Source organism: Neodiprion lecontei, chromosome 6, assembly GCF_021901455.1.
Source record: "Neodiprion lecontei isolate iyNeoLeco1 chromosome 6, iyNeoLeco1.1, whole genome shotgun sequence".
NCBI lineage: Eukaryota > Metazoa > Arthropoda > Insecta > Hymenoptera > Diprionidae > Neodiprion > Neodiprion lecontei.
Genome location: NC_060265.1, coordinates 16,536,331 through 16,608,419, shown reverse-complemented (window position 1 = coordinate 16,608,419; position 72,089 = coordinate 16,536,331). Strand labels below are relative to the sequence as shown.

Genomic DNA, 72,089 nt, shown 5'->3' with positions numbered 1-72,089 from the left:
AGCTATTCGGGGGATGGGACAAACCCCCAAGGTACGGTGTCGGTCTGTCCAGGTATCAATTGCCGCTTGTCATCCTGCCAACTCAGAGTCAATTTTTTTTGTACAATCGTGCTTACTTCGTGTTTTTTGCTGTGTATTAAACACTGTGGAAGAGTCAACTCTTGGTAAGCCGTCAGACAGCGCTTATAATCATCAAACGTGATGCTATTTATCGATGAATTTCTTACACCTTTGGCGCGCTTACTCACTTTTACGCCACTGTCACATTTTTCCCCATCCTCACCCATCGTAGTATATGTGTACAGCTTTGCTCGCAGTCCCACAAACTCTGTCATAATTTTACCACTATTTTCATCCTTCATTAGCCCTAGTTGTTTTTTGTTTTTAAGGGGAATACCATACACATTGTCGGGCGGATAGTCAGAGGTATCAAACATTGTATCTACATCACGTTTGATGATATTGTAGATATGAGGCACATTGAATTGATAAATAAGGCTATCTGTGTCGGTATACATCAATTGAGCTTGTTTATTCGAAAAGTTGTTTTTAATATAATTATAGTGGAAATCGCAGAGACAGATTTTTGACAGATCTAGAATTGATGCGCCGACGTAAATAGGTTTGGCGAAGTGAACTTTGACACGATTCAATTGAATGATAACCATATCATTGCCAAATACGGTGCAGCTGTGAGAGTTTGCTTGGGCAATAAGCGTTCTCGCACCACCTCTTTCCTCCCATTTTGTGACCAATTTAACATCTTTATGATTTCGCACATTCTCCATAGTCTTGCTGAACACAGCGTTATTCGTGAGTTTGTAAAAGTTTTTCTCAAATTCATTCCTAGACCGCTTACGCATCTCTGTATCGAGCGTGATATAAGGCTCGAGCCACGGAGATTTTGCAAACTTTAAAACTCTGTGCACTTTCGTTACTTTTAATCCTGAACTCAAACACTGTTTCAAATTTCTATAGTGCAATATATACTTTGTTTTGGGGTGAAGGGTGGTCGCGAGTTTGGCATTTTTACTACCTGGGGGAGTAAAATGTTCGGGACAAAGAGGTGAGTCTTTGTGATCCTCGTGGAGTTCTACAGGGTAGTCCAATTCTACCTCCAGAAAGTAACCGATCGGCGAATCGTCCGGATGGCTTGTTATATCAATGTGCTGATACTCCCACTGGAACGAGCCGATTGGTAAATGCACGCTCATAGCTGCACCGTACATGTTATTCACGTCAAAATACGTAAGATACGATTCCGCTTTGTTTGGATCAAAATCTTTTCCCATGAATCTATTATTGGCCCGAGCGTGTCGATTAGAACATTGTGCTACGCCGCCTCGAATGGCTCGTTCAATGAATAACACCATTTCAGGGTTTCTAAAAGTTGCAAATTTACATTAGTATGCTCGAGCATCGCGTCAAAAGCAAGTCCCGGTGCAGTGTAGTAGTGCAACGGATCTAAATCGTATGTTTTGAAGCAGCTAGCGCGGAAATTTTCAAAAATATCGGCAAGCAAAAAAACATCGGTCTTCAAATGTAAATCTGAACAGCCCCCCAATGACTCTAAATGGAATTCCCCCCAAACAGTTTTCGCGTGCTCGTAATCGGCGTCCCTAATATTTAAATTGGTGAGATGAGAGTAGAAATGCGTCTTTGCAGGTAATCGCGGTTCATCGAGTTTCCTCCAACAACCGACGTATTCATAGGGAAAAACGCCTTTGCGGGTCATCAAACTGAACTGAGTGGGGTTATTATAAAATTGACGTGTTCTGCGTTTATCGTTATCGGTCAAATATGTGGAAAGTTTATCGATGCTGCTAGTCATGAATCGAAACGAATCGATGAATCTCAAGTGCATCATTGTTCCATCGACGCGTTTCGTGAAGGATATATATGTTTCCTCATTTATGGGTAGCAGTGTAATTTTACCGGGGAAAGTTGACGCGAGGGATTTTATTAAAAAGTGAGAATCGTAATCGGACAAATTGTGGAAAACTATTGGAATTGTGTGCGACTCTCTGAAATTCAAATTACACCGATTATGAGCAGTACCACGATATTTACCCGTGAAGTGACAGTGATCGTAACACTTTTTCTCTTCAGGGGTAAACGGTTATTTGCAAATATAACAATTCTTTGCGCGCATGTGACGATCGCGTTGCACTTGGGTAAGAGACTTCATCGGAATTATGTTTTTGATGCGTGACTCTACTTAAATTGATAAACCTTTAAGCTGTTGCGCAAACCAATCTATGCAATCGACACCGCGTTTACCGTGGAACTCCGATAAAGTCTCATCGTACGCGCAACGTACATAATATGCTACACTGTGCGGGACATGCTTTTGAATTTCACAAGCCTCACGAGTTGTAAATTCATCTACGGGTTCGGGGATTATTATACATTCGAGATCAGCGTATATGACAAACGGAACGGTGCCTTTGTTTTGAAAATTCGAAAATGTTTAATCATTACACTTGGGAAACTCCATGCGCACTTTATTCAACATAATGCAATCTTATCGATGATTGTCGTAGGTGTGTTTTACGGTAAAGTGGCACAAGCAACTGTCACATAAAAACGTTTTGTGTTCATGAACGGACAATCGTTTGCTCATCAATCGGGAAAGATCTTCAATCCAAGCAAAGTGGAATCTCGGTGCAAACTCACCAGTCATATCGTCTTCCGGATTACTCTCAACCATTAGAAGATGAATCTTGTCAATGTTTACGCTATGCAAATTTTTACTCAAATAAATTGGCACCACGACGCTTTTATTCGATTTTGCATGATGCGAAAAAGTTTGAGATTCTATACCATATACATTGATGCGCAAATCATTCAATCTCTCAAGCTTTTTCACATCGTGTAGAGTAGCAGGGAATTTGATACCTGTACAGTCCAACTCGTAAATATAGCGACGATAGTTGTGAGTCCTATTGGTGTGGGTGTTGACCGGGTGGTGGGCTGCTGTGACGGACCAGAGAAGGCATCTTTCGTCCTCGTTCCTCACGTTGATCACAGCCTTCTTATGTCGAATGTCTTGGGGCAGCTCGATGAATGTTGAAGCTCCCGCGGCGAGAGGCTGTTAGCGGTTGATATTCACAGCGATGTTGAGGATCTCAATCATGCTCCAACCGGAATCGCGTTGTTCGAAATCTTCCACCTTCGATAGCAGATCACCCCGTGCACGTATAAACCAGCCATTTATATCGCTCGATGGGAGAAGAATCGCCGCGTTGGATGTGTTGAAGCTCTTAACATGGGTGGAGATCTCTTCGTGTTTGACATTTTCGAATTTGCACGATAATATGAGGTTAACCTTCACATTTCCCTCCTCGCGCAGTACCAGCTCCAACTTCTCGGTGACGACGCGCTGCACATCGTCCAGAAAGGCGTCCAAATTTTCATGACGGAGATTTGTGACAACCCCCGTTCTGATTCGGCTGGCAAAAGTATTATCCACGTCGTCCTACTGTACACCCGCAGGAGTACCGATATTTCCACCCGTCACCACCGTGCGCTGCTGCAACTGCCTGATCTTCGTCACCCAAGATTGTAGGAGTGTGATCGTATATTGGATCCGTATTTTCGCACCAACGGTTGTTCCTTGTTGCATGGAAATATCGCGCAGGAGTTGGATGTTCGCAATTCCAATATCAGTCCAATGATTGATGACAGCGTCATTCTCTTCTCCGGGAGGTTGCTCTCTCAGCAAATTGTACGTCCCCTCCATCTGCTCTGCAAGTCCGATATATGCTTCGACGGCCATGACTTTGACGTTGATATGAGCTGAACTTTGTATAACTTTTGAATTGCATGTATCGTGTAGGACTGATGAGTCTGCATCGGATGCGTTGAGCTTATATAGGAAAAATCGGTTAACGAAAAGTAGGTAGCGAACAGTGTTTGGCGTGAGACAAATCTTGTCTTGCCCGCTCTTGACCGGCTGGTATGTGTACACACAGTTTTGGATTTTACGACTCTTTATAGCGAACAAGTCCAAGTCTGCACATCCCCAACCATATTAGCGTGGGGTATGCAATGAAAAAAAAATTGGCAAACGAAAAGCTGGTAGTACGCAGTGTTTTGCGTGAGAAAAATCTTGTTTTGCCAATCCTTGACCGGATGGTATGTGCACATGCAGTTTTTGGGTTTTATGAGTGGTTAATCAGCGTGTGACATGTGGTGGGAAAAATCGGTCAACGAAAAGCAGGTAGCGAACAGTGTTTGGTGTAAGAAAAATCTTGTCTTGCCCGCTCTTGACCGGCTGGTATGTGTACACACAGTTTTGGGTTTTAAAACTCTTTATAGCGAACAAGTCCGAGCCTGCACATCCCCAACCATATAAGCGTGGGGTTTGCAACGAGAAAAAAATCGGCAAATGAAAAGCTGGTAAGCTCTTGAGAAAATTTTCTCCCAGCTTATACTGCCTCCCCCGCGTCACTCTTTTGTCTGTATGTCACGTGTTGCATGCTCTACGAATGATTGGCCGGCTGCTTTTTGCTCGGCGGAGGGTGGGTGCGACTCCTTTAGTATAAATTCGAACAGCGGTTTGAAACTTCTCTAGTAATTTTGAAAATCCTTCGTGTGAAAACAAGCGTTTTTGATAAAGTGAGTTGTGAGAAAAAAAAAAAAAACGGGATTCGTTTGAAAAATCTTGAGACTTCAACAAGTTTACATTTTTTGTGAGTACTTTATAGAATACACATATATATGTGTATGGTGCTACGCTAATCCTCTTACGATACTGTGAATGTTGAATTGTATTCCGTGATGATTATCGCATTTGATTAGTATGTTAACAAAGTTTTTCGATTTGTTTCAACTTTTCTGTATCCCCTATCATAATATCCATAAAAATTTTGGAAGAATTTTAGAATCATATCGAAAAAATATGAACGGATGGAAAATCATCAGACTCCCCACCCAATTCACCACCACGATCGCCGACATATAAGCGAGTGTGCAGAGGGGCGGCTTATGATGAGGAGGATGATGAGGATGAATTAACTGATAGTGATGCTGATACGCTAATTATCGACCCCGAGCGATGTATTGACGATAGTGTTGGCGATGATGATCGCGAGTTTGAACATAATTTGGCTGGCGAGCATCATCTAGAATCATCATCATCATCGAGAGATGCGGAGGATGAGAAGGATGAGGAGGAGGATGAGGGGGAGGCGGAGGTGGGGGGGTGTTTGGAATGGCGGTGATAGTGATGACGAGTGGGTGGAGGTGAATGTACGGGAAGTGGGCATTGAGTTTGATGATCATTTTGACGGTTGCGAAGACGTACGCATCAGATTCGGTTTGCTTCTGGATGAGATTGATCAAATCCATCAAATGCTGGGAGACATCGATAGAGCTGACAATGATGGTTATTATTCGGACGAGGATTGGTGTGTAGCACTACATTAAAATAAAATTCTAGTATCTTCCACACCTTCTCCGTATCACTCATTTTGAATAGGTGGAAACTTTTTTGAATTGGAGATTTATCATGCATATAAATGATGAGTGCAGCAGCATCAACTTTTCTATTTCGGCTTGCTCTTTTTACAGGTTTTTCATCGCGAATCAATTTTAGAAAGAAAAAAAATGCCATCTCATTCAAGTGATGATGACGATGAGTGGTCGATCGTTGATTGGGGCGAGGATGAGGATGCTGAGGAAGAGATAATTATAGGTTTTTCCGAAGCAACACGTGAGTTCTCGTTGAAGGAGCTTCGGGATCTCGTTGAGGATGCGCGAGCTGCTCGAGTGAGACCAAACAGCCAACATTATATAAATTACGGTGATACATGTATGGAAATAATTGTAGAAAAATGGGCGAATGAAACTATCGTAATAATTATAGATGTCGAAAATAGCGATGATGATGATGATGATGATAATGTTAGCGAACAGGATAACGATAATGATTTTATGGATTATTTTGAGGAATAAACCACGCTAAATTCATAATTATTGATTATATATAGTAATTTCTTTTAATTCTATGTATAAGCTATGATATAATTGAGCTCAATTCTATTGGATATTCTACATATAAACCCGAATATAATTGTATATATTGTAATAAATTCTATTGTTATTTTGGTAAATATTGTCCATATTATCTATACACACGATTGGACCCTAGTCGGTCTTTAATTAGAGGATTCGGTCCATCCACGATATCGCCATCGGGTCCTGGTGTGTAATGTACGCTACATCTGCGGAAACTTGCTATGACGTGGTCCATTTTCATATTCTCTGGTAGTTTATCCCACGCATCATTGATGGAGTTTGATGCGAACGTGCGGATAAATTCTTTCGGTAAAAAAGCTATATCCTTGGACATCATTCCCCTTAAACCGTCCAATTCTTTGTACAGACGGAAGGATTTCTCGAGGGAGCTGGTACACTCCTTCGAATACCAACTCCTTAGTCGCTGCACATTTTCAAAGGCGCAATTGTATGCCGGGATGTATTCAGAGTTGTCATCATACCAAATTGAGCCTGGCGCTGCTGCTTGCTGGAGGTTATTCGCTGGAGAGTATCCATGGTTCACGTCGTGCCACGGTGCCGCTTCCATATACCTCAATTTTTCCATTGCAGGGGGTACGATATGCAAATCTTCCATATTAATAACCCTCGTTGTACCATCGACGATCTCCGTCAGCCATGCTTTCTTATCCGCCCCTTTCACGTATATGTAACACGCATTTCCAACCATTTTTCTCACAATCTTCGTTACATCCTCGTGAGATTTGTTGCCCGCATTCCATGATATTCCGTGGTGATTGTGTGTCAACCATACATTGGTAGCTCTACATTCAAGTGGTAAGCTTGCCAAATCATAGGGTGGCTTGAAAATGATGTAATCCAGACCCGACCCGTTTACATTCATGACTGCGACTTCCTTGGGTACAAACTTCATGTTATGACCGATAAAACATTGCACGTCTAGGATCATCACCATGTTGAGGAGTGGGAATGTTGCGCTCGATTATATACTGACGGATGGTATGTGGAAGACTGACTATTCCATCTCCAGCACACCCGCTTTTTTTCCCTCGTGGATGAATTTTTGTGGAAGTAGAGGGGGATCGCATGGTTCATTCATGGTACATAACTGCATGAAAATTCAAACTTGTTGAATTCTCCACCAAGGTATTTCATTTGCAGACGATTTTCCCTGGCCATGCTACACATTTCAGTCAGCTGACTGGAATCTTCTTGTAGAACTCTTACGATTCTCGGTGGTAAGAAGACGTTGTATTCTCCATCGATCGTCGCCAGAACACGTACCCCGAATTTTGTTTTGACCAGTCGTAACCCGATGACGTCATACACTCCCCCAATGTTCCGACATCTTCTTGGTTGGCAGATTCTCCAGGCGGCTGACGTGGTTAACTTTTGCTAGATCCATCGCGTTTCGAGGTTATTTCACAAGCGAGAACAGTTCACAATGAGAATACGATGAGAACAGAGTGACGATCACGATAGACGTACGCTTTATATACCACCCCCCCCCCCCCCCCCCCCCACTACAATTTTCCACTGGTCAAGTCTCGACACGCATATTGTGCGAGGAATTTTTATGGGACCACTCCCGCTGCCCCAGATTGATTTGAGTGCATCACCACCAGCAAAGTTCATTGTCGGCACCATCTCAAAGAGCAATTTCCTGGAATTTTTTTAAAAGATCTAGCTGGTTTTCACCCTATCCGATTTATGTGCGGCTTTCCGGCGCCAAACAAGTCTTGACAGGAATTATTGTGCGTGCGTGCGTGCGTGTGTGTGCGTGCGTGTGCGTGTGCGTGTGCGTGTGCGTTCGCGCGTTCATGTGCGTGTGCGTGTGTGTGTGTCAAATCCTATGAAAATAGCCATCTTGCGGCAAACCGCGAAAATGGTCAACGTCGGGGCGGGGTACGGGGGAGCTAAGGGGGAGCGCGCCATTGTGTGGTCCAGAACTGACATATATACACTACTCCGTAGGGTAACAAATCTACATTAACCGTCACTTTCACAAAGTTTGGTTACAGGCTGCAGGTTATTACGGGCAGAATAAGGTAATAAAAGAATATGATTGCTAATAGCGGAGGGCTTAGCGCCAGATTTCAAGTGGTTCGGAGCTATCATTCAAGCTTCGCTCGGCGGGCAATTTACGCAGCTTAGATATGCCTAGTTCCGTCATTTCAATCTCCGATTGGGTACGGAGCAGCGACGAAGAGCGAGGAGGCAGGTCACCAGGAAATGGTATTATTTCTAGGTGCGGGTGGTGGATGGTATGGCGCGTAGGAATTTGGGGTTTTGTACGACGCGGGTGAGGGATATGTTCAAGGCTGGAAATAATTGGTTTTGGTGATAGAATTTTAGGGTGGACGATACCTTTTTGGGCGAAGCGGATAACGTCTACTAAGCTGGACAGGTCAAGTTCATATTCGTTCAAGCGTCGGTCCAGGTCAATTAGTCGGTTAAGTGTGCCAATTTCAATTTATTGAATTTAACGATTTTAGTTTTTCGGGGGGTAATCCAAATTTCAGCGTTAATATTGTCAATTATACGTTTAATCGTATACAGTTCTTTATAGTGGTCGTCGAATTTGGATCGGCTTTCATTTAGTATATAGAACTTTTGACCTGCTTCGAAATTTTGGCTGTTGACATTACGGTCGTAATACGTCTTGAAACGATGCTTCGCTTGTTGTAGGTTGAACGCGGCGTGTTTTCGTATGCTGGATAGATTAGCGATTAAATCTAGAAGCAAGGAATCGTAGGAACGGGTATACGCGCTGGCAGGGTTCGCGTCTATTGGGAGTCTGGCTTGAGAGCCAAAAATTAGTTGATGGGGGGTCAAAGTTACTACCTTCGTGCTTCGCGGTGTTATAAAAAAAATTGCAAAGCGGATGTAATCGTCCCAGTCTTTACCAGCATCCGTGTAGTATTTGATGTGCTCAGTGAGAACAAGGTGACTGCGTTCTAGCGATCCGTTAGACCGTGGGCGGTAAAGTTGTGGTTCGTATTTGCTTAATTTTAAAAAGTTTACGAAGTTGTTTGATGACTGTGCTCATAAGATTCTGTCCTTGGTCTGTAAGTATCGCTTGAGGAGTACCGTAACGTGTAATGTATTCTTTTGCGAATGCTGCGCTTATAGTTTTGGCGGTGGTATCAGGTAAAGGAATGGCGTCCAGGAATTTTGTCAAATTGCATTGTATCGTCAAGAGATATTTGTTGTTCGATTTACTAAGGGTTAGAGGTCCAACAATATCTAATGCCACTTTGTCGAATGCATCGGAAGGCATGGCCGTTATCATCATTGGCAATTTCGTTTTTACTACGGGGCCAAAAATACTTTTGTCCAATGCGGTTGTAGATTTTAGTGACACCTTGATGACCGCCGACTAACGATTCGTGGCATTCTCTGATTATTTCTAGTCGTAAACATTCGTCTGGGATTACAGTCGTGTTTCGACAAAGCATGATTTGAATTTCTAAGTTTGCGAAAATATAGGATAGAAGTTTTCGGATAACGCGAGGATCGAGAGCGTCTAAACTATCATCGGTTATCGGGAGGGCAAGAAACTTGAGAGTTGTTTCGGCTAAAGCCGTTTTTAGTTTGGACAATAGCTTGAAGATATCGTATAGGTTGCTTTCATCTGAGCCTTTTGTTTTCAATACTAGGGTGAAAATACGTCGACTATTGTGATTAGATTCAATGATATCGAATATTCGCGGACGAGGCCTCATTACCATTTTCCGATCAACGATATTCTCGTCGGCAAGTTGGGCCGGTATACCCTTGATCCAAGCACAGTCTGTCGATATGAAGTGCGCATAGTTGGTTTTGAGCATCAAAAGTTCGTCATTTGTATCTTTGACATCGTCTGATATAGGTATGTCATCCAAGTTGTCAATAAAGTATGCGAAACCGTGAGGGTCATTAATTTGATCATCGTTAGTGTTGAAAGCACTGTCATGGTCATGGTCAGTAATTTCCGTATGCGAGTCGAATTGCTGAGTGCACGTATAGTATTCAGTGGCTGTTAGAAAGTTGGAACTGTCGTCGTTATCAGAGATGGGCGGAAGAGGTGAGGGGGGAGGGGAACAAGAGTGTCAGGAAGGGTTCGTCGGCCTGGAAGTAGCGGGGGGGTATCTCCTAGCGTCATGCGGCGGCCCGACATGGCGGGGGGGGGGGCAATATTGACGTCGGTGGATGGGGGCGGAGATAGAATCGGACGAGGTGGTAACTAGGTTACGAATTTTTCGGTAACGTCAGTCACAGTCGGGTCGAATTCTCCTAGTTGTTTGCGGATTATGAATTTACGTTCTGTCAGTTCTGAAGCGATTCCTTTTAACATTTGGCAGTCAGCCGATATGCAATGAGCCAAGTTATCCTTTTGCTGTAAAAGGTCAGCTTTTATTTCTTTGATACGTCTATTACGCATGAGAGGTGAAGTTTCGCTTTCTATGAGGAAATCGCTATAAGAAGGGCCCGGTAAATCGGTGCTCGGACCAAAGTCGTCAGTTCCTGATTTAGTTTCTGGGGTCTGTCAGTCATCCGAGCTAAGGAAAGAATCTGAAAAATAGCTCAGGTATGATCTTTTATGAGGCCCAGGATTTGTTGAAGAATTTGTTTCGCGGTGGCGTTTAGGTTGGCAATGTACTATGATCGGTGCCGGGGTGGAGCGGGAGGGTTTAAGGAGCAACGGGTTTTTTTTATCGCTGAACTCATCGTCGGAGATATCAGAGGAATCAGAGGAATCAGAGGAGTATATCATCTTACAGGGTTGTGAGATCTCAGGGTTTTTCAGCGGAGCTGGGTTTGTGGACTCGTCTGTGGTCTGTCAAGGGCGTCTGAGGTACTGATGAGTCTTTTAAGTGCGTTTTTTTTGATTTATCGCCAGAGGCTTCAGTCGTTTGACAGGGGCGTTTTGCATCTATAGGAAGAATTTGAGCGGTGTCGGGCGGTGCGTTCCTAGACAGAGCATCAGCTTTGGTATTAGATTTTCCGGACTTGTATTTTGAATCAAAGTCGTACACTGCCAGTTCTAAACTCAACCGTAATAAACGGAAATTAGGCTTCTTGACGCTTTTTACCCATTTTGGTGGTTCGTGGTCTGTTATTAAAGTGAACTTCTGACCATAGAAGTAGTATGGCTATGAGAGTTCTGAGTACAAACACCTTCTTTACCGACCGAGCCGCTCCGCGCAGCCCACCGAGCCGCTCCGCGCAGCTCAGACGCAAACCCTTGAAGGTTACCCCCACTCTCCTCAGATAAAACCATGCAACCTTACCGGCAGTTGTATCGGTCGACGGTGAAAATCGCACTGCTTTACCGGCAATTCTTATCGATCGAGGGTCAAAATCGTGCTGTTTTACCGGCAATCTTACCGACCGAAGGTCTGTAGTGCTCGCCTGCCGACGGTAGAGGGCGCAGCAGGGGGGCGAGACCTTTTTTACCGTCCCGCATTCTTTTCCCACGATATGACTGCTGATGTGTAACATCAACCACCCCCACATTCCTTTCCCACCTTATCAACCACGTGACATTCCAAAATTAATAGTTCGAAGAATTGTTTTTTATCCACTCGGATATCGCTGACGTGTAACATCAACCACCTCACATTCCTTTCCCACGTTATCAACCACGTGACATTCCAAAATTAATGGTTCCGAGAATTGTTTTTCACTTACTCGGATGTCGGTTTGATATTCAAGGTCGACCGATAGTCGCGGTACATTCAAAGCCATGGATCTGCGGTATTGGGTTACCATCGCTGTTGGAATGCTTAAAGGTGCGCGCGCATACACAAACATACGTATTTGATATCAGCCCCGTGACATTCCTTACCCTCCACCAAATTTCAAATTATGTGGTGGGGGAACGTTATATAAGCGAAAACTGAAAACTTCATCGCCAGTCTGAAGCTGTTCTTCTTGCAAATGAGAAGTGCTCTGGAAGAACAACGTGAGTTGAAGAAACGACTAGAACTGCTCCTTAAGAATATTGGAGAAGTAAAACATCTGCTGAAAATCAGATCTGACCTCAATCAACTTGTTAGGTATGTATTGATATGCTATATTCGCAAGCATAGCGTTTATGAGAGTGGGAGCGAATTCGCACGTATGTGTGTGAACAAGTATGTGTGTACAGGAGCGTGCGCGCAGCGCGGCAACGCGAGCGCCGGCAGACTGAAAATGGCTATCGTGCTCGCCACTGCTTGTATCTAGAGTGTAAGTTACATCTGAATAAATCTAAGACATCTTTGAGATTCGCGAGTTATTATATATATCCTCCTCTCCTGCATCGGCCATATTTTGCACATACATAACACAACTCACAAGAGATTTCGAGCACATACAACTGGACAGTAACGATCATGGACTTTTCAAAATTGAACGAAGTCGCTCGCCTGGAGACATTTCTGCCCTTGAAAAAGCTTTCGGACCTCGAAGTATACTTCGAATACCGGGTCAGTGGCGTTCGTCGGGTTAAAACGAAATTTGGAGACAAAATCGTTCTGGACTTGGATGACTCTTTCATGATTTTTCTGCCCAACCGACTGACCAAGGCCCTCCACGAAAATGAAGATTTGTTCCAGAAGGTGACGACAGCCAGTAAGGAGATACGGTTGCATCTACGCTATCTTGGCGGACCGTACGGTCAACTTGAATTCGTATACGTATAATCTGAGTATCGCATTCGAATATCCAATGTTCTGTGTAAGTCTTACGTTCAATAAACAAAAAAAAAAGATTGAAATTATGAATATTTTTTCATTTATCCATCTTGTATACCTTTGATCCTACGTACGTTTTGTACCTTGTAATTGTATCTAGAATTAAGTCTCAAAATCTAAGAAAATGCTACTCCGAACACCACTAAGCAACGATGGAGGGTTTCGAGCTGCGTCATGTAATGTGAACTCTACGATGAATTTTGGACGGGTTCAGACAAGACCAGAGTGCAAGGTCGGCCGATAGCCGCGGTACATTCAGAGCCAAGGATCTGCGGTGTTGGGTTACTATCGCTCTAGGAATGCAAAACATAACTCGGTTTGAGTGAGCAAGGTCGAATCTTACATAAGCTTCGTATTGAAAAAAATTCTCACTTAAGAGCTAAGGTGAAGGTATAAAATTATTTCATGAATATTCTTTAAAAAAACAGTTTTATTGAGTAAAATTTTTAGAGTACGGTTGACAATTACTTCACAAAAATAGTACAATAATTCTATTCAACAGTATCATGACCAGGGTGATATATTCGCCAGGAATGCGGGACCGTTCTTGTAGACGCTTCTGCGCAGTAACACAAATCGTACAGCCTCGCCATCCGGACAGTACGATGATTTTGTAGCCAATTCTGAAGTATGCAAACGTTTCGTGCTGCACAGATTGCGTTGGGTATTGTGTGAAGGTCGCATCTCAAAGACACAGCTGAAGTTTTTTGCAGTGTTTCAAGCAACGGGCAGTCAAAGTCCAGCATATCGATGATTCGAACTTTCGGAACGATTTTGAGCAACCAATCTCGTTTTTCTTCTCCTTTTACGTACACGGTTTGAGCTTTGCACAGCCTGTCTTGAATGGTCCACTCAACTTCCTCAAAAGGTATGGTTCCACAGCTCCAACGTAAGCCGTGAAAATCGCGTTCTAACCAAGAATTTTGGCTTTTGTATTTGACGTCCAGTAAATTCCATTTGTAAGGTGGCTTGAAGAAAAACACTGATGGAGATGCTTCCGAGTAAATTGAAATTATAGCCAATTCTTTTAATGTGATGGTGTTGTTGAAAGGTCTACAAAAGCCTTGTATGTCAACGATAAGCTCCATCTTTGAACTGTGCGAGATGGTGGGAACGGGTCAGCTTTTATACCAGCTTTTTCACCCCACCACTGAGCGGGTTGTATTCGACAATACGATCCTGAACAATCAAGCAGTACGCCGATGTTTCAGCGGGAAAGTTGGCTTTAGCTTCAAATTCAAGACGGATGTCGACAGGTCCGTACTTCAAAGATTCGTTTTGTTTTGAACAGTCGATAACGAATAAGGGGACTTCTCGAAGAAATTCACTGTTTGTCAGCAACGGCTCGGGGTTCTTGTCGTAGTAGGTAGCTTAGAAGTTTGCGTACATCTCGTACAAGAGCGCGTACAGATTACGACTCATGTTGAGGTTCAGGTTACCGTACGGATAAGATTGAGAGTTTAAAAATAGCTTGACGTCCGTGATATTGCAATGATCGAAATGACTTGCGTTCTTGCCGGTCTTGTTCTTTCTACTTGTTTGGAAACTCAAAATGACGTACCGAGGTTTTTCAAGCTGAGTGGAAGTTTTCACAGTCCAAACGTGTTTCGATGTTGTGGGAAGTAAGGGATATTCGTACAATTCCCAACTGCGGAAGCTCATCGAAATAGGCGGATCTCTCTGAATGAAATTTAGTAGGTCAACTTTTTTCTGATCCGCGAGTTTCAAATACGGTATTAGCCATTCCACTGCATTGATCGTGATTTTGAATTCCTCCTCCTGAGTCTGCATGATTGCGTTGACGTCAGTTTTTGATCTCGTCAAAATTAACTCATGTTTAGCGTTGACAACGATCTTGCGGTAGTCTTCGGCGAAACCCAATATCATGCTGAGCGGTATCAGTACGTCAAAGTTACCATCGGCATCGGTTAATTTTTTCTTCTCTTCTACATCGAGCCATCCAGCGTTCTCCATCAGCCAAGTCTGACCAGGGTGCAGGGAAGCGTAACCCTTCATAAGACTTGTCAAGCCAACGTTCTTGCTTCTATCAACCTCAACTGCGTTAATTTCGTAGCGAATTTCTTCAAACAGATGACAGATGGCGTTGTTTACGAGCTGTGTGTTCACAGTAGCTGTACCATCAGGTTTGAGGAGTCGTCCGTGGATATGTACCGAACTTTTGCTGGGTCATATGCATAAATCTTGATGCTGAACGGGTATTCGAATTTCATTGCTGTTGTTGAAAGTTGACGAGGCGTAAGGTTTGTGAGCGTGAATCTCGTAATGCGCAACGGATTCGTCAAAGACGACTGGTGTTTGAATGCTCAAGATTTCCTCCTCCATGGTACGTAGCAGATGATAAAAAAAGCAAAATCGGATTTTTATTTGTCGGAAATTCCTCTTTTAAAAGGTGTCAGTTTCAGACCCAGAGCTATCAGGAACTCCACGTTTCGAGGTGTTAGCGGTTCGGGAATCGATCGACGACTGACTTGATCGGGGCATGTCGACTTACTGATATACCTACTCTTTGACAGTCTGTTATATACAATTCCCATCGTTTATTGCGATTTGATGTGTAGTCTCACAGTAATAACTTCTCCACGAAAATTAACCAGGTCTCCGTCTTGATCCACTAACCGGAGCTGAACGTGATCTATGGTCTTGACGGTGATCGGAAGGCAAATGACGTGCGACGGTACTTCCACGATCTTATATCCTGGTAGGACGGTCGGGAAAAACTCGTGAATAGTGTGTACTTTGTGTCCATTCACGTAGGCGCCCGTTGTAATGCTACACTCGACTAGCAACGCGTTGACTTTGAGTATAGCTACAGGCACGTCTGATTCGTGAGTTTTATCAATCTCCAATACACGTGGTGTAAATCCCAAAAGTTGAGCAATGGAATTATTCGGCTCAAAGTTAATCGTGTGGTTGCATGTGATTTCGCTGCGTAATGTATTATTGTTGGGTTTGATGGCGAGCCTGATATCTGTATTTCTTGTCATGTTTTGAAGATACTTTTCTATGTCCTCGATCTCGTAGCTGCCGGTAGGTATGGTGATCACTTTGTCAGCTACGTAAATTTTATTGTGACCGACATCAACGTTGGGAATCGAATTAAAGGTTAACAATTCTGCCAAGCCAAGAGCATAACTTTTATCACGAGCAAGTTCGATCGGTGGGAAATATTGTGCCTCGAGTATCGAAGAGGTTCCCGAAATCGTTAACGTTAACGAATCATCCATGACTGCGAGTGGTAGACTGACTTTGACGAATCACGCACCATGTTTATATAGCTCACCACTTAGAAATTTCAGACACAAGTGTCCGCATTCAAATGTATCATAATCCTGGTACCTCTCATGATTGTATTTGACGCTACCAACGCCAAGGTATTTTATGAGGTCTAAGGGTGGTTGAAGGTTGCCGAAACTGTCAAAGTAATCGATATTATTGTCGCGTTTCTTGCATGCAACCCAGTGTGTTCCCGGACCGTCTTTGTGGTCAAGGTTGATTATAGCTGACTCGTTTTTTCGTGGGCCGTTTTCGGGCATTTCGTTTCGCATGAAAACACCGCGGAAATGCGAAACCTTAAAGGTTTTTGCATATTTCAACAAGTCCCAATCAGTCAACGCTCGACGTGGTAGCATCGCATCTAGTTTTTTGAAAGATGGAGACCAAGACCTGTTTTGTACGGTTTCATATGAAGCCCTTTGCCCAACGCGATAGCTTCCATAGTTTTGTTGTGTCGTTTGCTTTCCTCCAATTCTCGTTTAGCCGCGCTCGCATCGTTCACAGCTTTTGCTATAACTGCCGCACCACCGGCTAACGCACCCGTAGCGCTGAGACCGGCAAAAATAGGAATCAGAAACGGTAGAAAACCACCGACTTTCGAAGGTACCGGTAGGACACGAGGTGTTCGCACTTTACATTTACCACCCGCTTTTTTAACGGCGTTCTCAGCTCCCTTCAGCGCAGATTCGATAGCTACTTTTGCATCGTTGCTTGGAACCATAGAACGTTTTGCAGCATTTATAATTTTTCTCAAGGTCACATTTTTTGACTTTCGAATTCCCATTCCGAGTTTTGATTTTACTTTCATTGTATTAGCTATTGCCCAAGCGGCTGCCTTCTCACCCAAATATGCGTCTTTTGCGAGAACCCGTTTCCAAGCTTTCTCAGCCAACACCCTATCAGCCTCGTTTCTAACCTCAAGGTTCTCACGATTTTTCGAATACGCTATATCGTGTTCCTTACACGCTGCATTGAGAGGATTGATACCAGAATCGCCTCTCGCGAGTCTTTTCGTCAACTTCGTACCAGGGCCGCAGTACTGGTAACCGGGAACATGCAACTCGATCGGAAGTTTGTTGATAATTTTATTCATCAGACCCTTGCCACGATGTTGCCGCCTGCTGCTGCTTCGTTTACCTCTGTACGCGATCATGTTCGTGCGTTGACTGAAGAAAAGTGCTTTAAAACGGGGTATTTATAGCAAATCCGATCAGTCATGTCCGAGATGCGGTTTGAGAAACAACCTACCAAGCTTCCCGTGATGAATTTTGACAAACTTTCGGAGCATAATGTCAAAAGGCACAAACGGCACGGTGAATTACTCCCGAACAGTGTACGTGTAATATTCTGTGGACCGTCGAATTGTGGTAAAACTAATGCGTTGCTCACACTTATAACCCATCCCAACGGACTCAGATTTGAAAATATCTACATCTACTCGAAATCTCTCAACCAACCTAAATACCAATTGTTGAAGCAATTGCTGGACCATGTTGAGAATACGGAGTATTTTGCGTTTACCGAGCGTGAGCAAGTGATTCCACCGGAAGAAGCACGGCCCAACTCAATAATCATATTTGACGATGTAGCGTGCGAGAAGCAGGACAATATTAGAGCCTACTTTTGCATGGGTAGACATCACGACGTTGACTGTTACTATCTCTGTCAGACGTACGCGCGTATTCCCAAACATCTCGTGCGCGATAACGTAAACTTACTCGTGTTATTCAAACAAGACGATATAAACCTGAGACACTTATACAACGACCATGTAAACACCGATATGTCTTACACAGAGTTTAAAGACTTGTGTGCGGCATGCTGGAACGGTGACAAATATGGGTTTCTGGTGACCGACAAAGACAGTGAGCTCAACGAAGGACGATACAGGAGGGGATTCGATTCTTTTGTTAGCCTGGAAAAGGAATAAAATCTAGCGTTTTCGGGCGAGAGACGCAGTAGCGTTGCAGACTCAGTTGCGTCAACATGCAGAGCTCTGAAATTTCCAAGCAAAAAGATGTCCTACATCAGATCGCTCAAGCAAGTGCTGCGATCCGTCGAAAACACAGATTGCTCAAGTCGGGCAGGGAATTTACGAGTCAGAAATTGAGTGACATTTTCAAACCAGTAGTGACTCCGTTGCAAGAACTGGTGAATGTTACAAAAGATACCAAACCTGTCAAACAAGAGGTGGAAGAAATTAAAGAAGAAATAAAGCAGATGAAAAATGAAACGAAAAATGAAACTGTCTCGGAAATGGACGATTCCTTTGCTTCGGCGGGGGATGAAACAATCGTAGAAACACCGGTCGAGAAAATCGAGGACGAGTATTTTGCACTGATGAGAGATGCGAAGACAAAAGGCGAATTGGACAACGTGTACGGTGTACGCAACCTCTCAAACGGACTAATGATTGGTGATTCGTTGATATCTTTTGAGAGTGACTACGTTCGTATTGGCGACACGCGATACCCGAAAACAAAGGGTTTGCTGGAACTTTTGTTCAAAAAGAAGCCTGACGGTTCTTCTGTGAGCGCCGGAGATCGGGAAAATTTTAAAAACATAATCCTTGCAACGAACGCGCATAAGAAGTATTCCCCATCCGATGGGGCTGTTCGAAACGATAACAGTTACAAATTTGGAAATGTCATTGCCGAATTAATGGATTATTCCCCATCACCTCGCCGAAAGGGTAAAGGTCTACTTCCGCAAGCTATGATCACTCGACAAGGTGTTGAAACGGAATACGTCTTCTGGGATGATCCAAACGAGTTAGTGGAGCGTCTTCGTTTACTCCTGGTATCTCAGGCAGCGGGAAATCCGAGTCACAATAACGAAATAATCTCCATTATCGAAGAGCTACGCGAAGCAGGAATCATTTATTAAGCAGCTCCTGTCATTTTTGTATTCATTACCGAGATGAGCGTCGACGTGTTTGGACGTCAGCTGAATAAAAACACGACCGCGAGCACTCGCGGTCCTCCGGGTGTCGGGTTTCAAATAACAGCGGACGGGCATTACGATATACGGAACAAGAGACTGTGCAACGTCGCAGATCCCGCAGAGCCGAACAATGCTGTAACTTTAAAAACCTTGAGACGAAAATTCAACGTGCTGCAAAAACAAATCGACAACCTCGATCAAATGATCAAAGCTTTGGAGATCACCACGAAGAAAGCCTTGGATACCTTCTACACAGACTTTAAAACAGACAGAGACTTGTCGATTCGAAACGCGGAAATCATTTCCAAATTGGACACCAGACTAATAGCGTTGGAATATGAACGAGAAAAAGCCAGCACTGGTGACGGAACTGCATAAGCCTGCACGCCGGAATTACCCGCGTCGACGTGTAGACGTGCGCGGCATCGACGAGACCTGGCAAGCGGATCTTGTTTATATGACGTCGTACGCTGGACAAAACAAAGGTTACAAGTATATGCTCACAGTCATTGATATCTTTTCAAAGTATGCGTGGGCTATACCGATAAAGAGCAAGTCTGGAGATGATGTTACGAAGGCAATGGAATCTTTGCTTGTCCAAGGACGGGTACCGAAAAATTTACACGTCAACAGAGGAACGGAATTTTACAACTCGAAATTCGAATCGCTTATGACACGCTACGGAATCAAACTCTACTCCACGTACAGTAATTTGAAGGCTTCGATCTGTGAACGTTTCAATCGCACACTGAAAGGTGAAATGTGGACACGGTTCAGCATGCAAGGAAGCTTCAAGTGGTTCAATATCTTATCCGATTTGGTTTCGGCTTACAACAACACCAAACACCGTACCATAAGAATGAAACCGTCGGATGTCACCGTTGCAAACGAGAGGCTGTTATTACGTCAGGCGTACGGAGGGCTTCGAGCGATACCTACCGTATCGGCAAAATTCAAATCTGGCGACAAAGTTCGAATCAGCAAATTCAAAAATATCTTCGAGAAAGGTTACACTCCCAATTGGACGACTGAAATATTTACGATAAGTCGAGTGGAAAATACTCATCCTGTGACGTACAAGCTCAAAGACTACCGAGATCAACCCATCGCTGGTGGTTTCCACGAACAAGAGCTCCTCAAGGTCAAGCATCCGGATATCTATCTGGTGGAGAAGGTGCTCAAGAAGCGTGGAAGTGAAATATACGTTAAATGGTTAGGTTTTGACAATACACACAACAGTTGGATAAACGAATCGGATGTGTGACATTTGAATAAATGAATTTTTTTTTGTAAAAACGTATGTCCCTCTTTATTTTATATCCGACACACAACAAGTATGCGTCTTTATTTTTTAGACAATCGACAGACATATGCATCGTTGTACAATTTCTTATATTTCGGAGCGTTCTTATTCACTATCCTACATAATAATATTTTATACATCATGGTACAGTTATAAATTACAAAGCTAAGGTGTAGGCTTGTAGCCCCACGGAAGCGTGTCGGTTGTATTTTGAAACACGATCCGCTTGTCGTCATTCCAGCTCAGTGCTACTTTCTGCTGTTCTACGGTGTATACCTCGTGCTTTCGACTCAATATCAAATGCTGATTTGAGGATAGATTTTCACGGTTCAAAACACATTCCAAATAATCGTTGAAAGTTATTTTTCTCAACGCTGATCCTTTGACACCTTTGGCACGTTTATTGTCTTTCTCATCTCCCAAGACTCGGAATGCGTACAGTTTAGCTCTTAATCCTACAAATTCCAGCATTATTTTTCCATTATTCTCATCTTTTATCAAGCCGAGAACTTTTTTGTTTGCTCGAGGTATTCCGTAAACGTTGTCAAGCGGATAATCAGACGTATCGAATTTGTGCAAGTCCTCCTTCATGTGTTCGTATATGTCGGGGACGGTAAAATTGTAAATCAAACTGTCGGTATCCGTGTACATTAATTTTGCTCGGTTGCCGAATTTCTGCTTAATGTAATTGTAATGAAAATCGTAGATATATGTTTTAGCCAGATCCATGATGGAGAAACCTGCATACAATGGTTTATTCAACTTGACTTTCGTCTTACTCATTTCAACGATAATTATATCTTTGCCGAAAACAGTGCAGCTGTGAAAATTGGGTTTGGCTATGGTAGCTCTAGCACCGTATCTTCCATCCCATTTCGTGATCAGCCTGACATCTCTATACTTCCTAACATTTTCCATTGTTTTGCCAAAAACTGCGTTGTTCATCAGTTTGTAAAAATTTTTCTCGAATTCGTTTCGAGATTTTTTGCGCAAATCGGTATTCAAATCTATGTATTTTTTGAGCCACGGGGTTTGTCTGAATTTGAGAACTCTGTGTATTTTGAGTAATTTTAAGCCTAATTGTAAGCATTGTTTCAAAACCCTATAGTGAACAACGTAGTTTTTCTTGGAAAGTAGCGTGGGCGTCAATTTCGGTTGCTTCCTATTCGAGATCGGAGGTATGTAGTGCTCCGGACACAGTGGTAAATCCTTATGAATTTCATGCAGTTCCTCAGGATATTCCAAATCCACCTCCAGTATGTAACCAAACTCTGCATCGTCCGAGATGGTAAGAACGTCGCATTGTCCGAAGTCTGATAACCATTCGAAGGAACTGTATGCCAGAGCAAAGCTCATAGCAGCACCGTACAAATTATTAATGTCAAAGTACATGAGATAAGATTCTTCGACCTCAGGATCGAATTCCTCTCCCATATATCTATTGTTGGCCTTTGCGTATCTGTTCAAACACTGTGACACACCACCTCGAATACCCTTTTCGATAAACATAACCATGTCTATGTCGGTGAGAAGCTCGAGTTCGATGCCTGTACATTTTAACATTGTATCAAACGACAGACCGGGCGCTGTGTAATGTAACGGGTCCCGTTTGTACGTCGTCCAACAGCTCTGTCGAAAGTTTTGAAAAACGTCGGCCAGTAAAAACACGTCCGTCTGTAAATACAAGTCCGAATACTCTCCCAAAGTTTGAACGTTAAAAGTTTGCCAAACTCTACATGCATGTGCATAGTCGTCGTTTGATATATCCCGATCATTTAATTTTGAGTAAAATTGTTGTTTGGATGGCAGCCGTGTGTCCTCGAGCCTCTCCCAACTGTCTATGTATTCGTACGGGAACACTCCTTTTCTGGTCAATAACTGAAATTTATCTGAGCTACGATAAAATTTTCGTGTGATTGATTTCTGATCATCACCGAGATACGTTGCTAATTTCTCAAGACTACTGGGCATGAAACGGTACGAATCTACGAATCTAAACTTTATATCTGTCCCCTCGACACATTTTGTAGAAGAAATGTACTTTTCTTTGTATACGGGTAGAAGCTCAATTCTGCCCTCGAACGATGTAGCCAGTGCTTTGATCAGAAAATGTAAATCGTAACCCGACAGATTGTGGAATATCACTGGGATAGTGTGCGAATTTTGGTAATTTAGATTGCAACCTCGGTGAGCAGCACCACGGTACTTTCCCATGAAATGGCAGTGATCACGATGTTTCACGTCTGCGAGTGTAAACGGTTTTTCACAAATGTGACACACTGTTGTTGAGTGAAATTCGTTGATTTGATTGAAATTGAGCGGTTCCATCGGTACAACAGTCTTGTAGTATCCCTCTAACGAATGTGCCAATTCCGCTAACTCGTTCACAAACCATTGAACGCAAGTCTCTCCGCGATTAATTTTGAATTTTGAAAGCGAATCGTCAAACGCGCAATGCAGATAGTAAGCTATACTACACGGGAGATGCTTCTGATAAATTGTTCTATTTTCCCCAAAACTTTCATGTGTGGGTTGCAGTAAACATTCGAGATCCGCGTAAATGCAAAACGGAACGGTTTCTTTGTGCTTGAAATTTTTAAATTTTAGAATTTTTTCCTCCTCCGTAGGTAGAATAACTTCGGTTTTGTTTAAATTCATGCAATCTACATTGTGCTTTGTTAAACACTCTTCAGAATGAAAGTAAGTCAAACATCTATCGCACAACCAAGTACGACCATTACGTTTAGAAATTTGAGAACTTGTTAATCGAGACAGATTTCGAATCCATGCAAAATGATGTGTTACATTCTTTTCAATATTTTCCATACTATCATCGTCATCGTCATCGTCAGTGATTTCAGTTTCTATCACCAAAAGATGAATCACAGGTTTGTCAGACTTGTTTCGACTCAAATAAATGGGTACGATTTCACTGCGCTTTTGTTTTTCCGTACTATCTATACCATAAACGTTGATTGAAAGTTTGTTAAGTTTCTCAAATTTTGGAATCTGGTCTAAAGACATTGGAAAATGCAAATCGTCGTATTGTAGCACTGAGCTGAAATGTGGATACGAAGTAATTTTACTGGGATTGTTGTTGTCGGCTGGGAACAGAGCTGCGGTGACCGACCAGAGGAAGCAATACGAGTCGCTGTTACGGATGTTGACGACAGCCTTCTTATCTTGAATATCTTTGGGTAGTGGTGTGTATGTGAAGACACCGCCTCGTAGTGGCACGTACTTGTTGATATTCACAGTCAAATTAATTATTTCAGTCAGCGAACAGCCTGAATCCTTTTCCTGGAAATCTTCCACCTTTTTCAACAAACGCTCCGTCGCGTTTTCGATGAACCATTCGTTGATATCCGTTGTCTGGAGGATGATTTCATCTCTCGTATTAAAAAATTTGATCTCTTCCACCGTGCCATCATCTTTTCTAAGTTCAAATTTACAAGCCAGGATAACGTTGGCTTTCAAGCTCCTGTCTTTCTTCAGAGCGTTTTTCAGTCTCGTCACAGCTAGTACCTTTGCGTCTTCTAGAAATCTCTCCACATCTTTATGCTTTAAATTGACGATTGATCCAGTTCGAATTCTCTCCTCGAAAGCTGATTCCAAATCTTCCCAGTGAACTCGATCGCTTCTTCTTACTTTCCGCGTACCTCCACCCGTTTTCTGAAGACGTTTGAATTTTTCCGTGAGCGCTTTCAAGAGTCCGATCGTTGTGATAATTCTCATCTTTTCTCCAATCGATGAAGCCTTTCGCAAAATTTTGTTCAGAAGCCGAATATTTTGACTCCCAAATTTTAACCATTTCCGAATCTCTGCTGTTGATGATGATTTGTCCAAAATCTTGAACGCCGTTTCCATAATATCGATCAATCTCAAACACTTCGCAGATTCCATCTTGAGCTTTTTCCTCACGTACACTTGACAAGTTGTGACGTAATGACCGTTTGCAGTGATGAGCGTCCTTTTTATAGAGCAGCTGTACGGATGCGCGCGCACCTTTTAGCATTCCCAGGGCGATAGTAACCCAACACCGCAGATCCATAACTTTGAATGTACCGCGGCTATCGATCGACCTTGCACGCTGGTCTTGACTGAACCCGTTCAAAATTCATCGTTGAGTTCACACGGCAGTTACAAGCCAAAAAATGTCACGTGGTTGATATCAAACCGACATCCGAATAAGTGAAACACGATTCTCGGAACCATTAATTTTGGAATGTCACGTGGTTGATAACGTGGGAAAGGAATGTGGGGGTGGTTGATGTTACACATCAGTGATATTGGGAAAGGAATTCGGAGTGGTTAATGTTACACATCAGCAGTCATATCGTGGGAAAAGAATGCGGGATGGTAAAAAAGTTCTCGCCCCCCCGCTGCGCCCTCTACCGTCGGCAGGCGAGCACTACAGACCTTCGGTCGGTAAGATTGCCGGTCAAACAGCACGATTTTGACCCTCGATCGATAAGAATTGCCGGTAAAGCAGTGCGATTTTCACCGTCGACCGATACAACTGCCAGTAAGGTTGCATGGTTTTATCTGAGGAGAGTAGGGGTAACCTTCAAGGGTTTGCGTCTGAGCTGCGCGGAGCGGCTTGGTGGGCTGCGTGGAGCGGCTCGGTCGGTAAAGAAGGTGTTTGTACTCAGAACTCTCATAGCCATACTACTCATAGACGTAGGGGTGGGAGTGATTCATACTCGAGTAGGCGGCTAAGAATTCTTTATCAGGTACCGAGTAGTTCAAATCAGCGTGCTTGAGGGCTCGGGATGCGTATGCTACCGGCAGGTCGGCACCGTCTTTATCTTGACTAAGGACTGCACCTATTGCGAATTTTGACGCGTCTGTAGTGAGCGCAAATGGTTTGCTGAAGTCCGGGTGTTGTAGAATTGGTTCTTTGCATAAAGAATTGCGTAAGGTTTCGAAGGCAAACTGGTGTTCGGACGTCCAAATCAAAGGAGTGTTCTTTTTCATTAAATTGTCAAGGCATTTAGCAATCTTTCCAAAATTTGGAACGAATCTAGACCGAGGAACTGTCTAACATTTTTGGACTTTTGGGGACAGGATACTCTTCTACAGCTAGTAATTTACCAGGGTCAGATTTTACTCCTGACTCAATTATGAGGTGTCCGAGGTAAACGACTTCCTTGCGCAGGAATTCGCACTTCTCTGGCTGTAGAGTTAAACCAGCAGCGGGTAGTCGCTTTATGAATTTCTGAAATTTAATTTCATGTTTTTGCAAGTTTCGAGCGTAAATAACTATGTCATCTAAATATACGAATATCTCGTTGCCTTGTAGGCCTCGGAGGACTTGGTCCATGAGTCTTTGAAACGTGGCGGGGGCGCTCTTTAGTCCGAAGGGCATACGAGAGAATTCATAATGGCCTCTAGGTGTCGAAAATGCAGTTTTGGTGCTGTAATCCGGATGCATGGGAATTTGGTGGAACCCGGAAGCAAGGTCGAATGTGGAAAAGTATTTAGTTGCGCCAAGCTGGTCAAGGATTTCCGTGATATCGGGCATGAGGCATGCGTCGCCGACTGTTTTTTCGTTGAGTTTTCTGTAGTGGATTACCACACGCCATCGTTTATTGCCGTCACTATCTGGTTTTTTTGGAACGATTCACATCGGGGAATTATACGGAGATGAGGAATGTTCAATATAATTTTGCATGAGTAGTTTATCAACTTGAGATTCGATTTCGTGTTTGTGAACCTTGGGAAAACGGTATGGTTTGGTATCAATGGGCGTATTATCCGTCGTGGGGATAGTGTGATGACATAAATTGGTGTGGCCTAATTTATCACCTGGGAGATAAAAGAGATGGTTAAATTCTGTTACGAGGTTAAATGTAGATTGTTTTTCGGTGTCATTCAAATGATCAAGATGTAAGCTGCTCTTTAGGACGTCCAATCTTTTTGATCTACTGTCAGTCAAGAGCATTGTTGCGGCATCGGGACAGGGTGTACTGTCGTCAGCGAAAGGAGGATCGGATTGCAGTTGCGCGAGGTCAGTGGACTTGATGGGGCAGGGGAGGGGGGAGGGATTATTAGTCGGTCGCGATGTACGCTTGGCGGTAGAAAGGAATAATGAATTACTGAGGAGAGGGCTTGCATGCGAAACGAGGGTTTTGGCGCGGGCATCGCTGTGGTGGTTACTCGGTGCAGTGGGCGTAGCTTTGGGCATGACTGTACTCAGTGGGTCGTCGAAGTCGTCTAGGGTTACTGTTGGGAGTCTTATGTCTACGGCAGATTCGTGACAATTGAACGCGTACGAGTAAGCGATGCCGTTCTGGTTTTCAACTATCGCTTCACCACATAGAACATTGTTGCCTAAATCGATGCGTTTAAGGTAGCCTACTTCAGTGTCTGGGTTCGCAACTATTAGTGGGATGGCTTTCACGGTACGGGCCTGTATTGTAATTACGCGCGATTTTTCGGGCGCGGACGAGGGTTCATTGAATTTATCAGAGTGAATTGGCAATGAGGATCCTAGCATCACCGAGTTTCAGTTGAAAGAAATACTTGCTTTCTCTTTTCGTGGGAAAGACTGGCCTGAGATACCGTCGTGCGGAATCGGAAACGAGTCAGGGACCAAGTGAAAGGTATAGGATTTATTAATAAAACGTATTTCAGTTTTTGCGATAGTTTTCGTCTTTTTGTCTGTTAAACCAGTTAGCGTCAAACGTTCGTCGGTTGTTCGTCGTACGAGGGGCCTAACGGAACATTCTTTGACCAAGTTGACGTCTGCACCGGTGTCAATAATAAAAGTAGATATTTTCATTAGCTCGGGGGTGTCGATCGAATGTCGGGTCAGCTGAAGCTGTTATGAGGATATGACTTGAGGATCGGAACGCTAGTTGTTTTCATTGCTCGCGGGCGCGTTCTCCCCGCGGGCGATGTTCCCGTTTGAATGTTTATCTGGACCTGCATTGTCCTGGTTATTACGCGGAGAGGATCTACATCGGTCTACTGTGTGGCCTCTGCGATTACAATTGTCGCAGTGTAGTTCTTGGTTTATGTTGCATTCATTGTGGAAGTGGTTGATTCTGCGACATTTGGTACAATATCTTCTACTTTGCAGACGGTGACATTTCGTGATGGAGTGACCCTGGTGGTTACAAAATTGACAACTGCTGGGCGGAGCATTAACATGGCCAGCAGAACAGGTGTTCGGATCGAGCGCTTGGGTGTAAGGTCTGGGCTCGGTACGAGGCGCTGTTTGATAAGCGTAACCAGGTGAGGGCAATGACATCAGGGGGGGGATAAAGGAGGCCGCGGCGGGCACCTGAGACGGAGGAGCAGTGTAGGGGGGGGGGGGGGGGATAACGGCAGACACATGGGTGTAGAGGAGGTAGAATATTGTGCAGAGAATTGCATCTGACGGTTAATTAGCTCGGCTTCTTCGCCTTCGGCGATGGTGACGGCAGTTTCGAAGGTTGGTAACGGTCTGATAGTAGCGATTCTCCACTCGAATTCTGGCCGAAGCCCTCTAATAAACGATCTAGAGGTATCCTTCTTTAGATCATTCAGTAGAAACGTTGCTAAGTCTGGTGGGTGCTTGGCTATGATCGCTGTGCTTATTTCTTTTGATAAGCCATATCAAGCTGGAACCGCCACACTCGAAAATCGAAAAATCTCCTATGGAATAATCAAGGGCTAATTGAAGGCTAATTAAATGCTCTATTTTCGAATTAAATGCTTCGCGTTTTTTGAAAGAAACCTGTGGCGGTGCCAACTCGACATAAACCTGGAACCGCCACACCGAAAGAAACGGAAAACACGTGAAATTTCGGAGAACTTCTAGGGTTATAATTAAAGGCTAATTAAAGGCTCTTGGAATTCCTTATCTTTGAATTAATTGCTCGGCGTTTTTTAAAAAAAACCTGTGGCGGTGCTAGCTCGAGATGGACCAGACTTACACATGAATTTCACGAATCAACGGAGCAGTTGGATGGAACACGAACCAGGATTTTCAATGCGAAAAAATGTTCGTGTCGCGTGAATTCGTTAGGCAATTTTTGTGTCTTGTACTTTGATTTCAGCATCGTCACCAACGAACGTCATCCTAACGCAAATGAAGCATTGTTCTTGCAGTTATTAATTTCACTTTCGGAATTGCAGATGAGTGATGGAGATTATTTACTGTGTACCTTTGTTCATACTATAAAAAGTATTCGTTACCGCCACCGTCGTCACCATTACAGGAACTCAGCCCTTCCTTCCCTTTCCAGACACTAAGTAGAAAAATAGACACAATGGTCCAAATTCTGTTACAGGCTTCAGAAAGTGAGTGTGTAATATAAAGAAAGTTCCTACTCCAAATTTCAAATTTTCAGAAGCCGCCAATTTTTTTTACGGCCTGGGGGTCAACGACAGCCGGGTCGTTTTGGCACAATCAATTTATTTAATGAATCATCCGTGAAACGTATAATAGGAATATGAACATCTTCCAACGTACCGCCATGATGAGGGCTTACGGAAGAGCTTCATTCACGATAAACAATTAACAAAAAAAATTCATGGACATATATGCGAAAGTTTTTGTATATATTAATTGGAACATAAGAATTTCACAAAATATCTTCTTCCGCCTGAATTTCATGACAGAACTCAACTCCCACTCATATAAGCAGGCGTAAAAATCTGAGAAAATTTGTATTTTCAAGGATGAAATTAATTGGGATGTTTTTGTTTGGAATAACAAACGCGAAAAGAATAGTGTTTCACCTATAAAATGCAACGACGGTCGTCCAGGACTGTGAAACTGCGCTGGGCATGTGGCACGTGAGCGACGAGGCTACGACGCTGCATCTCTACCTGCTTTAAAGACGATTGTTGTTGTCCTGAATTATTGGAAGACTATCATGAAGTTTTTTTTATGTTATGCATTTATTCAGTGAATGAATTAATATTAATAAATTTAAATGAATAAATTCAAATTCTAGCGGAAAGTTGTAATAGATCTTTTACCGTAAGAATCGAGACTCAAATATACGGGTGAAATTCGCAAAATTCCAACACTTATGTGGGTGGAAGATGAGTTTTGTGGTGGAATTCAGGCGGAAGATGATATTTTTCAAGTGTCTCATGTTCGAATTAATGCGTACAATAAGTTTCGCGTATACGTCTATAAATATTGTTTGTCAATTTTTTTGCTGTAATCGTAACCCTCTCGTAACTCCCCGTCGTGGGCGTGCGTTGGAGGTTGTTCGTAGCACTATCAGGGTAGAGCCCTCACGCGGGTCTCGCGGTGTGCATAAGGCATTTATCCAGCGATAAAAAAACAGAAAAAAAAGGTAGCGACAGAACGAGAAAACCGGGAATAGTCAAGGAATATCATCTATCGGGAAAAGTCAGATAATTATGATGAACCATAGGGAAAAACGTACTTTTTTCGAGAATCCTTTTGCAAACTTCTGCAGCAAGCCTTCGTAATTTCAGTTCAGCTAACTTTCGGAAATGGTATCGTTGAATTTCTAATCAGTTGTGTGAAACAGAGAATTACTATTTGTTTTTTAGATCCAAATTTATATATTCAAGGTACACAACTTTGAGAACGTGTTAAAAAGTTCGGAAATTCTGCATCTATTGACGGGAAAAGTGAAGGATGTTCATCTGAGCAAAATTGTCGCCACCCTGGCTGTTATATGATACACGGATTACTCATATAAAAAAAAAATGAAGCTTGTGAAAATGGTGTAATGAAATCTGTTGTCAACTCCCGAGTTTCTAGTGCGCCACTATGCAGCGAGAAGAGTGCGTAGAGTAGATATCGAGCTTGCGTACTCTCGAAAGAAACGGGCCTGCGAGTAGGTTTGCCAGACGTCTGGCTTTAGCCGGATATGTTTGGCTTTTTACGATCATATCCGGCCAAATATTCACGTGTCCAGCCTGTCCGGCTTCTGTTAGACTTTTTGTCAGTTTTATTTGTCGCATGCATCTGCAGATGCAGCGCCTGCAGAGCGAGCGAAGCAATGCGGCATATGCCGATTCACGGCAACGGCTCACCTTTTTGTTTGTACTACTCGCAGCAGGTTTTGTTTTTAGTTGGCGGTAAGAACGCGTAGTGTGCTCAGCCTATGCATTTTGAACATCAGTCAGCGGTAACCGTATTTTTAGTGAGTTAGTTTTAAATGAATACCAAATGATGATGGGACTAATTATTGATGGTTGCTAGTTATACTGGTTAATTTTGGAACAAAACTGTGACTTATTAGTACTCAGCCTTGTCCACGGCCACCTACAAAGCTGCAGCCACTACTGCTTACGGGGCAGCAGGTAAATATTTTTAAACATTTAAAATAAGTAATCGAATTGTTTTTTATTATGAAAGTTATGTCCAGCCTTGAAAACGTATGTCTGGCTTACAAAAAGGTACGCTTGGTTATTAAAAAAATATATGTCCGGCTTTTAGGCCAAAATGTCCGGCCAAATATAGCGCCGAGTCCGGCTTTTGTATTATGGGGTTGGCAACCCTACCTGCGAGTCGAATCTGGGCTTTGTCGAGAGCTGTGCGCGGTGCGCGCACTTGACCGCTGTCACAAACGAAAGGTCCGGTAACACGTGTCGAGCACGCCGCCGCGCTCGCGCCGATGGGACAAAATATCGGTTCGGCAAGAACAGTGAAAACGCTGCCAGTTCCTTGTAGTGAATACAGCGGTCGGGTCGATTCCGGAAAACGTTATACACCTATGAGATCGTTTGAAACGTCTTAGTGGTACAATTGAATCATTGAAATCGCGGATTTCTTAACTGTATTCGCCACGTAGTAATATTCTACGGACATTATTCGTACTCTCGCAGGGGGATATTTGTTTGTCACCCCCGGGGGGGTTATTTCGGTGATTTATCCTGCGTGTGAGTGAAAAAACATTTACTGAAACGTATTGTGTGTCAATGAGAGTAAGGCTTCAAAGACCGACGCAGAGTGCTGAGCTGTATTGAAGGTAAAGTAAACAGAGAGTTCTATTATGAAGGATCAGTGAAGTGAATGCGCGTCCCAAATTTTAGCTGAAAATATTCAAAACTGAAGGATAGAAGGATAAATCGAGTAAATCCTGGTGGGAATGAAAGTATAGAGAGATTGACGAATAGAAGGGCCACAATATCGAATCTTTAAAAATGCAAAAATATCTATTGTAGAATTCGAAAAATTTGGAAATTCCAATTATGGAAAATTGAAAAAACCAAAAGATCAGAACGTCGAATGTAAAAATGTAGAATCGTCAGAATTCGTCTCGATCATACAAAATCATACCCAGATTCTTGATTTTGCTTTCTATCTTTTGATCTTTCTATATTTTGCCTCTGTATTTCGACTTTCTGTATTTTCAATTTTATATACTTGGACTTTACTTGGATATGTTTCGATTATTCTATGAATGAAATGTTCGCGTCTTTGAAAACTCGATCTCCTTGTCCTTCTATGGGCCGGCTATTCTATTTTCTTACTCGCACCCAAATAACTTGAGATGGCTTAATTTGAATTTTTTTATGGTTTATGTTAATTCTTGTATTTAAAATATATGAGCATGTGAGATCTGGCTTGATATCGACTGGGTAACCTCTGCGATTTATTTCTAGTATCATCAAACCTCTCCTACACTCCAGCTGGACTCACCGCAATTGTCGTGTAATGACCGGTTCCATGTCAGCGGAACGTCGAGTGGTTGCCGGTGTGAAGTCAATCACGCTAATTGAACGGAAACAGGACGAATCTCTGTTTAACGGATCAACAAAACGTTTTGGGATCTCGTCTAAAGTAATCAAGCCGACATGTTCATCCATTTCAAACATAAGGAATGGTCCTATGGGCATAAAATGAAGGTAAAGGTAATTCTTACAACAAAATTCTGATAATATCGTAACATACTGGATGTTTTTTTGAATTTGCAGAAGAGCGGAGAGAGGAGAGAGGAAAGCCGGGAGAGGGATGAGGTGAGAGAACAGGGAAGAGTTAGGAGAGAAGAGAGAAGAGAGAAGAGAAAAGCAAGCACAGAGAAGAGAATGGTAGAATCTAAAAAATAAGAAAATTGATGCATCAAAATAAAAACTAACCAGTAGTGGTATATTGGTCGGTCGTGGGTGCACCGCACTTTGCACATGTTCCCCGATTTCTATTCTCACGGACTTTGGTGAGAATGTCCTTGAATATGTAGGGATCGAGTAATTCCTTGCGACCGATTATTAGCGTACGCAGCTGTTTGTTAACAAATTCGCATTCCTGGGACCAGGGCGATATTTCTCGGATGCTTAGTGTATTTACAAATATCCTGCCAACCAAGTAACAGACATTTGTTTCGCAATCAATTAATCGATTGTTTCCAAATGACTGAATAGATCTGTGTATCTCGATCAAGATCTTAGCTCTTAGTTGATGAGAATGCGCTCGCGAACCATGGTGCATTATATCCATCACCAAATCAAAAAGCGGATTCCGACTTTGTAAATTGTTCACGGCTTCTTCAACCTCTGGTCTGTTAAAGGCAGAAACAAGGACACCGTGCAAGACACTGTCGAAGGCACAGGTCCTTACGAACGAATGTTGTTCCTTGCCAACCTTTGAGGCCTGCAGAAATAATGCATGACTTATAAAAATCAACGATAGAAACAGCATTCAAATCAAAGTAACCTAGTAAAGAATTGCTAAAAAGTTCGTTTTCTTTATCCAGCTTGTCGTCGCGCCGTAATTTTTGGTCATTCAATTGTGAGGGTCGTGGCAATCCTAATCATTCCGCAATTTTAGCGTGAGTCTGATTTCAGGAATTGAAAATAAAAAAGGGTTTCAAATTTCTTTGGTTTTCACTAACTTTGTAAGATATCAGCAGACTGCACAAGATTCTGGAGATTTCTAAGAATTTCAATGGATTCACGCAGAGGCTCACACCTGATTTTACAAGTAATCAACCCTTTGGGAGGTTCAATGCAATACTGAAATTTCGAAGATGATTCTATTCCCAGTATACCTGCATCGTTATATTTTAGTTCGTAGCATGAATAATTCAGTATTACCTGCAGCGTTGTAGTATCTCCATTCTTAATGATCGGAATTTTTTGCAGATTTTCACTGCATATGGCATCGAAGGTGGTGTGATTTTTATCTAAGTATCTGGATTTTTTGGATTTTATTGTCGCAGATAGTAATCCGCCCCAGTCTTCGAATTCTCGAGAAGCGAGAATCTTGGTAGTGCCCTCAAGTTTGGTACAATCCCAGCATACCATGGATTCTTTCACCGCTTTTGATGACTCCGGTTTAATAGATGAGGAGCACAGAGTACATGACTGAGCAATAATTTTTTTTTCAGATCGAGTTTGAGATGAAGACGCAGCTACGAGAACTTCATTGTTCTGTATTGACAACGAGCTAATCTCGGGATCTGCTCACATTGCTGGTTGGAATTCAGAGAAACCATCCTGAGCTATATTGCTAAGAATAATATCGTGGCATTCAGATGAGTCATCTACATTGGGAATATCAACATAAGAATCGTTGAGATTCATACTACCCTCCGCACTGTTTGCATTATCAACTGTTTTGGAGACGATATTTGCGTGGACAATTTTCGTTCGACCATTGATGTAATTGATATGCTTGGCCACAAATACGTCCGCCCTCAACGGCTTAGAATCATTCCTCAATAGGTGAGTTTTAATTATGCTAAACTCACTTTCCACCGACGCGCTTGTAACAGGCATTCGGCCGTAGCCAAATTGGTCACGACATACACTCGACCATAATGGGAACCATCGAATATCTCTCAACAGGCGATCTGCAAACGCAAGTAAATAATGCGCATTATCGTGATCGCCCTCTTCAATTCTTGACACGCTTTTTACTTCTAGGTCAATGTCTCTACCCCATGACCACCAATAATTGACGACGTCAATGTCTTCAAAGATGCTTTTATCATCCGGGAGAGTTTCGATTGGCGGGCTATCGTCCTCTTCAAAAGCTTCCAACGACGGGTTGATGGTATTTTTTAGCCTCGATTTATGGTAATCACATTGTGACTGCTGACCAGAAGATAAGTTGCCGTCTATCTCACATCGTGCCACCGTCAACAGCGATTTCAACATCTCGCCGGCAGAACGCATGTCGCGGACTTGTAAAAATTGGCCTAATACCGCCATGTAAAATACCTTAACTCGTCTCGGAGAATTTTTTAGAAAATCTGCGTACATCTTCAGAAAATGAGCTACATCAAGTCTGATGTAACATTGTGGCAACGTAGAGGTATGATGATTACATGCGTTGGCATAATCCTCGATAGTTTTGCAGTCCGTGAAGACCCTAACCGCCGCTCCTAATAACGCCTTGGATGAGTCACACACAACTTCTTTCGGGTATGCAGCAGCTTGAGAAGCCCACTCCGGTAACCAGTATGAAATTGCCACAGTGGTGTGCTTTTCGCTGAGCATTTGAGAAACTGAAAACTGTCCATTTCGATTATGTACTACACAGTGGTACAAAAAAATGGACTTGGATTTCGAACCATCGGTCCTTTCTATCGACTTTATAATGCTGCCAGTAGCGTCGATCGAAATGCAGACTGGCTCTTCCTTTGCGTAGGCTCTATAGACATGGAGCTGATGGTTAGTCCAGTGAAAAAGGTGGAGCGGGTCCACCCCGATGACGTGAATTGTATTTTGCTCTGACTTCAGTTTCATAATTTGCAATGCTTGAATTGGGTCACGATGTAAGTACTGTGACAATATATATTCATGCTTAGCGTTAACCAAAGCACTTTTCTTGGGCAGGTGAGGAGGCTCAGAATCCCCTGGTAACATCAACGTGTCCGCTTTTTCGGCACGGTATATTGTGGCTGATTTCGTGCACAATTCTTTAGCGATATCTCGTCGAATTGGCGCACGTAAGTGTCGTTTACCACACTTTCCGGTGCCTTTCGTCACAATACATTCGAGACGAGTTTTGTCACTGGCAGTATCGATACCGTTGTCAATTTTGCAGACTCGTTTCCCTCCACAATTGCAGGTACCTATAGAACATTGAACGAAAATTAATAAGAACTATTACCAGGCCGAAAACGACCATTTTTGTAAATTTAAGATTTCAATTTCAATTCAGTTATTATTTTTCTTACACAACAAGTGAGTTATTATTTGTAGTTTAATGGTTTTATTAATTTTTTGTCGGTTTGATTTTACATATTTTTAATTTTTTTAATATAACATACTTTTCTGTAGTTGTAGATTTGGATTATATAGTAAGTTGCATCTTTGGTTATTAGTTTGCAGTTCGATGGTTCTATTGATTTTTTTCAGTTCAGTTTTACACATTTGTTAATATTTTTAATTTAACATACTTTCCTGTACTTGTAGGTTTAGATTATATAATTAGTTATATACTTTGATATTATTTGTAGTTTAATGATTTTAATAATATTTTGTAGGTTGCCTGCTGATGAATTCCGAAGAACAATGCAACATGCAAAGTTGTCGCGCGATAACGGTATATACAGGGTGTCCCTAAATCAGGACCCACGGATCAGCCAGCGTGATACCTAGCTAAAATCCATCCGAAAATTTCTTAACCGAAAGCTCGTCCGACGCATAGATTTTTAATTATAAGCGATAGCGCAAGGCCAATCCGAGTGCAGCATTTCATCTCGATTTGCCGCCACGAAAATTGCCCTTTTGTTCGTCTGGGTGAATTATTATTATTCGTTTACGAATTGAATATCAGCACTTCTCCGCTCTCACTTCTCGGCCCTTCTCGGGAGCTGGCCGATATTGTTGCCGCGGTCCGCGGTACCGGCCGCACATACTCATTTTCACTTTCACTCGTAAATGTGCGTTTCGTAGTATTGTCTAGCTAGAGATGCGTTTTTGTTCAGGCACACGAGTGTGCGCCCGTGTATGTGCGGTCGGTACCGCGGACCGTGGCAACAATATCAGCCAGCCCCCGAGAAGGGGTGAGAAGCGTGGGTTTAGAAAAATGATCTCAACATAACAAATATGTTTCAAAAAGTGCAAGTTTTTTTTTCGAAAAGAAAACGAATTTTTCGACTGTTATAAACATATTTGAAATTCGTCGTTGTTATAAACAAAGATACGAGAAAAATTCGCATTCGTCATTGCTGTTGCTGTTATTATTATCTTTATCTTTATTAGTACTATCGTTATCATTATTATATATATTATTATATATTACTATCATTATGAATATTTTTTTTATTATTGCCGTTGCTACAGTTCACTTTCTAAATATTCGTGGTGTAATTTTCGTGATTGTTACTAGTATTTTTATTCAATGTCAGTTTCATGTATGTATATTATGTCCAACTGGATGAAACCACTTTTATATCGTTTAGTTACTCTTCTTTAGTCATAGGTTCAGATCATAATTGTAATAGGTTGTATCCTTAGTTATTATTTGTAGTTTTATAGTTTTATTAATTTTTTTTAGGTTTAATTTTACATGTAACTTTTGTTTCTTGTTATTATTATTAGTCCGACTATATACGTGTCATTAGATCGTATAGGGTATATTTATCATTACGATGGATGCTAATTCCAGCATCGGGGTATTATATCTCTGTGCAAGTAGTAACGAATAAAATGCCAATATATCTCTGTGGCTGACAGGCGTAACCGAATAAGTCCATTTTTTGGAAAAATGAGTTTATGCCGGAATTTGGACTTTATGATCCGTATTTTATTTTAAGATATATAATTGTCGACATTTGTTTATCTGTATGGAAATATAGTGGTTTTGCTAAACCAAATAAGTCCATTTTCCCGGCATAACCGAATAAGTCCACTGGTTCCCGCCATAACCGAATAAGTTGAATTGTTTCAGTTTGGTAGCGACAAAATAATGACTCTATTATTTGAATGATATTGCTACATTCGATCTTCTATGAAATAGAATGGCTTCCAACAGTAATTAATTCTGGAACCGATTTTCCCGATGCGGCAGAGTATCTGTAACTTAAAATCGCGGTTTCTCGAAATCGCAATTTATGGACTTATTCGGTTATGCCTGTCTGCCACAGATGTAACAGTATACATACCGTTTGCTGAACCGCTGGAACCATTCTGCGTGATCTTCGAATTATGGAAATTGAATGCACATTTTAATCGGCTTTCGTTCCAAATCTGATCTGTCAACCAGTATTGCCAAAGACCCGGCTTGAACGTAGTGCAGAGACGATCGTACGTTTTGCATCTAGCTGCATCTCGCCTTCTATAAAATTTTCTTTCGAGGAGTTCCTCGAACTCATCTTTTTTCGCCCAAACGATGACTTTTTGTGACCCTGGCTCTATGGTCGAATCGTCTTCAACTTTTCCAGAAGAGTCAACATCTTTCTCATTTGCACTTAGATCGTGCAAATCATTGTAGTCAGGCTGACAATCAGATGATAATATCTGTTTGCAAATATTATAATCACACGCCATAGAATAGAGTGTCCGTGCCGAAAGCTGACTGTTCAACTCTTTAGCTATCAGATTCCACACTGGATATAATTTTGACACGATCTTTTTATCGGGACGTAATATCACCGAATTTCATCTCCGTATTGCACTAATCCACGACCTTTCGGTCCACTTTGAACGGTTTTCCTGGACCCCGCAGCATTTTTAGGAATGTAGTTTAAATTCGATAATAATTCGAATCGTATGTCTCCATACGAAAGAATGAACGCGACTGAGAATCACGACCTCTTGCAATTCTTCATATTCGAAAAAGATCAAAAACGCCGATTTCGTGAGCTGGCCTGACGATGAGCTGCGAAGAACAATGCGGCATGCAACATTGTCGCGCGCTGACGGCGGCCTGGCTTTGATAGCGACGTATTGCTTGAATCCGTCTGATTTTGCGAACTAAAATATATACTGACCATAAAGCCGGTATCATTTGAGTACCAGTAGCTATTTTGCTGGATAAAAATGATTTTTTCCTACCGATGAGATTTAATATTAACAATGTGTACTACAAGCAATTACCGGTGAATAAAATTGATGAGTTTTTGATACATAATGGAATTTAACACAGGTCATTTAAGTGAATTTACTTCAAGCGCTTAGGCATTGACAAGCTTTTTTTGCTAATTGTCGAAATACCCTCTGTTCGCCTGCATTTTTGTGATCATGATTAAGTCATATTTTATTATTAATATTGTTATTATTAATTATCACTGATTTACAATTCAATGGATCAGGGGCGATATCGTCGGAAATGAACTGAGTCAACGTAGGGTGAAATATGGTTTGGATGACTGTGACTGGCTTATACGGGCAGAACACATTATCGCAACAGATTTGTGAGCGATGAACAATTTTCAACAATGTTGACACCTGATCCAATAGCACTGCATTTTTATGCACCAGCACGAAGTTACGGACAAAACCAGAAATTACTCAATTTAAAATAGACTCGGGAATCATGGATTGAAAAGGGGTTTCGTGATTTCTGATAGCGACGAAGTAGTGAACTATACTGGAAAACGGTCTCGTGAAACTTGAATTATTTTGTACTACTAAAAGAGCAGAATAATCGGTTTGATCGTTGACAAAACATGAAATCAACTGAACGCTTAAAAATTTTGTGTACCCTGAAATTCATTGAAATTTCTCTGCTGATTTTTGCAGGGCTTGTGTTGTTGAAAATTCTTCTGTTATCAGAGACAATTCAATAATGCACTGTTTTGAAGTGACCGAAATCTGGTAATTGAGATGGATTACTTCGACTTGTATGGATTTTCTGTAACACAAACTTTTGAACTATGCAGTGGAGAGCCTATGATTAAGAAATCAATGTAACGCCTTTAAAAACCCTCTAATTTGTTCCGTCTAAGAGTTACAATGATTCCTCGAGTTTTGAGGTGGTTTGCACCCCTCGGGGGTGGAGCAGTTAATTCGAGCGGATGGTTTTCCAGGAGCCTTTAATTCTAGAGTAATTTTAGCGCCCGTACGAAATCTGTAAGTTGTTGCCTCCAAAAGTTACCCCGATTTTTTGAGTTTTGTGTTGGTTTCCACCCCTCGGGGGTGGAGCAATTAATTCGAGCGGGTGATATTCCGGGAGCCTTTAATTCTAGAGTAATTTTGGCGCCTGTACGAACTCCGTAAGTTGTTACGTCCATGAGTTACACCGATTCTTCTAGTTTTGAGGTGGTTTCCACCCCTCGGGGGTTGAGCAGTTAATTCGAGCGGTCAACATTTCGGGAGCCTTTAATTATCCTCCAATTATAACCGTCACACTTTTTTGAAACTTGACCTCGTTCCCGTTTTTTTTTAAGTCTGGTCCATCTCGAGCTAGCACGGCCACAGGTTTTTTTTAAAATACGCCAAGCAATTAATCCAAAGATGAGGAATTCCAAGAGCCTTCAATGAGCCTCAATTATGACCCTAAAACTTTTCCGAAATTTCACGTGTTTTCCGTTTCTTTCGGTGTGGCGGTTCCAGGTTTATGTCGAGCTGGCACCGCCACAGGTTTCTTTTGAAAAACGCGAAGCATTTAATTCGAAAATAGAGCATTTAATTAGCCTTTAATTAGCCCTTGATTATTCCATAGGAGATTTTTCGATTTTCGAATGTGGCGGTTCCAGCTCAATATGGCTCTTTTGATATTGCTCTTATTCTGCACGAGTAATCTATGATGCGTTTATATGGTTGTTGTGTAATTCTATCTTATTGAGCAGATAACTGGCATATGGGGATATCCGAGCGGTATGCTCGGATAAGGGTAGTTATGAGGTCCTCGACGTCATTACAGTTAATGCCTATCAAATATTGGAAAGCGGGGCCTGTAGCCTTTGATTGCGGAAATTTGGCGAAAGTCATTTTATCCGAAGCTTTTACAAGAGTCTCCACGCGATGTAATTGTTCTAGGAATGAGTCAAAGGGCATGTTGTGGCCGTCGAAAGGGGGGATTGTCGGCAAGACATCTTTTACTGACCAAAAATTTGAGCCAGTTTCGTTAGTTGGTGCCATGTTGATTTAAGCAGGGTATTGCAAGTACAGGAATAAAAATATCAACTTAACACTAAGACTTAGAGTAGACTTACAGGGCGACGGTGCACGCAAAAACAGAGTACAGCATGGTTGTAGGCAGCTGGACGCAGGTGAAACTTGAAGAGGCGATACACGCCATGCGTCGGCACGAGGAGGGTATAGATGAGGTACTCCGTGGCGTGTGGATAAATAAGTGTGGTAATCCGGGTCTTAGGGCGATACTACTCTCGGGTCTAGATTCTCGTCTTAACAAGGTTGCAGGAGTCCGAATGAGCGGGAGGGGTCCATTCAATATTTGCCGGTTCGAAAGGTGATGTGTTCAGATGCGGTGTGCGGCTTAACTTGGCTATCGCACTGAATTTCCACTCGCTACACAGTTATTCGACGTCGTACATAATGATGAATTTCAATAGTACAAAAATGTGACGGAGTTATTGAAATTGGGGACTCTGCAGAGCCTATGTTCGTGGCAAGTTGAATAGGTTCAGCATGCCTGTAACAGTACTTTGGGGCCGGAGTTCATTTGCAACACGGCTATCACTGATTGGTACGGCGTTAGAAATTTTGAGCACTGAACACTTTCGTAGAAAACATGCAGCAATGCACTGAGGGGTAGGTCGACAGGCAAAACCGCTGCCACCAAAATGTTAAAGGGTAGAATGCGTAGGCTCCGATGAGCGGTAATCGGAGCTTACTCCACGCCCAGCCAAGGTGTTATTTGACTATTATAGGGTCCGTTCACGTCGACTATGCACTCGCGTGCTACTACTCCCAATGCAGGAAGTGAATGGAATAGAACGGGATCGGTATTTAGGGAAGGTAAACAATTTAAAGTATATGATTGTTTATTAGTAGTCAATGCAACAGAGTCGGTAGAGGGAAAAAGGTATAGTTTTGGTTTAGAGGGATAGGTGTCTTACTTGGGCGCCAGGATAGATCTGCGAAGCTTAGCGGGATATAGAAGGTAAGCTAGCCGCGAGTTAGAGAAGAATCTGCTGACTTGCGAACCATAAGAGTAGACTACAGAGCGTAATGTAACTAAGAGTGTGGGAAAGGAATATGAAGTCTGGAAGACGTAACATGTTCATCAAATGGGAAAAAAGTGTTCTGAAATTTTTTTTTCATTTTCTGAAAATTTTTCTCGTGGTCAACGAATAAATATGAATAATTGCTCAATATTAATAATATTAATAAATGAATAATTGATGAATATATGAATTTACATGGTATTCGCATTTTGAAACTTCGATCTGCCCAATATCGTATTCCTAGCGAAACGTCTCTGCTTCATGAAGGATCGCCCTGGGTGTCAAACGCATATATTTACAACGGTTCTATGCCCTCAGTTCTATCCTACGGCTAGTTCATTGCGGGGTTGCAGCACAGCCCTCAAGGTCTGGTGCCTGTTTGTCCAGGTATCAGTTGCATATTACCGTCTTAACAGCTTAGCGTCAATTTTTTCCGTACAATGGAGATAACTTTGCGTTTTGTTTTCTCATTTTTTTTTGATACGTATTAGACATTGAGGTATGGATCAATTCTTTGTAAACCTCCAGATGGTTCTTATAATCATTAAACGTGATGCTATTTACCGTTGAATTTTTACATCCTTGACAGGCTTACTCACTTTACCAGCGTTGCCATATTTTCGGTTCATCCTCATCCGTGGTGGTAAATGTGTACAGTTTCACATAGATCTATCGTATTGATGAGGAAATGTCTTTGTTTGATTAAGGGTTGTCCTTACAGTAGTTCTATGTCCGCAGTTCTATTCTACGGTTAGTTTATTGTGGGGGGTGGCGGTGAACCTCTCAAGGTGTGGCGTCTGTTTGTCCAGGTACCAGTTGCATTTTACCGTCTTGCCAACTCGGCATCACTTTTTCAGTACAATGGAGCTAACTTGGTATTTTGTTTTCTTATTTTTTGCTACGTATTAGGCATTGTGGTATGGACCAACTCTTTTTAAGCCTTCCCAGGCGGTGCTTATAATCGTTAAACGTGATGGTGTTCAACGTTGCACTTTCGGCATCCTTGGCACGTTTGCTCACTTTGACGGTAAATGTGCCCAGTTTTACTTGTATCCCCGATGAATTCGGTTATAATTTTTCCATTGTTCCCATCCTTTATCAGACCCCGAGGTGTGAAATGCTCGAGACAAAAGAGGTAAAATCTTTCTGATCCTTGTGAAGCTTTATAGTGTAAGTGGCGATGCGTAATTTGAATATTCGCGGCCTTATTAGGCCACTAAAATGTCATATGAGAGGAGACAGGTGACGCGGCGCCCAGTGGCGTTAATTGCCGATACGGTCGCGGTACTCGCTCGGCCAGTGAAAGGGGGAAGATCTTCGGTGACAACGGGATCTCTTTCTCTTTCTCTCCGGGGACGTTGAAGAGACCAGTTGAGTGACAATCCATAACAACCTGAGAAGGAGGAAGGGAGGGGAACGTGAACTGGATACCGTCGGCATATCCCGATCTATTTGACCACCTGACGAGTCCAAAAATTAATTCTCCGCCAACTCACCACCCGAGAGTCCCTGGAGTTTAAAAGAAAGAGCCAACAATCGACAAAGCACCTGGTCAAGATAAGTTGCCAACACAATTGTAATTTCGCACTGGAGGAATTGTACTGCTAGGGAGCTGACTATAGGTCGGAAAAACGTTCCAGCGAAAATAGCTTTTAACCATTATGTGTAGTAATGCGCCTGGTGTTTCTGTTTTGTTAATATAGATATGTAGGTAGATGTACATGGATCGTTAGGTGATTTTTGTTATTTACTCTCTTTTTCAGAGACGAGACCGATAATAAATTATTCAGTTATTTTCTTAAGGGAAAATTAGACGTCGGTTTATTGGATCCATATCCCTAGGATTTAATATTCTTTTTGCTTTTGTATAATCTCATAATAAGATATTCGGATATCCATTGGTTCAGGCTGTAACCGATCGGTGGGTCGTCCGGGTGAGTTGATATATCGACAGGATTGTTGAACCAATTGTCGAGTATAGTTGTCGTGGCTATACGAGTAGAGAAAGCAGGAAGCGGGTAAAGAAACATACAAAATATATAGTACACGAATAGAAACCCTTTATTAAACTTTCATATATTTATATAGTACGTGATTCTTGCTCGAGATTTCGAGAGCGACTGACTCGCCTCAGAAGGAGACCGAGGTACATGTGCGCGCGCAGGCGCTTACAGTCGAGCAGGATAGCCAACCTCAACAAGGATTATGCCTCCACTCGAACGAACCGTATGGATTATTTACGTCAAAATACATGAGATACGATTCCACGTTACCAGGATCAAAATCTTTGCCCATAAACCTGTTACTGGCCCGAGCGTGTCGATTAGAACATTGTGCTACGCAGCTTCGAATGCTCCTTACTATAAATAACGCCATTTCAGGGTCGTCTAAAAGTTGTAAATTTACTCCCGTGTATTTCAGCATAGCGTCGAAAGCAAGTCCAGGCTAAATCATATGTTTTGAGACATCCGGTCAGATCACCGTTTTTACATTTATCAATCTCTATAGTTCTGCATTGGCTCTAAATGGAATTCTCCCTAAACATTTTTAGCATGCTCGTAATCGCCGTTTGAAATATTTGCATCTCAGTAGATGTAATCATCATCTTGCTCCTCCGTTCGCGCAATCTTATAGTCGGGTAAGCCTTTACCTAATTTTTTCGGCGAGCTAACGTGTTGTGCAACGAAATTTCTATACTTTGCGCTTTTTAAATCGTCTCGAAGACTTCAACGAGTTTCTACTTTTGTGAGTACTTTATAGAATGTATGTGATAATGAGGATTATATTGAAGAATAAAATTTACAATTATTCATCCTGTATTTTACAGCAAAATAAGATTCATAATATTTTTACATTTTCCCACCAGATAAATTTATATGAAAAAAATAGATAAAACTTATAAAGATATATGCATAGTTGTATCAAATTCTATTTTTTTTTTCTGGTTATGTAAATAATTTCATTTTTAATTCTATGTATAAACTGGTATATAATTGTAATAAATTGTATTTCCTAGATAGTTAAATAATTGTATTGAATATTCCATTTTAATTCTATGTGTATATCGCCATCGGGTCCTGGTGTATAATGCAGGAGGCATCTGCGACAACTGGCGATCTTGTCATCCATTTTCATATTCTCAGACAGTTTATCCCACATATCATTGATGGCGTTTGATGCGAACGTGTAGATGAATGCTTTTGGTAAAAAAGCTATATCCTCAGATATCATTGCCCTTAAACCGTCCAATTCTTTGTACAGACGGAAGGATTTCTCGAGGGAGCTGGTACACTCCTTCAAATACCAACTCCTAAGTCGCTGCAGATTTTCAAAGGCGCAGTTGTATGCCGGGTAGTATTCAGGATTGTCATCGTACCAAATCGTTCCTTTCTCCGCATGCTTCCAGATATTATTCGATGGGAAGTATCCATGGTTCAAGTCATGCCAGGATGCCGCTTCCACATGCCTCAATTTTTCCAGTGCAGGGGATTTGATGTGCAAATCTTCCATATTAATAACCCTCGTTGTACCATCGATGATCTCCGTCAGCCATGCTTTCTTCTCCTCCCCTTTGACGTATACGTAATACGCATTTCTCACCATTTCTCTCACAATCTTTGGCACATCCTCGTGCGATTTCTTGCCAGCATTCCATGATATTCCATGGTAATTGTGTGTCAACCAGACATTAGTAGCTCTACATTCAAGTGATAAGTTTGTCAAATCATAGGGTAGCTTGAAAATTATGTAATCCAGACCCGAAACTTCTCTAGCATTTTTAAAAATGCCTTGTGCAGAAACAGGTGTTTGACAAAGTGGCTGTGAAGAAAAGTCTCCATCTTACATCGAGCATTGGAAACATCACGCAGAGTCGATCGGTGGATTATTGCTTAATCGATAATGCTGTGGAGGCACCATATACGAACCACAAACCTGTGGCAACACCCGGTAACACTAACTGTCGGTAAGATCAGTGGTAACAATTTCGTGGTGATTGTGTGACGAGGAACAATAAAAAATTTAAAATGTCTGCTCATCCGACGGTGAAAAAATCGAATTGGCTACTCATCTAACTAAGCAAAAAATCAAAATGGCTGCTCATCTGACTAAGCAAATAATTCATTGTCAAACTGAACTGAGTCGGATTATTGTAGAATTTACGCGTTATATGTTTATCGGCATTGGCCAAATATGACGAGAGTTTGTCAAGACTGCTGGCCATGAAACGGAAGGAATCGATAAATCTGAAGCTCATCATCGACCCTTCGATTTTTATTTTGTATTAATTAATTAATTTATTTATTTTCGAATTCAATAATTTTGTGAGTGCGCGTGTGTGTGTGTCAAATCCTATGAAAATAGTAATCATGCGGAAAGCCGCGGAATGATCAAACGGTCAGGGGGGAGCGAGGGGGTAGCGCCGCGGGCTTAGGGGGGAGCGAGGGGGGCACCGCCGCGGTTTTAGGGGGGAACTGCGGGCCAGCGCCGCGGATTTAGGGGGGTGCGAGGGGGGTAGCGCCTCGAGTCGAGGGGGAACGAGGGGGGAGGTCTGTGTGCCGAGGGGGGAGCGAGGGGGGAGCTAGGGGAGAGCTAAAGGGGAACTAGGGGGAACGCTGCCATTGTGTGGTCCAGAACTGTCGTATATACACTACTTCTGTCGATAAGCGCTGCATCGAAATGTTGCGTCAAGTGCGCATCAGATTGCACAACAGGCAAAATTGATTGCGAATCAATTTGTCATTTGAATATTACGCAACGATTACATATATATTCATATGTTTATTTACGTTATAATTGATAACAACAATGGTGAGTGCGGGCGTTAACGTTATATTAAATTTATGTATAAGCAAAATTAGGCGTGCGTTACGCCGGGAAGCAGTATTGAGACTGCTCACACGGCCGCTCGCCGGGCTCGGCGACAGTGCATATAAAGTGCATATAATCGCGTAATTTGAGCACTGCTGCCGATAAGGAAGCCAAGCGCGCAAGGCGGGCTACGCTGCACGATGAATTTCGTACTCATTTAAATGATCCCCGGCAGGTTCCTACGAGAGGATATAAAACTGTTACATTTTATGACAAATGTTCCAGCTCTAACACAAATTATTACCAATTCTTGCAATGCGGGATGTCCGTGACAGGTGGTGCAAAGAGATCCGCTTTGAGGCAGATCAATAGATTTTGAATTACTCTCGTCTTGGCGTTTGGTACATTAAAAGGTTCTATTATTTCAAGTTTTGTTGCGATTTTTGTTAATTGCGCTTTTTGCCATGCAATATTATTTCTGTTGGCACTTTTTTGTGATGGTTCTTTGCGGAGATTAAGTGTTGCGTATTTCTTGCGATCGAATTTCGAGTGTAGAATATTAGTGCCTTGCCGAGTAATGGATAGCCATTTTGAATGGCGTTAACAAGTGCTCGAAATCGGTTTGCCGATGACCGTAGTGCTTAATGATTTGATTTCATAACGAAAAATTATGATTAGAGTCAGGATTTTGTTTAACGATCGATTTGTTATGAATATCATACAGCTAAAATCCAGCTGTAACAGGTCAAGTTTCGTCTGTAGATTGTGCAGTGTCGCTTTTCGAATAGTGTCGCGGATCATCATGCGTGAGAGTTCGGAGTAGCGTCTGTATTGTTTCGGATGTTATGAATAATGTTACGAATTTCGGATGCGTTGCGTTTATGATTAAGCTTACGAAATGATGAGTTTTGGATGAATTGTGTTCACGACTAGATAGATTTGCTTTATAATTTCGATTACGTTGTTGAATTCGATTGTGGTTGTTATTACGAATTGTTAATTCGACTTCACGGTAACGACTACGCTCTGTATTACAGATTTTATGATAACGGTTACGATTAGAATGGAGAGTTACGGTTACGATTACGCTTTGTGTGAAGGAATTACGAGTATGATTTGATTTGATTTCGGTTACGGATTTAGTTGACGAATTTATTACAATAAAGTATTACGACTACGGGCAATTTTAGTAGAGTGCAAAAATTACGGTTTGGTTGAGGGTTACGAATTAAGTTAGTTACGGTTAAGATTACGATATCGAATTTTACGATGATGATTATGCCTCAGTGAATTGGAATTTGACTTCATTGCATATTAACTGCGTTTTGGTTTGATGTTGACGATTGTGCTATGATTTACGGATTCACGACTATGTTTTTTATTTGGATCGAGTTTGTTTGATGAGTTAACTGTTCGATTTGGTTGCACTGTAATTAAAGTATCCAATTTCTAATTAGTAGTTAGAAAGTAAAATTTTAGATCAGTAACGACACAGTTGAGGAAATGTTTTGTTAAATTTCGTAACGTCATAATAATTTTCGATGTGCTACAATTTTACATTAGAGTCTTTTATTCAGCAACTCTTATCAAGAGTATTCATTGAGTCACGAAATACTTTGTATCGCGTTTAAAACAGACAATCAATTAGGATAATTATGAAAATTCTTTATTTCAATAAGAGCATGTTATTTTGTTATTCCTGAACAGCGAAATCATGTTTGTTTAATTTCGTTTAGGATTGTCGCAGCGTTCTGACAACTTTTTGTTTTATTATCTTTCTTTTGCACTGCTAATGTTGGCAGAATATATCATTTTTGTTTTATTTCGTTAAATTAACGAATAGTATCGAGTGTCTCTCTCTCTCTTTCAAATGACCCGTACCCTTTTCACAATACTGCAGTAAGCGGAGGTGTAGCGATAAGACCGAGTTCGAGTTCGTAAAAATTAGTGCAGTGGTGCACCTGGCGCCCAAATAAATTAGTTACGTTACGACCACTTGATCTGGGATCACCGCGAACGACAAATTATTGTAAACATTGGTTCGTAGTTGTCAACTTCTCTAGTTGGGCGATAGAGTAGAAAAACCCAGGTTACAATATAAATGTTATTTACAGACCGTGGCAAGAGTATTTATTAAAAAATACCTTACTGCCAGTATATTCGACAGATATTGAGTATAAATCTTCCTCCACAGTGGACAGGATATGCTGGTTCTAATCACAGATCACTGCACCGACACGTTACCGGCCGAGGGGTTCTAATTGATTTACCCCAGGGTGACCGGTCTATGTGCTATTTACTGACGGTGGGTAGATCATCGGTTACAGATCGATTTACCCCAGGGTAACCGGTCTGTGTGCTATTTACCGACGGTGGGTAGGTCGTCATCGGTTACAGGTCGATTCACCCCAGGGTAACCGGTCTGTATGTTATTTACCGGAGGTGAGTGGGCCATCAGTTACAGGTCGATTTACCCCAGGGTAACCGATCTATGTGCCAGTTATCGGCAGTGAGTGGGTTACAGGTGAATTTATCCCAGGGTAAAGAGGTGGTATTTTCCATCAACTTCTCACCGATTCGCATGCCAAGATTTTCAATTTTCTTTGAGCTTTCTCATCGGAGAATCTCCCAGTTTATCGTGTGAAATGCGTGCATGGGGGTTATATGTGTATCGGTCCCTTGAAGCCGATAATCACCCCTTCAACACCCTGCTCCAGCTCGGAACAAGCATCCTCAAGTATGGCATTTATAACAAACCCAACAATGTAAAAACCAATCAGAATAGTGCTGACGTTATGTTGATAATCAGCAAAGCAGAAAAAACAAACATCGAACGTCGGGGGCAGAACGCGCCTTATTATTATTACTAAATTAGAAATACCTAAAAACTATGGGTACAGGTTTTGGGTGCGAAATACCATACGCAGACAAAGAATGAAAATTTTGGAAGACTTTTCTTTATTTATAAATTGCCCAGGCAGCACACTTGCTTCGTTTATGTAGCTGCTAGATCACAATGAAAACGTCAATGATATATCTGGTTAGGTACATAACTGATATGTTGTATGTGCCCTTTAAGGTACGTTGACGTTAGTGTAATGTAACCGCTACGTGAAAATGCTATGTTAAATTCACAGAACAGACGTGACGTAACATTTGTGTCTCAAAGCATTCGTCTTTGTGTGGTCCAAAGAATTGATATATCTGTTACATAATAACGTATACATAAATAAAATATATCGTCGTTAACGTCACAGATATGTGTCAAGGGATTCATTCTAGTGTGTTTCAAAGTATTTGTATCTTCGTTACATAATTATTTTCATGTAACAATTATGGACCATTGCTAATGTACTTCATATATTCGAACGGTTCTTTTTTTGTGTGTTTCAAGGAATCAATAGTCTTATTACATAATTATGTTTACGTGAGAAAAATCTTCAACCTAACTGATACATATATATACAAGAAAAAAAATATTAGTCTTCCGAACGAACTCTAAAAAATGTTTTTTAAAGCTCAAATTTTTGTAGAGTTTCTTTTTTGACAAGTACTTACAGCCATCAAACCCAATCGAAAAAAGAATTATGAATTTTATTTGCATCACCCGCTCGGGCCCCGCGACGTTGAGGGTTCGCGGCCGCGTGGCGGCGGTTGCTGTGTTAAGTGGGGGTATAGCGTGAGTTAGTTAGGATCGAGCGCTCGGATAGGTAGGACGTGTTGTGAAGCTTTTCTTTCTGTTCGTGCGTCGCGATTGCATCATCTTTTTCGTTCCGCGTAGTTTCAAGGTTCGCGCGTGCCTAGTTTTAGTTTGTGGGGACGCGGTCCATCCTCCGGTGATCGGAGGTGCCCGTTCCCGGGGCGAACGTCGACGCGGCGACAGATCTGTTGCTCGAGCATCTCAGCGTTGGATCCCCGAGACGTCGGGGCCGCTGGATGCACGGCTGTGGGCCATCTTGGACGCTCCCCGTTACCCCGCTTCCACGTGACCGTCGGAAGTTGCGGCGTTTTATTTATTTAAATCCGTACTTGGTAAACTAGTTTAATATTATTGAATGATCATTCAATTTAGTTAAGAAAAAACATGTCAGCGAATTTATTGCCTTGTATTCTGTCAATTTGATTTGTGTTGAATAAATATTTGACTTGCTTCGGCTTTTCCTTCTGTCTCGTGAGGGAAATTATGCCGCAGCAAGCATCCTTTCCTTGTCTCGCAAATTAAGGTTTTATTCATTCGCCCTCTCACTCACTCATCCCATCTCGATTAGCGTTAGAAGAGAACTCTTGATAAGTGATTAAACACTCGAACAACCATGCTAAGAGCGTGTACTTATTTCTCGCTGTAACACGTTGAATTTTGATATGCTCTTACCTGTATATTAAGCAAAATGCGTGTAACGGCAATATATACTCGTTTCCCACATTGTTACTTGTATGACACTACATGTTGAATTTCTATATTCTAGTATCTTTGTTATGCTTTGGCATTTCAAGCTGGTTTCGTTTATACACATTCTATTTCAATGTTCTGGGTGGTAATAAACAATCCTTTCTATATATATATATATATATATATATATATATATATATATATATATATATATATATATATATATATATTCTGGTGTTTGTGTACTTTTTTTAAGTAGCGTGCACATGTGCAAGTGCGCATAAAATGAATCGCAGGATGTTACGCGGGGTAGCAGATATGTATTGAGTATGTTATTTTCATGACTCTGATTTGGATATATTACGTAGCAGTTATAAATCTGATCTGTCACTATAAAATATTACTGCGTTGGATGCAACAAATAAGAACATAAATGATACATAACGGACTCGGAAGGATATGTATCTCATCTACATCTGTGATATCGTTGATACGTATCTCTGTTCTGTGCCTGTTACATAGCTGCCACAATGGTTTGTGGCGGACATAATAGAGTACATATACGGTACATGTAGAGCACATGTGATGTAGCTGTGATTTAGGAGGGAACACGATTCAAGTATTTGTTACGTACTGGCCATATGATTGTGCTACCTGGGTGTATACAGTCATACAGCCCTTGGGGATCTGCCACGCTTGGTGACCCCAGGCGGTTGCCGGATGCTTCTCACCCCAACGACCCTCTTGCAGCCACCGGATCCCCAACAAATCGAAGCTGTCATTGCCTCGATTGTCAACCCGATGTTGCTCCTCCTCAAGTGATCCCGCTCGCATCGAATACACCGCATTTCGCTTATTATCTCATGGATATACTAGAATTAGACGGATGAGATCGCGGTATTATTGTTGTTGTTGTTGTTGTCGTTGTTAGACTTGCACATTTCTTCATGATTTTTGAAGAAAGAAAAGTAACTCTTAACTATGTAGGATTTTTATTCGAATTGGTGATTATTCACTGATCGTTGAACTTACCCGGATTCTCCAGAATTCCACTTTTTTATTTCTCCATCTATTTATTCTCCATTCGACAAAAAAGTTTGTAGAAGTGAAGTAACGTTTTTTTTTTTCACTGGAAATACTCAATGCCGAATACTTGTCGAATGATGTTGGATGTTGTAGAAACGCGTCTATTTATATAAACTCACCTACCACCACTACCACCACCCTGCGGGTTGGCGTGGAACAGACGATTTCTTTTTCCCCCATTTTGATGAACAAAAATTAGCGGCAGATGCGAAGCGATTTCACTATTTTGAATAGAAATTAAGGGTGGCATTGCGTGATGATAATGAGGCTCAGGCTCATTCGTTTGCAGACTCGAGCTGTATCATTGTCTCGCATACTTACGGGTCAAGCCGCGCATTGGGTGAATCCATCCCCAATAAATAGCTGTTACTGGCCCATCCAATCAGAGTTACCACGCAATGTTTGTGTGTGTGTGTGTGTGTACGTGCGTGCGCGCGCGTGTGTGTGTGTAGGGTGTGTGTACGATTGGGATGATCATTCGCTCTCCATCCTCTAAGGTGATGTTTCTGTGGAAAACATGGTTCAGGAATTGTGCTCGGATCTCATGGCGTCGATGGCGGAGGCGAACGCTCACCTACATACGGTGGTGCGGGATGCAACTAGTCACGAATATATTGTACACTGGATCGAGATCGGGCAGCGCATTATTCTAACTTTGAAAAATCTTATAAACCCACCAAATACGCGCACCTCCGAAAAGCAGTCGATGCAGAGTAAAATTTCACTGCCACAATTTTGGTTGACAAAGTTTGTACAGCTTCGTCGGTCCATCGTTGGCGCGGGGATTGGCGACACCGATAATATTCACAATCGCACCCAATGGGATGATCTTGACGGTGCATTCTATAGCAGGATTCGTACCGGTATCGTCAATAATCTTAAGCATCGCGATCTTATGGGGTTTTTAATCGATGCCGGCGTGCTCACCAATCGAACATCTGAGGAAAGTACAGCGGAACGAGGGTCAAATTAAAGTTAACGTCAACCTCACCTGCAAATTTGAAAACGTGAAGGGGGCCAGAGCCGAGGATATGAAATAGTTTACCACCAAGAATGAGATAATAATACCTCCAACGGGTCTCGCAGTCTGGTTTAATGATAAAATAATAAATTAGCTGCTGGTGAAGGTTGAAGATTTTGAGCAACGGGATTCCGGTTGAAGTATGATAGAAATTATCAATGTGGTGATTAACATTAACCGCCACCAGCCTCTCACCGGTGGTCTTTCAACCTTTGTTACGCTACCTAAGAATATTCAACGGAAAAGGGCTGTGGTTAACGTTCAAAACAAAGATGATCGTTGCTTTCTCTGGGCTATGACCGCAGCTAGACACCCTATAAACAACCATTCGGAGAATGCATCCAGATATAGGCTGTATATCAACGAGTGGGATTGTACAGGCATAAGTTTCCCCATGACCTTGCACAGTGTGGAGAAATTTCTAAAATTGAACAATCTTAAGATAAATGTGATTTTCGCGATAGTGTAAAAGGGGAAAAAAGTGTAATTGTACCGCTCTATTTGAGTAAGAATTTGACAAATCCAACCGATGACGTGATTCACCTACTTATGGTTGAGTGTAGTAATGATGACGAGGAGATGGATGTTGGTGATATTGATTTGAACAATTACACACAGCGATTCCACTTTGCTTGGATTAAAAATCTGTCACGTTTGGTTGGCAGCCAACTGTCAGTCTGTGCTCAACAATTTTTGTGCGACAGATGCTTGTGTCATTTCAGGGTACAGAGCAACTATGATAGTCATAGAGACCATTGCATGCGATTGAACAAGGTGCGAATCCTCTTCTCGGATAAAAATAAAAATGTGGAATTTACAAGTTTTCGAAATAAGGGTCGGGTACCGTTCGTCGTCTATGCGTATCTCGAGTGCATATTGAAACCTGGTGCAAACAAATCCCACGAGCATATTCCGCATAGTGTGGCATTTTACGTGCATTGCTCATACGATGCTTCATTATCGGGATATGTGAGCGAACGGGGGACCGATTGTATCGAATGGTTCGTTACGCAGCTTCGTGACTTGGCCGTTAACGTAGAATCGCGAATTAAAAATATCATCCCTATGAAACCGTTGACTCAAGTGCAACGGCATCGACACACGCGCGCGAAAAATTGTTACATCTATGAGAAACTGTTTTTGCCGTACGATAAAAAGTGTCACGATTATTGCCATTTCTCTAGCGAATATCGTGGCCTTGCGCATAAGGGGTGCAATTAAAATTACAAGAAAACACACATGATTCCCGTGGTGTTTCACAATTTTTCTGGATACGATTCCCATTTCATACTCACATCTCTAGTTACATCTTTTCCGCGTGAAATTACCCTGCTGCCTATCAATAAAGGAAGGTATATTTCGTTTACGAAGCGGGTTGACGGCACCGTTATGCACTTGAGATTCTTATAGCGTTCTCGAGTAAACACTCCAGATCCGCTCTCAGAGCGCTCCCCCTTTTCTGCCATACACTTTAGAAAAAGATGAAAATATACTCTGTGCACACCAGTGTGATCAGTCGAATTGGCTATTATAATATTGCTTATGATTATCGTATTAATATTATTTTTTTAAGCTTATTGTACGCATCAGTGGAAGAAATTTCCTATATTTCCAACTCTTGTATTTTTTAACAGATATCGTTTGTTATATTCTTTAAATTTATTTGTCATATTATTACTTCTAATTTATAAAATGTTATATTACTTCCAACCTGTAAAAATGAGTCTCATCCAAAGTATCACAAACAAGTATCACTGGATACATTATCAATTCTCACTTCAAAAAATATCGTAAAAGGGCCAAGCTCAAATTAAATTGCAAGATTTGCAGTGATACTTGTTTGCGGTATTTTGATTTTGAACATTAAGAGGTGTGGCCCCGATAAATGTTCAAAGCGAGCATTGTTGCATGACTAACTTATTTCAGGTTAGAACAATCAAACCGGTGAGATTATTTATCGGTATCATGTCACGTCAATGTTGTGATAATGTATCCTGTGATATTTATTTGTGATGTTTTATTATCATTCGTTAGAATGTTTGATAAGGTTAATTTGTTAGTCAAAAAATATAAGCAAAGATAAGGTTTTATGGAATGTATCTTTATTTCTGTTAATTAACTCCACATCATAATTTTTCAACCATCAATTTCCGTCAACGATAGATCCAACTGTAAAAAATTGACACTTTCACCACAACAGTATTGCTTTTGGAGACAAAACGAGGGAGTTCATTAAATTATTTATAACAAAATAGATAGTTTCAATTTTAATAATTTTTCACCTTTAATGATCTAGACCTCAATATTTTCGGTAGGTGAATTTTTTATGCAGTATATCAGACGTTGCCAAAATTATTTTTTTGCAAATCTTATAAATTTACAAATGATGTACGTTACAAATCGCAACGCTTCTATATTTACATGAATTGCCTGGCCAGCAAATTGCGTTTCCATACACCTAAACGCCGAGCTTCATCGTTTGTAATAAACTCTGCTTCAGGCTCAGGTTTTGTCACGTAATGTTCAATTCCATCCAAGAAGTCGTTCCTTTCAATACATAAATTATCACGCAGCATGATAGTATAAATTTCGATGTCTTTAAAACACCCCACATATCTCTTCTTATCAGTTGCCTGAATCTTTGCTTCAAAAGCCCGAAAGCATTTTCGATTAAAACTCCCGTTGAAAAGAACCGCCTGTTGTATTCTCTTTGTTCATCTATTAAATTTCCGTAATCTCGGATCGGTGTCATCAAATTTTCACATAACGGATAAGCAGAATCTTCGAGTATGCGACAATCTAGGCCCATTGATAGCACGGTAGGGCGAATAAATGACAAAGTAAATACTCTCGCGTCATGAATTTTTCCTGGTATTCCGGTGAATACATCAAGGAACTTCTTCTTCGCATCGCATATTCCTTGCAAAGTCAATGCCGTTGTATCGTGACGATTAACGTAGGTCGACTTGATTTTATGTGCGGATGTACGGATGTTTATAAACGTACCATCAATGCATCCACATACTCCTGGATATCCTGCAATCTGAAATTTATATGTATTGTGAAACTCGGTCTTGTTGCTGCCCCTAATTATACCTGGGTGAAAGTATTCCCTAGAATCTGATGGATTATTGTAGAATCTGGAAAAAATTTCCCAGGATATTTCAGATCAATGTAGCACAGATGTGTTTTAACATGTTAGTCATATATTCGCTACTTCACCTCCTCAAATTCCGCACAAATGTCTTGTTTATCCTACAAGGTACGAGGAAATCTGATAACCACCCTAGAAAATTTTGCCAATCCTCTAAATACGGCCAACGATGGCTGCAATTGTTAACTACCGAGCCTCGAAATAAATTGTAGACCTGAATCCGAGCCAATTGTACCACCGACGCTTAACCAACGCCTTCTTCCATTACCGAAAAAAGTTTGAATGCCGAAGGTTGATCGAGCATCGGCTTAACATTAGCGATAGATCGTCGGTATTCATTGGTTCTTCTACTCTCGGGCCAACGCTAATTTTTAATATTAATTCAATTGTTGATTAAGCGTTGAATATTTTTTAGTCACCAGCATTGGTCGAGTGTCGGTTTAACATCGGCGATATGTCGTTGATATTCGTTGCTTCTTTCACTGTGGGGCCAACGTTAATTCTCAAAATTAATCCATCTGTTGATTGAGCATTGACCATTTTCATCTCATCAACATTGGTCGAGCAACGGCTTCACATCGGCGACAGATCCTTGTTATCCGTTGCTTCTTCCACTCTGGGGCCAACGCGAATGGTTAAAATTAAATCAACGGTTGATTGAACGTTGAATATTTTTCAGTTACCAGCATTGGTTATGCGTCGGTTTAACATCGTCGATATATCGATGATATTCGTAGCTCATTCCATTCTGGGTCGAACGCTCATTCTTAGTGTTAATTCTATCCTTGATTAAGCGTTGAATATTCGGCAAACGCCAGCATTTCTTTAAGATTGAGACGAAACCGGCTCCACGACAAACGAGAAATATGCCAAATCGAGACTTGCCCAACTTTCGATATTTACCGAATTTTGGCGCCTGATAAAAATGTCGGACGAACAATGGCTTGGTCATTGGCCCGTATTTTCGAACAAATCGTTGACCAATATAGTTTTATCTAACCTAGCTCTTTTTAGAATGTATACGTCTTCGTCATAATATCTTTTCCGATCATTGTTTTCATTATTATCAGCCGTGGGAAAAATACGTGGCGTAGTATATGTACCAGCAGTTGTTATCCGATGACTCCACAGATTCTCGATTTATCTAGCATAGAAGCTAGAGTATATTTTTACACTCTATGTATTCGTGTTCCTGTGGTGGGCGAGTACACGTGGAGAAATAACCTCTAAAACAAAATTTTAACGGCAAACCTTATCGGTTATTTCTTTCTTTTAAAAAATAAAATACAAGTTCGCGGATGAATACATAAAGCGTAAATATGTCAAAAAAATACCACGGTGCAAAAAAACGTTTATTGGAGAAAGAACAAAAATATGAGAAAATTTTCGCGGGTGTATTAAACAATTCTGAAAAAAGAAAAAAGTCGTGCGGTGACGAAAAAAAAGAAGAACCGAAGAAACCGTTGCATATTCCATAAGTTATTTCGGTTCATGATGTGGAAGTTGTCCCATCTGAAATTTCAGAGTGTGAAGAATGCATTGATGACCAAGCAGCAAGAGCTGATGAACACGACGGGATTGCATCTGGGAGTGAAAATCCTGAACAATCTGTCACTGGGAGTGACGCAGACGACGTTCATGGCCCTACAATAAAAGAAAAATTAATAGCACTTGCCTTAAAACATGCAAACACATTGACGCAAGCTGTCTTGACAGACTTTTTGTTATTTCTAAGGTCGAAAGGGTATGTGAATTTACCAAAAACTGTAAAGTCTCTCTTAGGAACTCAGCAATGCACGAGCAATATTCAACTTATGCTGTCTAAAAAAGGCACCGCAGGACAGTACATATATCTTGGCCTGGAAAAATCTTTGAGAAAAAAAATCCCGCCACACATTTTCGATTCCTCCAAAATTAACGTTTTTATAAACATCGACGGGGTTCAAATTTACCAAAAGTCCAGCTTGCAATTTTGGCCGATCTTAATGAAAATTCATGCTAAAGCTTTCATGAGCACACCTACGGTCGTGGCAATATATTCAGGGGACTCAAAGCCAAATTCTGTCATGGATTTCCTGAAAGATTTTATTTCAGAAGCCGATAAATTGATAACCTATGGAGCAATCATCGAGGGGAAAAAAAATAAATTTCGAATTGAGGCGATAATCTGTGATTCACCAGCTCGATCATGGATAAGATGCTCCAAAAGTCACGGTAGGTTTCATGCCTGTGAACGATGCACGGTAAAAGGTCTCACCATCAATAAAAGAAGAGTCTACCCTGAGCTTGATTGTGCAAAAAGAACTCAGCGCTCATTCCGCCCGAAAGAAGATCCTAATCATCATTTGCCTGGTTTGTGTTCTCCACTGCTTTTACTGCCAAGATTTAACATCATTTAACATTAAATCTATGCCACTAGACTCCATGCATCTTTTATATTTGGGCATCATGAAATTACTTCTTGATAAGTGGATTCGTCGAAGTAGCCCTTACCGGATAAGAATATCACAACTGCGTCGTCTCAAAGATTTGATGGCTTCGCTTGAGAAAAATATCCCTTCAGAATTTCAGCGCAAAGTATACAATACAGACGAAGTGGCGCGGTGGAAAGCTACGCAGTATCGTTTCTGCCTTTTGTACTGTGGAGCTGTAGTTTTTTCGAATATTCTCCCAGAAAACCAGTACAAGCATTTTCTTCTTTTGGTGGTCTCATGCAGAATACTCTGTAACGAAGAATGTGCTGTCAAATTTGCAGACTACGCAAACACGCTTCTACGACAATTTACACAATTCATGCCCACACTGTATGGCATTGACTCTCAGATTATGAATGTTCATAATCTGATTCATACAGCAGAGGATGTAAAGAATTTCATATCACCCCTCACCGATATTTCAGCTTTCTGGGCAGAAAACTACTTAGGAAGGCTGAAAAAACTTGTTCGCACCCCCAAGAATCCCTTGGCACAAGTTGTCAACAGACTGGCAGAAATAGATTCGCTGGAAAAAGTACATCCTCAGTCAAAAAAAATCGTAAACAAAGTTGTAAAAAAACGTGACCAGATTAAAGCAATACACGGAGGAAATTGGATAATTACCTGTTCGTCACCCGATAATGTTTTCCTCCTCAGTAATGGCCAAATCATTTTTATAAATGTTTTACACGCTCACAACGATTAATACTTTGCCGCCGGTTATTTGACCAAAGAAACGGGAGATTTCTTTGAGGAGCCCGATTTATCTAGAAAGTTTGGATTATTCCAAATTATCGAGGTGCAGAAGGATACTTTGACGATACCACTCACAGCAATTGTTACGAAATGTATTTTTTTCAAAGTTCGCGGTAACAATTACGCAGTAACCTTGCTGCACGCCGGCGAAGCATAGTTGTGCACCCACCGGTGATGTCCAGTACTACACATGCGTGAGTCGTTCCAGTTGTATGTGTGTACCGGTAAACGCGAAGAGTCCGCGTCAATTTTGCGAAAGACAGTGCCGGAAGTTTCCGACAAGAATAAAACGCGTGCGAGAGCGAAAAAAATAATAACTAATAAAAAATATAAGCAATCTTAAGAACAATAAGTGTACGAGCGTAATGATAAATATTCCATAATCACCACGCCGGCGTGCCGGAAGGTAATTTGAGGTTCGACACGGACGCGAAGAGCCCGCGCGAATTCCCAAAGACGTGCAAATCCGTCACAGGGCGAGAAATAATTACATTTTTTCAATAAAATCCATAAAAAATCGAAAGTAAATAATAACTAATAAAAAATAAAAAGAATCTTGAAAATAATAAGTGTACGCGCGTAATATGTATAATCATTCCATAATCACCACGCCGGCGTGCTGGAAGGTAATATGAGGTAAGACGCGTTCGCGACACGTGCGAAGTCGTCAGAGTGCGAGAAATAAATTTTTTCAGTAAAATCCGTAATAAACTGAAAGAAAAACGAAGGAATCAGTGGAATAAACAGTTTAGACTCATAATAGAGTGTTATAAATAAAATATTCAATCACAATTGCAAACACTGGCGTAAAAGGAAATTTGAGGTGAGTACAAATTTATGCTCCTAGATCTAATAAACATCCTTTCCTAATTTTCTTGTCATTCTTTTGCTAATTTCGTTTCTTCTTACTTTCAGGATGGCAGAAACCACAAAAAAATATCATTTTGCGGTGATTGAGTTTGAGGAAAAGTGCGAAGGGGACGAGCCCAGCTTCGACGTAGTTCCCAAGTCGTGGCTGTTCGAAGAAGAGTCAACGATTCAGTGTTTCTATCCGAAGAAGGGAACGACCCACAAAATTAGAAAATGGACATCCGAAGAGAAGTCACCAGAGAAAAACTGGGGGATATACAGAGTCGCGAGGATCGTCTGCGAAGCGAGTAAGTATCTAAGTCTATTTAAGTGGATATATTCATATTTTTTTTTGCAATCAGCGTCAAAGTACTTATGCATAAAGACCTTGGTGTGAGCATAGTTGCACTGTGTTTGCACCAAGAGAGACGCCCAATATCACAGGGCGTCGGTGACAAGATGCTCCGCAACGAGAATCTTTTTGCTCAAAATGTACAATGCTTTGTGATTGAAGCGTGTCTCGGATATAATAGTTAATAATAAAAAAATAATGATAATGATTGAGAAAAATTAATCATCTTATTTAGAGACGTGGCAGCGTCTTGACGCCAAGTCACTAAGAATCTCAGCGCTATTTCCCTTGACGCACCAATTGATTGTAATTTTCGTCCTTCTGTATTTTGATTTTTTTTTTTACAGAGAATTGGGAACAGGGTTTACGGCGGCTTAATAGGACTTTTGAACCTCCAAAAGACTCGACAGACATCGACAATACGGAAAGTCAGGCTATCCACGAGTTGGTCAGAATTATCAGCGAAGAAGATATGGGTCAAACTCTCCAAGAAAAGCAACCTCTCCCTTTCATAGAAGACGAAACTTTGCTGAACAATTTAATCCTTGGTAAGTATTCTGGTGTTTGATATCATCCGACAATTCGTAAAATCCAATTTAACACTACTGCAGTACATATTTATTACAATTTTTTTTCAGAGGACCCAACAAACATCACGATCGTGCCGGAGCCAAACAATAATACTAGTTGTATTTCAAAATTCTTAGTGACAAAAAAAAGCTCCTTCAAGACTAAAAATTAATAGAAGTTCTTACAAATAATATTAATAAATTGATATTGTCCACAGAAATACTGAAAGATTTCAACGCTGCTTTGGAGGAAATGGAGGACCGCATCGTCAAGGTGATCAAATCTCAGAAAAGATCTCTCCAATACGACATCGATAAAAAGATCGATGAGTTGAAATTCATGCTGTCCGCATGTGCCAATCTGGGGACGGTCGACAATGGCAATGGCGAAAATGATGTGCGAGCTCAACTCGGAGTCACCATGCCCATCAAAATCCTCGAAGAATTTCAAGCCTTCAACGACGTTTTGGCAGGTTCGGCAGAAAAACGAGAGTCTTTGGTACCTATTTAACAAATTACTATTAAAAAATGTAATAAATTCAAGATTCTGTTCTTCATTTTATATAAGAAGAAATATGAAGAAAATGTAAAGAAAAATTCGCTGACGTTTAACATGTGAAATATTAAATTTCCAATGATCAATTTTTCTCCAAGTGCGTCTACATTCAGTCGTGTTTCATTTATAATGAATTGTAAAAAAAAATGTATCAAGGAACATGTTTGCAGATATGGGCTATATAGAAAGGCTATAAAAAATATTAAATAAACGAAACTCGACTTCAATTAATACTTGTTGAGATGAGGGAACTTGAAAATTGGAAATTAAATATATCAAATTCTAGACATCGGAAAATTTTTCTTCGTAGGGAAAAATTGATAGTTTCCATGTCAAGAACATTTATCATGTGTGATTGTTTCCATTTTTAATCAATATACATTTTTTTCTAATTTTTTATTATTTTTATTTTTATTTATTTTTTTTAGAAAAATATGATCCAATTTGTGATTGGCGGTAATAGTAATTTCCGAACAGCTCTGAATCGAGCTTTACTAGCAATTTTGGAGAAGGAAGTGCAACTTTGCTACAGCGGATGCGGTAGGCAAACGAAAAACCAGCCTGGAAAACTTCCCTTCATAAAAACTGTGGTTTTTATTTGCATAAAAGGTAAAATAAAAATAAATAAACGATTTCTCAATCTACTAACTTTACAATTGAATCTATTGTCATAAGAACAAAAGAATTAACAACTATTAACAATTTTACATTTACAGATGTGTTCCTGTCAAGATTTGCCAACGATGTGCCCAGTATCCAAACGCTGGTTTCGAACGTGAGTCGCTGGCTCGCAGGCAGAGGAGACAGAGATGGTGGCCGAGCCCTTCGCCTTTCTGTTCCAAGTATCGAAGAAATAGAGAATCCTCCTCGTCCTCGGCTGCAAAATCTTCAGAATTTTAACAATAATAATGAATAACAGTTATTTGAGGAGAGTACGATTTCGAAATTTTTAGGTGAGTTGAAAAATTAACGACGGAGCCAGGAATCGAACCTGGTATCTAGAGATGCTTTGCCGGAGACTTACTCCACTAGACCACCTAGCCGCCCTGACTACACTGTCATTAATTTCTCTCATCACCTGTATTTCGAAATTGTTTTTGTTTTCGTGTGCCATTGAATTTGTTTACATTTGAGATTCGTCGCAGAGACACATTTTAGACTTGTGTGTGAAGCTTGTTGGTATGTACACACATATGCTGTAAGTGGCTATTAATGTGAAATTAAAATTCACTTTAGCCATTTACTTTTGAACGGCTGCGCGTTCATTTTGGCGATATGAGCTACGCATATCATATTTTTAGCGAGAAAAATTTGCTTGAGGAGAGTACAATTTCGAAATTTTTAGGTGAGTTGAAAAATTAACGACGGAGCCAGGAATCGAACCTGGTATCTAGAGATGCTTTGCCGGAGACTTACTCCACTAGACCACCTAGCCGCCCTGACTACACTGTCATTAATTTCTCTCATCACCTGTATTTCGAAATTGTTTTTGTTTTCGTGTGCCATTGAATTTGTTTACATTTGAGATTCGTCGCAGAGACACATTTTAGACTTGTGTGTGAAGCTTGTTGGTATGTACACACATATGCTGTAAGTGGCTATTAATGTGAAATTAAAATTCACTTTAGCCATTTACTTTTGAACGGCTGCGCGTTCATTTTGGCGATATGAGCTACGCATATCATATTTTTAGCGAGAAAAATTTGCTTGAGGAGAGTACAATACAATAAGTCTCCGGCAAAGCATCTCTAGATACCAGGTTCGATTCCTGGCTCCGTCGTTAATTTTTCAACTCACCTAAAAATTTCGAAATTGTACTCTCCTCAAGCAAATTTTTCTCGCTAAAAATATGATATGCGTAGCTCATATCGCCAAAATGAACGCGCAGCCGTTCAAAAGTAAATGGCTAAAGTGAATTTTAATTTCACATTAATAGCCACTTACAGCATATGTGTGTACATACCAACAAGCTTCACACACAAGTCTAAAATGTGTCTCTGCGACGAATCTCAAATGTAAACAAATTCAATGGCACACGAAAACAAAAACAATTTCGAAATACAGGTGATGAGAGAAATTAATGACAGTGTAGTCAGGGCGGCTAGGTGGTCTAGTGGAGTAAGTCTCCGGCAAAGCATCTCTAGATACCAGGTTCGATTCCTGGCTCCGTCGTTAATTTTTCAACTCACCTAAAAATTTCGAAATTGTACTCTCCTCAAGCAAATTTTTCTCGCTAAAAATATGATATGCGTAGCTCATATCGCCAAAATGAACGCGCAGCCGTTCAAAAGTAAATGGCTAAAGTGAATTTTAATTTCACATTAATAGCCACTTACAGCATATGTGTGTACATACCAACAAGCTTCACACACAAGTCTAAAATGTGTCTCTGCGACGAATCTCAAATGTAAATAACAGTTATAGTGACAAAGTAAAAAAACGACTGAAGAGAAAAACACTCGAAAAAAAGTTTCAGTTTTGTTTTTAAAAATTTGAAATTTTATTTAATTGATTAATTTAAATCAAGAGAATTTTTTTCAAGTTCACGTAATTACGGAAACATTTACTTATTTGTTGCAATGCGTTTCCCAATACTTTTCCTTCCACAAATATTAATTTTTGTTTAACTATTTAATTCAAGTAATTGGAGAGATTGTTTTAAGCTTATATGTTAGTTGACGAATTTGTGATAATTAGTGCTAAAAGCGTAAGAGTGACAGGGTAAAAAAAACTCAAGAGAAAAAGACTCGAAAAAAATATTTTATTTTTATTTCAAAAGATGTTGAATTTAATTTAATTATTTAATTGAAGCCAAAAGATTTTTTTTAAGTTTACGTTATTACGAAAACAATTTTCATTTACTTACCGTCATGTCACTAAGGCGTTGCATTGCTCATTACTTCTCTTTAAATATTAAACTTTGTTTAACCATAAATATCTATAAATATTTATTATGAGAACGATAATTATAATGTTTATATCCCTTGTTACCAAAATAAAATCAAATTTATTGCATTTTGGGATAATTTTTTTTCATCTTTATAATCGGCAGACATTCTCCACAGCAATTGGCACGAGGATTGACATAATGTGATAACGGTATTCAAAGCGATGCTGGTTAACTAATGGCCAACCATATTGTCAAGCGTTGGCCCATTAACATTATTAACGCTGACTCGACTGTTTCTTAACCATTGGCATGATACAATCGTTGACCGATGTATTGACAACGGTTGGGCCGTGCCTATGGCCCCAGTACTCATTCAACGATGGCCCAGTGAAATTCCCAAGCGTTGCAAGCTTGGCAGATGCAATTGGCATTTTCCAGCGTTGTGCCAAGTGTACGAGTTTTCTAGGGCAGTGAACCCAATTCATCTGTTCAATAAGTCGTTACACTTTCTATCATTGCGTGCGCTGTTGACAAACTCAAACCAAAGAGTTGAGCTACAATGTGGTAAACAGATTTGTGACCTGCAAACTTGTTGAGTCAAAAAAATTACTAAGTCGTCGCAAAACAAAAAACAAAGTATCATTGATTATCACTTACCATAAATAACGTAGAACATACTCTTCAACAGTTTTCACTCTCACACCACCGAAAGGTGGTCCTTTGGGATGATGTTAGTAGTAATACAAGGAGAGCTCTACTTACAGATTCCTGTTACCGACACTTTCCGCCATCCTCCCCAGACTCAAACCCTTCTCCGCGATGACGTCACAGTGTGCCGTACCGACTTGAAGTCAAAAACGTGCAACCTTACCGACAATTTTATCCGTCGACGGTCAAAATCGCACTGCTTTACCGACAATCCTTATCGGTCGAAGGTCAAAATCGTGCTGCTTTACCGACAATCTTACCGACCGAAGGTCAATGTCTCTATGTTGTGCTCGCGTGTCAACGGTGGAGGATGAAGCGAGAGGGGTGAGGGGGGGGGGGGGGGCGTGAATTTTTTCACTGACCTGGATGTCGGTTACCGTCCCGCATTCTTTTCCCACGGTAGGACTACTGATGTGTAACATCAACCACCTCACATTCCTTTCCCACGTTATCAACCACGCGACATTTCAAAATTATTAGTTCTGAGAATTGTTTTTTACCCACTTGGATATCACTGATGTGTAACATCAACCACCTCAAATTCTTTTCTTACGGTAGGACTGTTGATGTGTAATATCAACCACCCCACATCATTTTCCCACGTTACCAACCACGCGACATTCCAAAATTTATGGTTCTGAGAATTGTTTTTCACTTACCCGAATGTCGGGGTGATATCAACCACCCCACATTCTTTTTCCACGATATCAAATACGTGACATTCCGAAATTAATCCACTTACCCGGATGTCCGTTTGATATCAACCACGTGATATTTTTTCCCCACCAAATTTCAAATTTATGTGGTGAAAATTTTAACGCAAGTCTGAAGCTGTTCTTTCTGCAAATGAAAAGTGCTCTACAACAACAACGTGAAATTAAGAATATTGAAGAAACTCAACATCTACTGCAAATTAGAACTCAACTAAATCAACGCACTAGAGATTTTGAGAAACCACAAATTAACAGTGACGATCATGGATCTGTCAAAACTAAACGAAATCGCGCGGCTGGAGAGGTTTCTGCCGTTGAAAAAAGTTTCGGACCTTGAAGCCTACTTGCAATACAGAATCAGCGGTGTTCGTCGGGTTAAAATGAAATTTGGTGGTAAAATCGTTCTGAATTTGGAGGACTCGTTTACGATTTTTCTGACAAATCGACTAACGAAAGCTCTCCAAGAAGACGAAGATATATTCCAGAAGATGGTGACAGCAAGTAACGACACTCGGTCGAGTCTACGCTATCTGGGTGGGCCATATAATCAACTCGAATTTGTTTGTGTGTAATATAAGTATGAATTAAACATACTTTATACCATTTAATAGCACGACGTTCAATATTAAATAAAAAATATCAAATATTATATGTATTTGTCACTCAGCTCTAATCAGTCCAGTCCACCTTTAACCCAACCAATTTTTGTAATAGTAATTCCAATCAAGTTTTACAACCTAAGAAAGTGATATTCTGAACACCAATGAGCAAAGACGGCGGATTTTAAGCTGCATTTGAACTTCGTAACTGTAACGTGAACTCTACGATGATGTTTCAGCGGGCACAGTCAAGGATAGAGTGCAAGGTTCACCAACATCTGAGTTAGCGTACGTTTAAAGCCGCAGATTCTACGGAGTTGGGTTACTATCTCTCTTGGAATGCAAAACATGATTACGTTGGTATACAGATTAGTTAAGGATGAGATGCAAGGTTGAGACGCAGTTGAGATTTCGTTTGACAAGTTTTTATTTATTTTGTAAAAAAATTTAAAATATAACATATACATAAAAAATGAATATTAGTATGTTTTTTTTTTAAAGATCAAATCTGTTGTAACGAATTTCTTACGCCTATATGGTTTATGTAAAAGATATGAATAACTAGATACTTAAAACAGACTAATAGGTCAAGTATATAAATTTCTTTGATTTAGATATTTAATAAAGAATCTATAAATAAGTATAAGCTTTAAGTTATGTGAAATATTATTGACATTAAATGGTAAGCTCAAAAGCTTGGAAACATAAACAATTAAACATATTTGTATAATTTTTTATAATTTGTCCTTACGATGTACGAAATATTATTACTCTGCCACAAATACTGAACAACTGATCCTCAGCTCAGCGTCACGCGCCACCAGCCGCACGTATACATATAAAGATGCTTTTGTGGCAGTATATGATGTCCAAATAAGCACATTTTTTTAAAGATCAAATCTGTGAAGCCAGGTGTCAGTGGCTTCATCATACGTCATTTTGATTAGAGTGTTTCGGTACCAAAAAAAGCTTGGGTACCTCGAACGATGGCATCTAATCTGGTTACCAATTCCACCAGTTCCTCGATTTGCTCATCGTTTGGTCGGGTCTGTATTTCTTCGTAGATGCAAATTCTTTGGATGTTCGGTAAATCCAGATCCGGAAATGGAGGTTCCGGGGTTGGGGATAAAGAATATTCACGCTGCATCTCGGGAACCATCGTCTGAAAAGAAATTCGTAGTTATTTGATTTCATTTACTGAAATTTGAAAGTTAAATACTCCCAATCATAAGTGACATTAAAACTAGAAAAAAAATCAGAAGGAGTAACCCCAGTAAACACAGTTCTGTACTAGCAATGTAACGGCAAAGTAACCGAAAATAACGAGTAATGTTGACCAGAGAGTACATGCATCTTACATTTTAGTTAAAATTTCCCACTCATGAGCATTACTCGTTATGTAATATTTTATGTAACCGTTACATTTATGTTATGTTACTTGTTTGCTGTATAATGCAACTGCTATGTAACGGCAATGTAACGGTAACGTTACTGAAAGTTACAAGTTATATTACTCGAATATTGCATGCAACTTACGTGTAAGTTGTTATTTCCTGCTCATACATATTACTTGTAACGTACCATCTTATGTAACCGTTATACCTCAGTTACATTGCTGGTTCATCGCGTAATGAAACTGTAATATATCAAATAGCATAACAGTTTCGTAACCGCAATTTCGAAATGTAATACAACAGTGAACCTAGCTGTTACCTATCAGCTGATATAACTGCAATATTACATCAATTTGAACAGTTATTTAATGGTTGATATTACAAGTACATGAATGGTTAAATAACAGTTTATGTAAATGTTTTGTCATATTCACACGTATCTTTACGCAACAATTGAGGTAAATTCAATGTTGTATCAAAATTAGAGTGTTTTTAATTGTTATGTTACCATAACATTGTGTTTACGTTAAAGAGACCCGTTCCTACAACTTGAAATACAAATAATTGTACACTATGGTTCAATTACAATTTTTCACCAAGCTATATTCGTAATTACCGTCAAAATATGATTAGTTATTTATTATATTCGACCTTATACATTTTATCGTTTTATGAACACCTTTAAAGTCTTTTTATGAAATATATTGCTAAACTTTAAAGTATAATTAAGCCATAATGTAATTTTAAATATTTCCATTCTATTAATGGATCTATTAATGGATAAAAAATGATTAATAGTCAACATTTCCATATATATATACATATGGAAAATTAAAGTTCTTTATTTTCATAATTACGATGAAGAATACATTGTTTTTCACTTTGCCGATCGACTAGATATTAACATTTTCACAAAATATAATATTAATTGCTATATGGGCTCTGATTGCAAAAACGAATATAATTTCCACTCGAACATCACTTTTATAACCTCAATCAATCCACACGCGCATGTAAATTCGGGTTAATATGAAATTTGCATGCTATTTTTCTTTTATCACTTGAATAACACACATGAAATACACACATATATTCATGGGGTATTATAATATTTTTAAATATTCGACACAAAAAAAAAAAAAATAAATAAATAAAGAACGCAGCAATTATACCTTTTACCTTTGAACACTTCCGAAACACTGGAAATACGATGAGAATGAGATGCGCTGGGCCCAAAGCACGAGGTATGAAGCGCTACGGGGGTCACGCGTCACAGAACACGGTGTACGATACTAGCGACGCTTATGGTGAATTCGTAAAGCTTACACACACACACTTATTATACGCTTTCTGCGTAACCATTACAGGACTTAGGTATATAAATGTATGAATCGCAATGTTATAGCGATATAACACTTTTTTGACAGGCTTCTTCTTTTACCGTAAGAAGGCTGGCCGCACACCTATATAATTAACTTCCCCCATATAATCTCCTATAACTTTTGAAGTGCTCGTAAAATTCCGCGCTTTTTTCGTGCGTATACCGGCCGGCAGGCCCACCACTGGTTCTGAATGGTGGCGGGAATTGTTTAAATCGAAATTCGAGGTTGCACTAATAATAAGTCTTATTAAGGATGTTCTTGCGTTATAATCATGATAGTATATACAAAGTAAAGACAAAACTATCAAATACAAATTTATAAAAGATATATTGTTAGGAAGGTTCATACGAATTTGAAAAAACTCACCTTTAAATTCGTCTAACGTAAAAACAACCTTATAAGGATATGCGGGAGATTTTTCTGATGAAAACTTTATTTGATTAGAATTAATGTACTTCGTGATTTATTAAAAATCTGAAAAAATTCAGCAACAATTGGCATGCTATGAACAATAATAACCAATAACATTAAAATAACTCGAAAATTATTAAATAATTGTTTAATCAATCAATCATTTAATAACATAACGATGACCCCTTGATTTTTTTATACGAATTAAATTTGTTAATTTTTCTTTTTTCAACATTTTTCACCGATTTTGAAATTACGTTTTTCAAACTTTCAAAATGGCCGTATATACATATAGCTTTTTCGGATAAGTGTCGTTGAAAGTTTGCAAAACTAATGGTAAACCTGAGCGCAAAAACATATTCAAAATTAACATTTTTTAGTTGATATTTTATAATTTTTTCTCCAAATTTTCCTGCATTTTGAAATATTTCGAAAAAATGATTATGAAATTAACATATCCCGCAAAACAAAATTTATCATAATTCGGCCAAAAATAAAAATACTCAGCGAAAATCAGTGAAAAAATGTAGATCGATTTGTGACAATTTGTTTTAAACATTCGCCGTTATTTTGTTTTCATCGATTTTGTATTAACTGTGGTAAATTGTTGTGCAAGAAACTTTACTCTTCAACATGTTTTTTGATTTTTTTGTCTCAGACTTTTGCCAATCCTGAGATTATAACTATTCCTATCCTGTATTATAACTGTTCTCACATAGTTGTAACAATGTTGTGTGACTGTTGCAAGTACTCGGTATACAACTGCAATATTGCAACATTTCATAACCTTCGCATAACCTGAATATTATTAATGTTATAACCATTGTTATACTTACATGGTTGTAACAATGTTATGTGACCGTTGCAAGTACTGGTTATACAACTGCAATATTACAATATTTTATAACATATACATTACGGAAATAGTACCAATGTCATATTCACATTCACAGACAGACTGAGTATACGTGTTTTCAATCGCTTACGTTTATTTACCAAATACGGACGAATTAAGCTACGCATAAAATCGTACGTGTGCTCATTCGGTTCCGAAAAATTTGTTAGTTGAGTGTAACGATGAAATTCATTGTGACCTAATACTCAGAATTTTTATTCAAACAAATTTTTATTCTCGAGCTGAATTTTATGGTTATTCGGTTAGCAAAGTGCCAATGATGCCTAAACTCACGTACGCGCTCTGTTCCGAAAACATTGCTCGGGCCACGGAGGGACTCTTTACTGGAGCTGTTTGTAAACACAGCTTTCATACAGAATGTGTCAGGATTAGATTAAACGCTGACAGTGACTTTGAGGCTATCCAACGACTACGTTATCAGTGCCCAGTTTGCTCTATCACTGACAGTTCGGTTCAGAGTTGACTAGAATCGATCAATAATAAACTGGATGGACTGAAAACGTGTGAATCCAAAGTGGATAAGATTGTAAATGAGTTAGCATCGCTTCGGGAAGACATTGGGTCACTTAGGTCTGCCCAACAAGATACTGCCGAACGAGTTGAAACAGTAGCAAGTCTAGCTAATGACCTTGACCGCCGGCTTAGCATTGTTAAGACAAAAACAACTGGGGCAAAATCCTTACTTTTAGCGGCTCATGAAGCTGTATTAGTACGTGCCGCCTGCGACCAGGTTTCAAACCAGCTAATCGTTAACGGGCTTCCTGAAGCTGACGGTGAAAACCTTAAAGAATTGGCTGGCACCCTTATTAAAGCACTAGGTATACACTCGGATAACACTGAAATTGTCAATGCATACAGAATGGGCAAAAAGTCAAGAGCTCGAGGGCTAAGTGAAAATGGAAACTCAGCGGCATCGCACTCAATCGTCCTCATGATGAAGAACAATGACTGCTGCAAGAAAGTGATCAATGCGAAGAAAGAGAAGAAGAACCTAACTGCCAAACATGTTAACACTTCTTTCCCAGAAACCAAAATCTATGTCAACCATCGTCAGCCAGCCCAGCTGCATCAGCTTAGAGACCGGGTCATACAGGCATTTCTACAAATTGACCGAAAGCACATCTGGATCGCTGATGGTACTGTCTTCCTAAGGAAATCTCAACACTCGCAAGCAGTGAGAATACTGCCGTCTACGGACCTGCAAAAGATCTCACGCTAATTATTCGGGTCTCTCATAACGGCGATTGTCACCAGCAAAACTGAACTCTCAGTACTTAATATCTGCTCCCTAAATGCACAATCTTTAATGGCTTATCTTCACGAATTCAGAGAATTCTTCCGCACTAATCCTTACCACATGATTGGAGTTGTCGAAACCTGGCTCAATGACGCTACTGGGGACCAACACGTCGAACTACCAGGATATACCATTCTGAGGGTTGATCGGCAAAATAAGAGAGGAGGCGGCGTGGCGATATATATCAAGAAAGAACTCAACTTCCGTCTACTAAGCTCATCCTCTGGAGATGGGCAGGTAATCATTCCAGAATATTTGATAGCAGAAATCTGGGGCCCATCACAATACAAGATCATGGTTGCTGTTGTCTACAGACCACCGAAAGCGGGATACATGGGTATGTTCGAAGATGATATTGCACCTAGAATAGTTAACTACAAATTTACATGTGTTTTAGGGGACTTTAATGCAGATCTTCAAACAACAAATGATAAAGCAGTAAGACTGAGAGACCTCTTTGACACGTCCGGACTGAGTA

The 72,089-nt window shown here is 40.7% G+C and overlaps 1 long non-coding RNA gene across 1 annotated transcript; it reads left to right on the top strand.

Moving 5' to 3' along the window:
- The first annotated feature begins 33,845 nt into the window (after window positions 1-33,845).
- On the top strand, window positions 33,846-55,523 carry LOC124294970. Its single transcript, XR_006904874.1, has 3 exons — window positions 33,846-33,967; window positions 37,453-37,458; window positions 55,395-55,523. It is a non-coding gene; the product is annotated as an uncharacterized LOC124294970 (long non-coding RNA).
- The last annotated feature ends 16,566 nt before the right edge of the window (window positions 55,524-72,089 follow it).